Genomic DNA, 68,463 nt, shown 5'->3' with positions numbered 1-68,463 from the left:
GCATCACACTCAGAGATCCGCCTGCCTCTGCCTCCCGGGTCCTGGGATTAAGGCGTGCGCCATCTTGCTTGGCCAGGCTTGCTTTTCCTCTCAGGTGCTGATGATTCAACTCAGGACCTCCTGCTTGCACAACACACACCCTGAACAATCGCCAGCTCTTTTTTTTTTTTTTTTTTTTTTTTTACTTTTTTTACTTTTTTGAGACAGTCGGCTAGGTAACTCAGACTGCCCAGGAATGCACGTTTGTCTGTCTGCCTGCCTCAGATCAATGCGATGACAAGCACAAACCGCCATACCTGGGTGTTTTGCTGAGACAGGCTCTCATGGATCCTGATTCTCTTGCCCTGATTCCCCAAGTGCTGGAATAACAGAGCCTCCATGACGGGGTTTCTGGTACCCTGGGGAATCTAACAGGGACTTCTACACTCAACTCAAACACTCTACCAACCGAGCTCCATCCCCAGTCCTCCTTGGTCCTTTATTAATTTTAATTTTTTGCGTTTTAAAAATTAAATTAATTAACTAATTAATTAACGGACTTAATTTGCTTCACGTCCTGCTCACTGCCCCTCCCCCCATCCTTTATCTTTAAGTTACTAGTATGGGCTGTGCATCTTTGTGTAGGTAAGTGCACATAAATGCAGGTGCCCTTGGAGGTCAGAGACATTGATTGGCTCTTCCTGGCCACCAAGCTAGCCCAATAGCTGGATCTTCACTAGAGAATAGGCCATCAAGGCACAATGTCTACAGTGGAGAACACCAAGGCTCAGAGAGTGTACTGGTTGGTTCTGTGTGTCAACTGGACACAGGCTGGAGTTATCACAGAGAAAGGAGCCTCCCTTTAGGAAAGGCCTCCATGAGATCCAGCTGCAAGGCATTTTCTCAATTAGTAATCAAGGGGGGAAGGGCCCCTTGTGGGGGTGCCATCCCTGGGCTGGCAGTCTTGGGTTCTATAAGAAAGCAAGCTGAGCAAGCCAGGGGAAGCAAGCCAGTAAAGAACATCCCTCCATGGCTTCTGCATCAGCTCCTGCTTCCTGCCCTGCTTGAGTTCCAGTCCTGACTTCCTTTGGTGATGAACAGTAATGTGCAAGTTTAAGCTGAATAAACCCTGGGCTGGTGAGATGGCTCAGCAGTTAAGAGCACTGACTGCTCTTCTGGAGGTCCTGAGTTCAAGTCCCAGCAACCACATGGTGGCTCACAAAGGGAACGGGGTTGACTGGAGGGAGCAGAGGTCCTAAAAGTCAATTCCCAACAACCACATGAAGGCTCACAACCATCTGTACAGCTACAGTATACATAAAATAAATAAATAAATCTTAAAAAAAAAAAAAAACAACTGAATAAATCCTTTCCTTTCCAATTTGCTTCTTGGTCCTGATGTTTGTGCAGGAACAGAAACCCTGACTAAGATAGAGAGGTTAAGCAAGCTGCCTAGGAGCAAGTGAATGGTAGAGCCTATCATCAAACCCATGCTTCTCTCTCATTGTCTTCTTAGACTTTAACCTCACCGAGTTCTCATTAGCATTCAAACAAACAAACCAAACCACCTGTGAGGCTGGAGATATGGCTCAGTGGCTAAGAGCTAGAACTGGTTTCCCAAAGGACCAGAGCGTGGTTCCTAGCAGTCACACCAGGTGACTCACAACCACCTGTAACTTGCACATAGCTGTTCCTCACCAAAGGAAGTCAGGACTGGAACTCAAGCAGGGCAGGAAGCAGGAGCTGATGCAGAGGCCATGGAGGGATGTTTCTTACTGGCTTGCTTCCCCTGGCTTGCTCAGCTTGCTTTCTTATAGAACCCAGGACTACCAGCCTAGGGGTGGCACCTCCACAAGGGGCCCTTCCCCCTTGATCACTAATTGAGAAAATGCCTTGCAGCTGGATCTCATGGAGGCCTTTCCTAAAGGGAGGTTCCTTTCTCTGTGATAACTCCAGCCTGTGTCCAGTTGACACACAGAGCCAGCCAGTACACTCTCTGAGCCTTGGTGTTCTCCACTGTAGACATTGTGCCTTGATGGTCTATTCTCTAGTGAAGATCCAGCTATTGGGCTAGCCTGGTGGCCAGGAAGGGCTTCTGAGCTTTTTATTTCTTGAGCTGAGAAAAGGTGACAGGTAACCTGTCTCTACCTCTCAGGCTTGTTTAATTTTGCTGTTATTGTTGTTGTTTGTTTGTTTGTTTTGGTTTTTCAAGACAGGGTTTCTCTGTATAGCCCTGGCTGTCCTGGAACTCACTTTGTAGACCAGGCTGGTCTCGAACTCAGAAATCCGCCTGCCCCTGTCTCCCGAGTGCTGGGATTAATGGTGTGCGCCACCACCACCTGGCTACCTCTCAGGCTTGTTAAATGACTCCCCGTCTCCTCAGAGGCTGGAAAGGTCAGTCATTCTATAAATACTGCATTCAGGTTAAACTTCAGCCAAACTTATGGCTTGGCCACAAACAGCAGGAAATTATAGGATCTAATTCCCAATGTACCGACACACTTGAATTCAAAGCCAAACTGAAATTTTCCATAGCAGAGTTGATCCATAGAGGTCTTGACCGGCATCACCAAATGTTAACTGAGTAGTTATTATGTGATAGGATCCTGGAGAGACACAGCCAAGGGAAACTCAGGAGATGGAGGTATATTTCATAATTCACCCCTGCCTTCGAACTCGATCTGTAGACCAGGCTAGCCCAGAACTCAGAGATTTTCCATAGCAGAGTTGATCCATAGAGGTCTTGACCGGCATCACCAAATGTTAACTGAGTAGTTATTATGTGATAGGATCCTGGAGAGACACAGCCAAGGGAAACTCAGGAGATGGAGGTATATTTCATAATTCACTCCTGCCCTCGAACTCGATCTGTAGATCAGGCTAGCCCAGAACTCAGAGATTTGCCATAGCAGAGTTAGTTACCGTTTTATTGCTGTGAAGAGACATCAGGACCAAGGCAACTCATATAAAAGAAAATCCTTAATGGACGGCAGGAGGTGGTTCAGCAGTTAAGAACATGTATGCTCTCGCAGAGGACTTGAGTTCAGGTCTTAGTGTTCATGTTAGGGGACTCTCTAATCCCCTGTAACTCCAGCTTCTGGGGACCTAAGGCCTCAGATCTCTGTGGGCATACTGGCATTGCATGGGCATATACTCAAACAGCACATAGACACACAATTAAATAAAGATGGGCTGGAGAGATGGCTCCATGGTTAAGAGCACTGACTGCTCTTCCAAAGTACCAGGTGGTAGCTCAGAACTGTAACTCCAGTCTCTGGGGATCTGTCACTCTCTCTCGGTCTCCCTAGGTACGAGGCTTGCATGTGGTTCACAGATACGCATGCAGGCAAACATTGATAGACATAAGCATAAAGAATTTTTTTAAAAAAGAAATAAATTTTAAAAAATATTTTATTTTATTTTTTAAAAATATGAATAATCCTGGCCATTTTGTGGAAAGTGGATTGAAGGGAGGAAAGAGAGGAAAGCTATTCACTCTGGTGCACATACACATAACTAAAAGGAAAATAAATATCAAAAAAGGAATATACCAAGAAGAGACCTTTGTATGAATAGTATCAGTGGCTAGCATTTATCTATGACTTGTTCTGTGATCTTCATTAACCCGCTCAGTGACCATGAGTCGGTACATTCCAAGTCCCATGGGTTAGGCACTTTGTCCCGGCTCTCTGTGCAGTGCAAGGACCCTCCTTGAGGCAGAGGGCAGAAGTCTCTGCCCTCACAGACGTTTGGGAGTTTATCTCGTGTCCTGCTCACTCGTGGTACAGTCGTGCAGAGAAGTGCCTGCTCTTCCATCTTCAAGCCTCGTGATGTGGGGTTAGCTGTTCCCTGAGCCTGTTTCCATACTTGCAAAATGAGGACTAGGAAAAGTGTGCCCCCCGCCCCCTGAAAGGGTCCCATGAGGAAACATCACTGACTGATGTTTTTGGCTTGGCGTGTGCCCGAGAGGCAGGAAGCTGGGAGAGCCGCACAGTGTGCTGACACCTGGAGCTGACAGAGCTCCTATCGTGTGCTGGATGGCCCCTGGAGCTGACAGAGCTCCTATCATGTGCTGGATGGCCCTGTGAGCACTTCACCCAATTAGTCCGTGCTTGAGCCTGTTTAATGAGTTCCATTGAGATCTGCTCCTCAGGGAAGCACAGAGAGGGTCGGTTGGCCATCCTGAGCTGGTGACAGTCGGGACTGGATGGGTCCAGGCAATCGCCTTCTGGGAGCTGACTGGAACATCCCCCACACTCCCCACTTTGTGCTTTAGAAACCTGACCCCTTGTGACAAGGTATTTATTTATTTACTTAGAGACATATATCTCATGTAACGGTAGGCACTCTTAACCCCTAAACCTTCTCTCCAGTGCCCCACGCCTCCCTTTCCACTTTGCACTTTCATGTGGGTTCTGGGACTCAAACTCGAATTGCCCAGCCTTTACAGCTGAGCCCCTTCCTGGCCCCTCCCCTTGCTTGTTAGATACAGGGTCTCACTGTATATATAGCCTGGGCTGGCCTAGAGCCTGCTGCTGCTTTCCTGCCTCAGCTGTTAAAGTCCTGGGATTCAGGCTCGAGGAGACCAAAGCCTCCTGATGGTTGGGTCATGCTCACTGTGCCCAGGTACATGACACTGTAGTATGGCTGTTTCCTGTAGGCTTGGTGTGACCATGGCCGTCATGGAGCAGAGCAGCTGTGCTGACCCACAGAAACCTTGGCCTGCTGTCATAGCAACGAAACAAACAAACCCATATATCAGCTAGCTAAGCCTAAGGTATCAGGGCTGTTAACATTCCCTCTTGGGGATGGGGAGGGTCATCAGACCCTCCCCTGAGATTCCAATCACCACTCCCTCTTGCCCTAGATGACAGACATGTAGTCATCTTCGAAATGCTGAAGTTCATGGAGGCCAGCCCATGGGGTGGGACTTCTCCATGATGGCAGCTGCTTGTGAGTCACCCATCCTCCAGTGAGTATCCCAGGACACTGAGGAATCCACCAAGGTGGACTTGACAGACTCTTTCTTTGTTCTGTCTCCTCCCTCTCTATTTGAGCTGTGACTAGGCATTTAAGTCTGCCCAGGAAAGTCACCCAACTACAGGACTCAGGCATTCTGGGTACACTCTCACCAGGAATATTCAGGCATAGAGTCATCACCCAAACTCAGTAAACTGCTTCCCAGGAGGTGATCTATGTACATGTATTGGTTTCTTTTCTGTCAATGTATCAAACAACAAGGCCAAAAACAAATTAGGGGAGGAAAGGATTTATTTAGCTCAAGCCTTTGGGTCCCAGTTCTTCACCGAGGGGAGTCAGGGTGGGACCTCAGGCAGGAGCTTGAAGCAAACAGAAACCATGGAGGACCTGGGAAGTGATGGCGCACACCTTTAATCCCAGCACTTGGGAGGCAGAGGCAGGCAGATTTCTGAGTTCGAGGCCAGCCTGGTCTACAGAGTGAGTTCCAGGACAGCCAGGGCTATACGGAGAAACCCTGTCTCAAAAAAAAAAAAAAAAAAAAAAAACAGAAAAAAAAAAAAAGAATAAAAAGAAACCATGCAGGAAAGATGCTTACTGGTTTACTCACTGTGACACTCACTCACACAATCATGCTTAGCTAGCTTCATATACAGCCCAGGATCACCTGCAGAGGGATGATGCCCGCCATAGTAGCTTGGTTCTCCTGCGTCAGTGAATAATCAAAGGAAACCCTTATAGACAAGGCATAGACATGGAGGATGATCTGACCTGGGCGATTGAGTTGAGACTGTATTCTCAGATGATTATAGGCTGTGATGATTATAGGCTGTGTCAGGTTAAAGCCACTTTGGACTATATACAAGGAACAGACACACACACACACACACACACACACACACACACACACACACTCACAGAGAAGGAAGCAGAGGCTGGAGGAGGAGTGCTGGCAGTACCCAGCTTGCATAGGTGATAGCCAATGAATGTCTAAGGAGTTACTATCTTGAGCAAAGATCTGAAGGACGTGAGTGAGTGGGAATTCTGGGAGACAGAGGGTTCAGTGGGAGATGAGAGCACGCGCAAAGGCCCTGAGGCAGCGGTGTGCTTGCGATGTCCAAGGACTAGAAAGGAAGCTGCTGCAGCTGGGGTGGGGCACACAAGGGGGAGCAGGTGGGAATGAGGTCAGAGGGGTGTGTAAGGAGAACACACCTCCACCCATCTTCAAGCTTTCTCTGTGTTACAAAAACAACCAGGAGCACAGGGCAGGAACGTCTTGCCTTTCAAAGTTGGAAGCAAGGTGCTGTAGGACCTCCCGGAATAAACACTTTCTCTCCTCTTCGTCTTCCTCTTCCTCCTCCTCCCAGATCTGTCTGTGCTCCCATGCTCATGAGCATCAGAGTAGAAACTGAGACCCCTAGGCATGACTGTGACCAGGTTCCTGAGCACAGGTTCCAGGTCTGAGCCAGTGCCTGAGGGTGTCCGGATGAGCAAGGGCAGGACTTGGACCACCTCAGGACTTGGAAAATGTCACAGGCTTCCTCCCATTTAAGCAAAGAGACAGAAAGACCCTTTCATTGCTATTGTTTCCCTGTGTGGGCCATCTCTGTGCTGGTGGCTGGGAGCCAGCATGGGCCCAGCACAGATACATGTGAGGGAGTAATTTGGGGACCCAAAATGACTTGGATAAATCCTAACTGGGACCCAGTAGTCTTGGGGCCAATGTGGAGTCTTTTGAGGCTCTGCTGGGCCATTTTAAGTGTGTGTCTGTTTGAATTTACCATTTGGGATCACGGTGGAAAGGCTATACTGTGAGGGGACTTTAATCTGTTCACAGTTCTGTGAAAAATTAACAGGGGACCCAGTTCAGAGTCCAGCTGTCCCTTCTATTTGTTTCTGGTTTAAGCTTTGCTCCACAGGACAGCCTGCTGGCTTTTCTTACTTTACCACAAACTAGCTAGCCACTGAGTGGAACATGGCGCTGGCTTTGCCTGTAGGGGTGGACAGGACGCCAGAGGCTCCACGAGGTCCCAGCCCTCCCTAATTACACAAGGCGGTAACCAACACCACCCTCTCTAGTCTAGATACGGAACGGAAGTCTTAGGTTTCTGGTTACTTTGAGGCAGGGTTTAATGTAGCCCAGGCTAGCTTCAAACTCATTTTATAGCCAAGGATGACCCTAAACTCCTAATCTTCCTGCCTGCCCTTTTGGAGTGCAGGGATGACAGGCATGGGGCACCACACTCAGTTAGGCAGTGCTGAGAACTGAGTCCAGGGCTTTGAGCCTGCTAGGCATACAGTCTTCCAGCTGACCTACTAAAACTTTACTGTGCTGGGCAGTTGTAGCACAATGCTTTTAAATCCCAGCATTTGTGAGGCAGAGGCAGGTGGATTTCTGAGTTCCAGTCCAGCCTGGTCTACCGATTGAGTTCCAGGATAGCCAGGGGTATATAGAGAAACCCTGGCTCAAAAAAAAAAAAAAAAAAAAAATACGGTGATTGTTGGTTGCAGTGGTGGACACCTTTGACCCTAGTACTTGGGAGGTGGAGAAAAAAAACAGGCAGACCAAAACCCAAACCCTGGTGTGTGTGTGTGTGTGTGTGTGTGTGTGTGTGATGGCATTCTGTAGAAGTCAGAGGTAAGCTTTCTGGAGTTGGTTTTCTCCTTCTACCTTTAGATGGCCCCAACATCACATCCAGGTTGGAAGTCTTGCAAGGCAAACGCTTTTACCTGCTGAATCATCTTGACTGCCATTATTATTATTATTATTATTATTATTATTATTATTATTTTGAGGTAGTCTTGCAATATACCCAGACTGTCCTCAAACTCTCAGCCCTCCTGCCTGAGCCATCACCTGAGAGCCACGTATATGTCACCAAATCAGGCCGAGGTTTAGGGTGTTTAAGGCCACTGCCAAACTGTGAACTTAAAACAGCCTTACTCCGGAGCATTGATGGATCTAATTGCTGGGGCACAGCATCCTTCTCACAGAATCTAGCAACTTGGAGATGGGGTTGAGTGAGGATAAAGTAGTTGCAGGTTGCACTGCATTTTTACACATCATTCCAATTTGTTGAAGCACTCTGATCCACACTAGGCACAGAGGATGTGAGATAACCATGACACCCCGCTTCCATCCCCCAATTTAGCCTTTCTAATCAACTCACTCATCACCCTAGCCTGGGAGGTACCACAGAATGAGCAGATTAAGGAAAACCAGAAGGCAAATTTCCCAAAGGTGACATTCACTGACGGCAATTCCGCAGTAGACCGCGTGTCTCAGGCCCCTGTCCTCAGGGTGTAAAGTACTCGCCCCTGCGCGCTGAGTGGCACTCAGGTGACTCATTAAACTTCTCCAGGTGAACGGAAGACAGGAATCGGTCCAGGTGGGGCAAAACAGCACGGATAACGTTTTCAGAGTCAGGCGCTGCCTCAAGCACTGGGGTTGTGCTGGAGCGGGACGCTGTCCCACCGTTTTGGCCTAATTCAGAGCCCGGGACACAGGACGACTTTACAAGAACTTTTGAGTATCTTGATTTCAAATAGAGAAGGATCACGAAAGGAGATCCGCGGTCAGAAGGATTAAAAAGTTCTTAAGGACATGAAAACTTTCGCAAAAGTTTTCCAGGAAAAGGCGGCCGCGCCTAACAGAAGTAGCCGAGGAGGCCGCCGCCCCGGGAACCGGAGGGGACGATGAGTCCCTGCGGCTGCAGCGGGGGAGAGGGCGCGAGGCGGGCCGCCGCATGAGGTCACTTGGCACCCAACCAGCAGCAGCTGCGCCGCGGAGAGAGGCGGTGTCAGGCTCCGGCTCCAGGGACCTTCCCCGCCCACCCCCTGAGGGGCGTGGCTTCGGGGGGACCTCCCGGCCAATCCGCGCTGCCCAGCCTAGGCCGCGCCCCCAGCGCCCTCCAGGCTCCCTAGTGGTCGGTCCGTGGAAGCTAGAGCGCTCCGCTGTCTTCCTCGCCTGAGGCCACGCCCCCAGCTGTGGCCCGCCCATTTCCCCCCCACCCCTGCAGGATCCTGGCCACTGCTCCGCCCACGCCCCGCCCATAGGGCTCCGCCCAGCGGTTTGAAGCGGCCGGGACCGCAACCCCCTCAGAGTCGCGCGCGAGGCGTGAGGCGGTGCTGAGGATCTGAGGCCACGGGCAGCCAGACGCCGGGACTGTCCAGCGAACGAGCAAGCCAGCGAGTGAGCGAGCGGCGGGAACCCGCAGCCACAGCAGCCCCGGAGCCACAGCCGCAGCCGCCGTCCGCGGAGCCCAGCCCAACCGGCCATGGCGCTGTCGATGCCCCTGAACGGGCTGAAGGAGGAGGACAAAGAGCCCCTCATCGAGCTCTTCGTCAAGGTGAGCGCTCACCGTCCCGAGCGACGCGGGCTGACGTCCCCGCACCCCGAAGCGCCCCCACGCGGCATCCCCGCAGCCCGAGGCGGCGCCGTACCTCCCGCGCTCATTCCCATTGTCTGGGCTCCGCGCCTTCCCGCCTCGCAGCGGGACCTTGGCGGACCCTGCGGGCGCGGCGACAGGGAGGCGACTCCGCAGGGCGGGACGCGCCTCAGCTGCGCCGCGTGGGTACTGTCACCCTCCTCGCCGTGTCCGACCCCACCCCGCCGCGAGCCCCAGCCTCGGGCCGCGGGGCTGATAGCTCACCCAACTTACTGGAACGCTAGCGCCTGGCCCGGGTGAAACTGAAACTTTAACTTTGATACAATGTTAAATAAAGTAAAGGGGAGGAGGGACCCGGGAGCCGTAAACCCAGCAGTTGGGAAAAGTGGTCTAGGGAAGATCCCGAGTTCAGAGCCAGCCTTGGCTGCTTAGTAAACCCAGGGCAAGCCTGGGATAGGAGGGACCCTCATCCCAGCCCTCCTCCCGCATGGGGGAGGGGAGAATTTTTTTAATGCGGGCGTGGTGACTCGGCTATGACCCAGCAGTAGAGGCTTGAGGAGTCCCTCGAGTTCGAGGCCAGCCTGGGTTACAAATGTGAGCCTCCGGACACACACCCAAAACCCAGGCAACTAACTGCAAAGAAGAAGAAAAAAAAAAAAAAAGGAAAAGAAAAGAAAAAGCGAAAAGAAGGGTGGATGCCCCAAGGCTTCCGGAAAATACAGAGATTCCCGACTTGGGTTTTCCTGTCCGGTGTTTTACCACCATCTGGTTTTCTTGTTTCTCTAGCGCGCCTGTTTTCACATGATGCAACCTTTTGGCCGCTTTCGTTTGCTGTTGCCACCTCGGCAGGCAAGCCCGTTTGGTTTGAAAGAAAACCTGAATTCTCCGCTCTCTCGGGCTTAAAAAGGTTCATTCCTCTCGCCCTCCTCAGTTTGTAAACCCTGGAGCTGCCTTCTTCGCCTAGAAACGCTTCTCTGACTGCTCTCCGCGCCTCTCCCTTTTGGGGCGTAGCGAAGGAGGGAAAAGTTAACGCAACAAACATCTGGGTCCCCTGCTTTACTGAGCCTCCTTGGAAACCCTGACGTTCGTTCTGTTAGCCACTAAATATCCAGGCTTAGGTCGAAACTGGCAACACTAGAAGTCCAACAGGCATCCAGTACTAAAGTCTGCCCTTTCTTAGTTTTAATTTGAAAGAGCGGAAATTATCGAAGGATGTGTTCCAGAGATGGAAGGCAGAAATCTGCAGGGTGGTAACAATGTTTGCCTTAGTGTTTTCTGTTAGTTGCTGGTTTTAGAACTTTTTTTTTTTTTTGGTCTAGAGCATCGGCTCTCAACTGGGGGTCAAGACCCCTTTGAAAGATCAAACGGCCTTTTTACAGGGGTCACCTAAGACTATTGGAAAATGCAGACAATTTCATTACAATTCATAGCAGTAGCAAAGTTACAGTTATGAAGTAGCACCAAAAATAATTTTACTGTTGGGGGTCAGCACAACATGAAGAACTGCATTAAACTGTCGCAGCATTAGGAAAGAAAAGGCTTAGGGCTCTCAAAATATCACAATGTCTGCGACTGGAGGTGGCAGACAATACTTTTGAGGAACCTGAAGAAATGGGGAGAGGGTCGTGGAAAACAGCACAAAGAAGGGAAGACGCTAGGCTAGAGATAGCGACGGGACATAATGGTTTCCCTCTTCTTGTGAGAACAGGGTCTTACTCTGTATCCTGTGCTGTCTTGGAACTCATAATGCAGTCCAGGCGGCCTCAGGCTGGGATTATAGGTGTGAAACATCACGTCCGGCAGGAAGGAGCTTTGATAAACTAAACAAAGCCAAAGAAAGCCCCCAAACCGACTCTGAAAGTGTAGATGCTAGTCTGAAGAACAGTGCTTAATGGTAAAACCTTAGAGGTGCTAAACAACTTGGAATTCTAAACTGAGTCTTTTGGAAGGCAGAGGCAGGCAGACCTCTGAGCTGGAGGCCAGCTTTGTCTACATAGTGAGTTCCAAGCTAGCCAGGGCTGCATAGAAAACCCAGTCTCAAAATCAACCGCAAACACAACAATCACACAGATACTAACACTTTATAGCTTCTGCTCAGCGTGCTTTGGGAGGCCCTGGCCAATAAATGATGGCAAGAGAAATGTTTAAAAACTAGGGAAGGGATTGGAGATGTAGCGCAGTGGTAGCATGCCTAGCATGGGCAAGGCCCCATGTGTGACCTTTCAGCAACACAGACACACTGTCTCTCTTGGAAGGGATGTGACAGATGCCTTCTGCCCTGCTCAGTGTTGACTTAATACTTCCATAAGGAGATGGGTGGGGTGCCTTTTCCCAAAGCTGAGTCACTGGCATACCCCTTCCCAGTGGTCCATATTTGTAGTTGGAACCACTGAATTTACAGGCCTTGGAGGTCAGAGGTCAGCCATAGAGTTCTGTGCCCATTGGCTGGGCTGTCCTGGGCCATTTGTTTTCTCTTGAGCTTTTTTTTTGTCTGTGAAATGCTCTTTACCCTTCTGTGCTTCAGTGTAGGCCAATTGTACGCTGATACAGACCCAGTTGGTTGTTTGAAAGGAGAAAGGAAAGGAGAAGGTGGCAAAGGCTGGCGGTTTCGTTTTAAACCCTGACGTGGGAAATGCACCTGGGGAAGACACTCTATAAATAGAGTTAGTTTTGAAAGCCATGAGGGGCGGAAACTGGTTGTCCAGGGTGGTAGCCTAAACAGTGTTAGTGTTTCACCAAGTATCCTGAGTTGGTAGCTGAGAACTTTGTTGGCGTTTTTTTACTTTGGGACATAGGATCTTAGTCTGGACTGAAATAGCTCTGGAGCTCACACCAGTCTCAAACTCATGGCCTCAGCCACCCTAGTGCTGGCTTTATAGATGTGAATCACCACTATGTGGCTGAAAACTTTCTGTGGTTTAAAAAAAAAAAATGCACTCATTGTGTGTCTGTGTATGGGATAGCATACCTTTGGAGGCCATGGAGGAACGTACGAGAGCTAATTCTCTCTCTCCTACCTCACGGGTTCTGGAGCTTGAACTCAAGAGCCAGCCTTGCAAGGCGTGCAATGACTGAGCTGCCTGTCAGCCTGGTGTGTGTGGTGTTAAGCTACCTAGTCTTGGGCAGGAGATTGCTTCTTTTCCCTTCCAGGGTACTAAAACCAATATATGTTTAGAAGCTATTTTTCATCTTCAGCTATGTATGTCCACATCTGGGTGTGGGTATATATATACATATACACGTTTGCAGGTGATCTTGTGTTCAGAAGAGGATGTCAGATCCCCTGGAACTAGAGTCTGGTGGTGTTTGCAGCCCAACACAGATGCTGGGAATTGAACTCTGATCCTCTACAGGTCCTGCTGCATGGCTGCTACCAGCAGTGAGCGAGCACTCGACCCCTGGCCATCTCTCCAGCATTGTTGCTGTTGCTGTTAGCATATGTCTTGTCTGTCCTTTGAATTGGAAACAACACCTCCCTCCTTTTTGTCTTTGTTTTTTTTTTGTTTTTTTTTTTTTTTCTTGTTTTTGTTTTTGGACTGGTTTTCCCTTTGTATCTAAGCTATCCTTGCACTCCCTACATAGCCCAGGCTGTCCTCTAACTTAGAGCAGTTCTGCCTCAGCCTCTTGAGTGCTGACATTACAGGCATGCAACACCCTGTTCTCCTTGAACAACACACCACACCAGAAGAGAGCGAGCATCAGATCCCATTACAGATGGTCGTGAGCCACTATGTGGTTGCTGGGAATTGAACTCAAGACTTCTGGAAGAGCAGTCAGTGCTCTTAACCGCTGAGCCATCTTTCCAGACCTATTTAACCTCTTTTCCTTCATAGTTTAGTATTTCTGATCTTTTTGTGTATCTGCCACATTTTCTACCAATGTATCTTCTTGGCTGTATCTGTAGTTAGGGTCCAAGATTTCTGCTTTTGTAAAGGTGAATAAAAATTAACTCAGGAAGCACAAATGAAAGGAGCAGAGAGGTGATTACTGACCTGTGTGCCTGAGGTCACCCTCTTTTGGTTTATATAGTCATTTGAGACAGGGCCTTACTCTGTAGCCCAGGCTAACCTTAAATTTGTGGCAGTTGTCTCTCCTCAGCCCCCGGAGTGCAGGGATTACACACAGATAGAGAGTAATCAGGAGTTGGAGTTTTGTTTTGCTTTTATGGCCCAGTTTGTGTTGACACCACTGTTTCTCCACTTTGGCTGCATCTGTATGAAGTGGTGTATTTCTTATCTAAGTAGGAGGTAATCTCTCTGCTGGACTTAGTTTTATGGGTCATAATTTAAACTTTATGTACTATCGTTTGAATTAGGTTATCACTATCTGCAGTAGTCCCAAGCTTCTGGAATTGGGAGGGGTTTTTATAGGACGTTAACCTGCAGGGTGAATTCAATGCCAGCCTGGACCATATGGTGATAACCTGTCTCGGAGAGGGCTGGGTTGTAACTGGGTAGTAGAGGTCTTGCTTAGCTTGTTAGGTCCTAGGATTGATCTCCAGTACCACAAAACAAATGGCAAGGTGCTATGTGCTTATGGAGTCAAATATGGTTCATGGTAAGTTAGCTAGACATAAAGATTGAAGTAGGCTTGAACTTGACCCTGAAAACGTAGGGAACTAGGTAGGTTAGAGGTAGCTAAGAAGGAGTTAAGACATCACGTGTGAAGTCCCTCAGGAGCAGCTGGGTCTCTGAAAGGAGGAGCCAGATAGTGTGCATTTATTTTCACAGGCTTTGCTCTCTGGGGACACCCCCCCCCCCCCTGCCGGCCTGCTGTCTGCCCACCTCTTCCTTAGCCCATTTGGGAAGGTGTGAGCGGATCCTGCTGCCAGTCCGAACTGGGAGTTTTTTATGTTTAGTTTCAAGGGCAGACTTCAGTGCTTTCAATCCATTTTCTATAGAAAAGTGGTGCGGAGACCGAACCATTGAACTGAAGAATCAATGTAAAAAGACAACGCTCCTTTGTCTAACTGCTTTGCTCATTTGGGGTGTCCAGAGGGGAACTTAGAATTTGGAAATAGTGTCAACTGTGAGGTCAATGGAAACTGCCTTGCTCCTTTTACCCTGGGCTGTTTCTGGAGACCTACAGCGGGCTGCTTCTGTCCAGTACCAAGGCGGTGATTTGGTGAACTATAAAATTCTGACCGGAGCTCAGACTAAGGATGAGATGGGAGCCTGAGCACAGGGGACGCCTAATGCACTAGTGACAGGAAAGGGACATCAGGTTGTTTTGGAAGGATGCCTGAGGGGTGCCTAGAAGCCAGGAGGGGGGTGGTGAGCAAGACTTCCCCTTCCCCCTGCTTCCCCGGCAGAGGAGGCTCCACTTCTCCTTTTCCGGTGTTTCCGGAGTAGGGAATGAGTCTCTGGGAAATGAGTTAGGCAGTATGGGAAGTGTGATTAAGGCAGGATGAGTTAAGATTTGTATCAAGCAGAACAGAAAACGAGGGTAGGTTTGGTAGGTCAGAGGCCGGGATAGAGCGTGGAAATGAGTTTCCGATGAATATGATGATTACAAACCATCGGAGTATGATTTAGCTGAAATCTAAATTTAGTTCAGAGCATGTGTTTGTGAATTTCTTAGGAGCTTTTAGTTCTGTTGCTTTTTTTGTGAGACTTGGCTCACAAGACCTCAGTGGTCAGTACCAAGTATTAGTGTGAAGAATATCAATTAGCTTTTTTTTTCTTTTTTTTTTTAGTTTTGGTGGTACTAGGAATGGAACTATAGGCAAGCATGCTATCACTAAGTAATGCCACAGCCGTTTAAACATTTAAATTAATTTGAGACAAGGTCTCATGATGTAGCCTTAGCTGACCTGGAACTCTCAATATAGACTAGATTGGCCTTGAACTCAGAGATCCACCTCCCTCTGAGTGCTGAGATAAAAGCAAGTGTTCTGACTCCTGGTCCCTTTTAAAATATATTCGTTTATTTTATGTGTGTGGGTGTTTTGCCTGTAGTGCACTGCATGTGTGGGTGCCTGTGACAAGGAGGCCAGAAGAGGCTGTCAGGTCCCCTGAAACTGGCATTATATAGTTGTGAGCTGCCATGTGGGTGCTGGGACTTGAACCCTGGTCCTCTAGAAGAGCAGCCAGTGTTCTTAACCACTGGGCCATCACTGCAGCCCCAGGTCTGGCACTTCAGATCTTTCTGTTTCAGCCTCAAGAGTAACTAGGACACCAGGCACATCAGTTAGCATTGTTTAGTTTTTCCTCTTTTGTTTTTGGTTTTTCGAGACAGGGTTTCTCTGTGTAGCCCTGGCTGTCCTGGAACTCACTTTGTAGACCAGGCTGGCCTCGAACTCAGAAATCCGCCTGCCTTTGCCTCCCGAGTGCTGGGATATTAAAGGCGTGCGCCACCACGCCCGGCTTTCCTCCTCTTATTTAAAATACAAAATCATGAAGTCATGAAAGTCACCACCTAATATAGGTAAATAAGACAGTGATTAGAATAAGAACATTTAAATTTGAGTATTGTTCGAACAAGAAACAATATTGGAACTAGGGCCAGGTATGAACCCCAGAGCGCACCACATGCTTCTACCCCAGGTGGAGTTTTGTTTCTTTCTTCTTTGAGTATACAATACCGCTCTAAGCAAGAAGCCCAACAGTCTTCCTTTTTTTTTTTGTAGTGATGGTGGTGATATAGGCATGCGTGAGTACGTGTACATGTATGTGTACGTGTGCGTGTGCGTGTACGTGTGCGTGTGTGTGTGTGTTTAAGAAGAACATTTAATTCTCATTGCAATAGAGTTGCAAAACTGTCACTCACTGGGTATAACACAAACACTGAATCTTACCAGCACGCAGCTTGGCTCTTTACTTGTATGTGTGGGAGAAGAATAAATCAAAGCAAACCTGAATAAACAGCAGAGGTGACAGCTGCAGGAAGGCAGAGCCAAGGTTGGGACCTGGGAGGACCCACCAGTGCTCTCCGCAGTTTTCTTGTCGAACAACCAAAGCAGTTGCTTTATTTTGATTTTTGAAGGTGGAGACCAGGTTACAGTAGATGACACAGGTGCGTAGCTGTTAAAAATGGGAGTGAGTTAGGTGTTTGTGCGGTATAGGAACACTGGGGGAGCGGTTGCCTGAGATCTATATACACTAAGAGAAAAAAAAGAAAAGGTAGTTACACGTAAGCAATTAAATGTTGAGCTTGAGCGGAACAGATATGCAAGACTGTAGTGAGAGTTTGGCGAACACGGAAGCATATGACAGGTGCACTGTCTTGTAATGCTTGACCAGAAAACAGAATGTTGCAGTGACTGCAGCAGCCTAAAGTCTAGTGGCAGTCTCCAGCCATCAGTAACAAGGGTGATCCTTGTACTTTATAGTCAGCGGGGCCTTTAATTGCAAATAAAACCTAGTCCTTTTCAAAGACTTTTTATGAATGAGTCCTCGAGAGTTTTTGTGTAATGTTTTATTCTTCCTGAAAGAGTGAAACATGAAGCCTGGTCTGACATGTGATGTGAGTTGAGTTGTGTAAGGAAAACTTACTTAGGTTTATAAAAGAAAATTTGATGTTGTCCGTAGCTATCTTTTCATAAACAGTTCCTCTGTTTGGTTCTTGCTAGATGAAAGCAAATTTTTTTGTTTGTTTGTTTTTAAGATTTATTTATTTATTTTATGTACATGAGTACACTGTAGCTGTCTTCAGACACACCAGAAGAGGGCATCAGATCCCATTACAGATGGTTGTGAGCCACCATGTGGTTGTTGGAAATTGAACTCAGGACCTCTGGAAGAGCAGTTGGTGCTCTTAACTGCTGAGCCATCTCTCCAGCCCTTGCTTTTTGTTTGTTTGTTTGGTTGGATGGTTTGGTTTTTTGAGACAGGGTTCTCTGTATAGCCTTGGCTGTCCTAGAACTCACTCTGTAGATCAGGCTGGCCTCGAACCCACAGAGATCCAGTTGCCTCTGCCTACCCTGGGATTAAAGGAACACAGGACCATCCCTGCCCTCAGAAAGTCCACCCGCAGCTCCAGTCCCCTGCTTTACCAGCTGAGCCATCGAAGGTCACCGATAACATCCAGAGTTATTCAAATAGGTGTTGATGAATTGGTTTTCAGGTAGGAGTTCCCTTGGTGCTCTTTAGGAGAAATCTCTTCTAAAAATTGAAGCTGCTTTTCAGAGTAAACTTTTCCCTACTGTATGTGTGGACAAGGGAGGTGGTGAGATGCAGTCTGCCTAGGATCTGTTGGGTATGTACAGGGATAACGACGGAAGCAAATAGCAGTGACAGAGGCTTAAGCACAGGCCTTTTCTTTTTTTACTTAAGTAGAGTTGGACGATGGATAGATGAGCCATGGTGGATGCAGTAGTCAGCTGCTTAGCACCATCTTTGGACTGTAATACACAGTGTTCTATGTTCCGTTAGTCCAGTGGGAGCTGGGAGTGGTAGTTCGTGCCTGTGATTCTGCACTCCTGAAGCTGCAGCAGGAGGGCTCTTACAAGGTCTAGGTTAACCTGGATTATACAGTATGAGACTGACAAACACACACACACACACACACACACACAAACACACACACACACACACGAGCTGGCTATGGTGGTATAAACATATATATAATCCCAGCACTCAGCAGGCTGAAGCACAAAGCTCTCTAGTTCAAGACCAAAGATTCCATACTCCAAACCAAACAGAATATACTTTACTCCTAAACAGTTAGGGTTGGTGGAAGGCAGATCAGAAGTTCAAGGTCCTAGCTGCCTTAGGTATATGATCTAGGCCAGCCTAGGCTATTTGGGACCTTGTCATAAAAAACACAGAAACCCCCTCACAAACAAAGCAAAACACATTGAAAAGAACTTAGAAATGGTTTTCTATGTGACAGCCTATGTGAGATAATTGATTTAAAGGTGAGTGGAGTGTTTAGGGTTGGAAGGTATTCCTGAGACTCTAAGTGGCTTGTTAGTTGTGTAAAGAAACTCATGTATTAGTTTTGTATTATAGTCTGTACATTAAGTTTATCTAAAGTAGAACTGATACTTACTGGTTGTTGAATTAATTATAAACAATTAGCACACAACTAGCATTTGGGAGGCAGAGGCAGGTTGGATTTGTGAGTTTAAGGCCAGCCTGGTCTACAGAGTGAGTTCCAAGACAGCCAGGGCTGCTACAATTCATATTCTCTCTTTCTCTCCCTCTCCCTCTCCTTCTCCCTTTCCCTCTCCCTCTTCCCTCTCCCTCTCCCTCTCCCCTCTCCCTCTCCCTCTCTCTCTCTCTCTCTCTCTCTCTCTCTCTCTCTCTCTCTCTCTCTCTGTTTGTGTGTACGTGAGTGTGTGTGAGACAGAGACAGAGTCTGACTTGCTGTATAGCCCTGGCTGACCTTGTATCTAGGCAGTCTTACTGCCTCAGCCTTGTTAGTTAAGTGCTAGTATTACATGCATAAGACCCAATGGTTGACTTTTATGTTTTTCTTGTATTTTTATACTTTTATATATGTATGCATGTATGTGCTGTGCCACTTGGCTACATGGAAGTCAGGGATCATCTTGTAAGGAGTTGGTTCTCCTTCACACTGTAGATCCTGGGGTTGAACTCCCAGGATGGAGCAAGTGACTGCTGAACATCTCACTGCCCCTAATTTCTGTCTTTTCTTTTTCTTCTTTTTGAGAAGGGATTTCAACTAGCCCAGGCTGGCCTCAAAGTTCCTAAATAGTCCAGGCTTGCCCTGAGTTCCTGATCTTGGGACTCCAACCTGGGTCATCTGGAGGAGCAGGAAGTGCTCTTGACCTGCTGATGTCCCTCCAGACCATCTCCAGGGCTCTTGATGAGGCATTCCTGCACTTGCAGAGGCCCAGGCTTGGTTTCCAGCCCTCACACGGTGGCTCACATCCATCAGTCTACTCCAGTTCCAGAGGATCCGATGCTACCTTCTGGCTTTCAGGCATTTTCTTGTCTCTTCACAGTGAAGAACTCACATCTTTTAAGTGCCACACAAATATCAAACAGGTGTGTGTCTTCAAGCCCCAAGTTTCTCCACCTTGTCCAGACTTCCTCCTGACAAGATCCTGTACCTCTGTCATATTAAACTCAGGATTTAGTTTCAGCACTGCTCCTTGTCCATCTCCATAACCACTCCTCGTAGCCACTGGCTAATTAGGAGGCCACTGCAGCTTCTAAGGCCCCACTTTCTCTTATCTCTTCTCTACTTGGAGCTGCCGCCATCCTTCTCTAGTGCAGTGGCCTCCAGTGCTCCTTCTTTCCTTCCTTACCCTACCGATTTTCTGTGGGGGATCAGGCTACTCATCTTAAATAGAATTCTAACCCAGACACTTGACCTTTCTTTTGAGAAATGCCATTTTCACTAAGGATAAAATTCTTACAGAGACCTCTGTGGAGGCTGGGGATGGCTCGGGTGATGGTAGAGTGCTTGCCCAGCATGCAGGAAGCTCTGAGTTCCCTGGCATTGCTAAGAAGAGAGAAAGGCGGTTTGGTGGCACACACCTGTTAGTCTAGATGGACCTTCGAGGATCAGAAGGTTGAGGTTCTCAGCTACATAGCAAAGTTGGAGCCAGCCTGGGTTACAAGAGACGCAGAGAGAGGGAGCCAGCCTGGGCTACAAGAGATGCAGAGAGAGGGGGGAGAGAGGAAAGTGGAAGGAAAAGAAACAAGGAAGGGAAGAGGAAGCAAGCACACATCTGGTCATTGCTTGTATCCCTTTCCCCGATGTCTTTCTGTCTCTGTTCAGCACTTAATCACAGCTAAGTCTGCATGCTGTAACGATGAAGGATGTATACAGCTCCTACACCAGTGCCCGAATCCTTATGACACAAAGAAAGGAAACCCAACAGAACCCCTGAACAGCTGCTCATCTGCAAGCTGAAGCCAGGGGTACAGGAAAGGCTCCAGAAGTCGAATGGATTGCAAGGGATTGGAATGGCAACAAAGATGTGTGAAAACACAGAAGTATAGGAGATGTTTGAAACCCGTCTCCCTAGAGTAAGGCACGCTTGCAGCCACAGCGGGAGAGAAGCATTGCTGTAAGCAGTGTGCTTTGAGGATCCACGGTAGATATGTCTCTCCTCTTTTTACTTGCCAAGTGCAGAACTAACTCCTAAGCCACAGCCTGACATTCAAGCCTACAGCCGTCATAGCTGAGACCCAGTGAATGGACACATGTGTCTCCTGCTTCCTGGGCCTTTACCTTAGAAGGCATATGTGTGAGTGTGTGTGTTTGTTTTTAAAGATTTATTTATTTATTTATTTATTATGTATTATATGTAAGTACACAGTAGGTATCTTTAGACACTCCAGAAGAGGGAGTCAGATCTTGTGAGCCACCATGTGGGTGTGGGATTTGAACTCAGGACCTTCGGAAGAACAGTTGGTGCTCTTAACCACTGAGCCGCTGAGTCACCTCTCCAGCCAGCCCGGGGCTTGTGTTTCTTATTCCATGTGGGCTATGCTGCCTGCCTGAAGCCACCTTTCCTATCACATTCCCATTTGTTAAAGTCTCCGTGATTCCCTAAGTCTGTTTACATGTCTTTATTCTTCAGGGTCACCTTTTTGTTACCTATCAGTGGAGAACAGTTTTTTTACTCCACAGGTCCTTGTCATAGTACAGGAAGTTCAGTGTAGGTAGGGCCCCCTGTGGTTCATCTTTGTGTCCACTACAGTATTCCGTGGATCGCCTGCTCCCTGCCAGGCGTTCAGTAAATCTTACTGAAAGAGTAAAGGCACTTAGGTGCAGTTGGTAGGCCCTAACTCTACTGCTGCTGATTTCACTCTAAGTACCCTGTAAATACGCAGTCCTTTGGAAAAATAGCGTCTGTTTGACAGTTGTATTGGATGAATAGTTGACAGACAGTAAAGCACAGGCTGGCTGATGTCGCTGGTGTGTCATTAAAACACTGTTGGTTTAGTGGTGAGATTTTGCCTGATCAGCTGCCAGCTGTATTTCTCTGAAGCCTTGCACTTACTCTTGTGTGACAGTCCTTAGCTGAAAGAGATCTCAGCCTACACAGATAGTCACTTGACTCTAGCTTTTAGGATGGCATGGTGCTTACAGTCTGCTGAGTTTTAGTTATCTTCAAAGGCCAAAGCAATAAATGAAGAATTTTCATTTGGACCCTGGAAAGATGGCTTGTGCTGCTCTTGCAGAGGACCTTGTTTGGTTCCTGTAACTGCCTGCCATTCTTTTTTTTTTTTTAAATTAATATTTTTTATTACATATTTTCCTCAATTACATTTCCAATGCTATCCCAAAAGTCCCCCATACCCTCCCCCCCACTTCCCTACCCACTCATTTCCATTTTTTTGGCCCTGGTGTTCCCCTGTACTGGGGCATATACAGTTTGCGTGTCCAATGGGCCTCTCTTTCCAGTGATGGCCGACTAGGCCATCTTTTGATACATATGCAGCTAGAGTCAAGAGCTCCGGGGTACTGGTTAGTTCAAAATGTTGTTCCACCTATATGGTTGCAGATCCCTTTAGCTCCTTGGGTACTTTCTCTAGCTCCTCCATTGGGGGCCCTGTGATCCATCCAATAGCTGACTGTGAGCATCCACTTCTGTGTTTGCTAGGCCCCGGCCTAGTCTCACAAGAGACAGCTACATCTGGGTCCTTTCGATAAAATCTTGCTAGTGTATGCAATGGTGTCAGCGTTTGGAAGCTGATTATGGGGTGGATCCCTGGATATGGCAGTCTCTAGATGGTCCATCCTTTCGTCTCAGCTCCAAACTTTGTCTCTGTAACTCCATTCTTAATTCCAGAGAATCTGGTGTCCTCCTGGCCTCAGGGCACTGGGCATGCATGTAATACACACACACATACACAGGCAAAACAAACACATGAAATAAAAATAGATTGCTTGAATGTGGCAGGTGGATCTCTGTGAGCGTCAGGCACGCCAGAACTAAGTATTGAGACTGGGGCCTGCCTCCCACCAAATCCCTGGAGTAAAACCAGCCAATCGAAGTAAAATAAGACACAAACAAACAAACAAACAAACACAAAACCTTTTATTTTAAGGAATTTTCAACTTTCTCGTTTCAGGTGCCTTATAGGGTGTGTGTGTCCCACCCTCTTCTCTAACTAGGGAGTAAACTTTGAGACAGGGTCTGTAGCCAAAGCTAACCTTGAGCTCATGTAGTCCAGGATGTCTCAGATGCTTGGCAAACTGTCCCTGCCTCTGGTTGCCGGGATGACAGACAGGTGCCACCTCTGCTGGCTGGCTCTAGGTGACGCTTTGTGTGTATGGTTTTTTAAATTTTGTGCATATGATGTAGGGTCCTCTTCTGCATGCTGGTTAGGCCTTGGAAGATAAACTTCTCATGGTAAACTACAGGAGGAATCTTTCTCTAATGCTAGAACCGAGAGTAGTAAATGAGGACCGAGCTTTCAGGATTTAACTTGATATTTTTCTCCCTATGCTGCTTATATCTTCTATCATTTTATAGAATTTGTACCATTTTTTAATTCCTTATTTTTCTGGCAGCTGTCGCTTTAAATATAGTGTTCTAAGAAGGTTGTGGTGCTGTGCCTCTGTCATTGCCAGATCCTGTCACTTTGTCTCATTTAAAATGATGTCTTAAACAAACTTAGGGCTCAGTGATAGAGCACATTATATTTTGTGTCCTTTTTTTTTTTCAAGAATACAGAGAGGTACAAATTTGTGCCACTTTAAGCAATTTTCATTAAACTAGCCTTTCCTTAGTGCCGGTTGGATGCCAGCAGCTGCTCCAGGCCGAGAGGAAACAAAGCCAGATGCACTCTGGAGCTCCGGGCTGGAGGAGTGCTAGTGTAGGAAGGAACGTTCTGCAGAGTCCCTGAAAGCTTTCCTGGGGAGCCATTGTAATCCCTGGGCCTGGAGGCTTTCTCCACTTGCAGAAGCTTGCCATGAGTGTGTTTAGAGTAGATGTCTGGTCTCTGAGACTTATTTTTGTGTTGCGTTTCCCAAATGCAGGGCAGAAGGAATGCGGAGAAGAGTGTTCATACTTATTCGAGCTGGTACAGATGTTTGTGCAGAGCTGTGTGTAACTGCAGTGTGGATTAACTCATTGGATTGTTAGTCAATGAAATGCTGCTGAAGAACTGGGCTCCCCCACCCCACCCCCCTTTCCACACACTTTATTCCAGAGGCAGCTATCGGGAAAAGAAAGAAACAATAAAAAAAACAACCCACGTGACTGGGAAAATGCAAGCGCTTGTTAAATTCACAAGAGTGCTCATATGAGAAGCCGGATAAATAGGTTGAAGGGTGAAGCACATCTGTAGAGTGTTTGCCTAGCACACCCGTGAGGCTCCGGGTTCGAGCTCCAGTACTATAAACCAAACACACAAATCCCTAGAGAACAAGTGAAAAGAGCAAGCTGGGAACACGAGTGCCATGGCTCATAGCTGTTTTGCTTTAGTGTATCTCAGAGAGGTTCTTACTAACCAGCACCCCCAGAGCTCCCCAGGACTAAACCACCAACCAAAGAAAACACATGGTGGGACTCAGGGCTCCAGCTGCATATGTAGCAGAGGATGGCCTAGTCGGTCATCAGTGGGAGGAGAGGCCCTTGCTCCTGTGAAGGTTCTATGTCCCAGTATAGGGGGAATGCCAGGGCCAGGAAGTGGGTGTGGGTGGGTTGGGGAAGGGGGAAGGGGGAAGGGGGAGGGGGTTTTCGGAGGGGAAACCAGGAAAGGGGATAACATTTGAAATGTAAATAAAGAAAATATCTAATTAAAAAAATGATATACTCAAATGAAAGCCTTACCCTCCCTCCCTCCTTCCCTCCCTCCCTCCCTCCCTCCCTCTCTCTCTCTTTCTTTTTTTTTTCTTTTCTTTTCTTTTTTTTTTTTTGAGACAGACTTTCCCAGTGTAGTCATGCCTTTGAACCTGAAGTCTTCCTGCCTCAGCCTCTAAGTGCTAAGATTTATTTGAGATCTGAGATCCCTAAGTTAGAGCCAGAGGGTGATGGCTGCTTACGGTATCACCTGTGCTTTCTAGGTTGGCACCAGAGTATTCCTCCATTTCGAAGGTGCAGGTAGTTGGAATTAAGTATACAGTTGAGTTTAGTGTTTTGCCATCTGTCAGAGTGTACTAGATAAGAGTGGACACTGGAGAGCTGGGGAGATGTCTCAGTGGGCTAGGTGCTTGCCATGCATGTGTGAGGACCTGAGTTTGGGTCCCTACGACCCGTGTCGAGCCAGGCACAGTGGTGTGCGCCTATAATCTCAGTGCTGCTGGCACACAGACTCCCTAGAAGCCTGCAGGCCAGCTAGTCTGACATGGATGGTAAATAAGAGACCTTGTCTAAATACAGTGGCCACTGTGGACTGACACTCGAGGGTGTCCTCTGACCCCTACATGCATGCTGTGGCTCATGTACCCACCCTACCCACATTTTAGTTTTAAAAATTGGATGCCGGAGCTATGCAGCTGTGTTTAAATCCTGGCTCCCCGCTTCACTTGGTGTCCCCATTTAGGTAATAGCACCTGACTCTTGGGCCTGGTAATGTTAAAAGTATCACTAAAGAGAGCACTTAGAGTGAACACAGTGCACCCTGCTCACTTCTGCCTTTGGGAAGCAGAGTTAGACTATTGGTCTGTGTTAGTTTTGTGTGGTTTCAACCTCAAGGATATTACTAAGATCTGCTTGCAAATAGGCTTTGGAAATAGGTAGAGAACTTTCCATTCTACCTCAGAAGTGAGGGGCTAGTATGGAAAAGTGCCAGGAGGAGACCAGGACTCCTTTCTGAGCTGAGGGCATGCTCTGTCTTGGTTTATCTGCTCAGCCCTCGGGACTACAGCCAACGCCTTAGGAAGAGTGTCTTTCTCTTCTTCCTCTTTTAAAGTGAAATTTCAAAAGTGGTCAGGAGTCCGCCTGCTGCGGTGTTAAGTAGAGTGGTTCTGTAGAGGTATTTTGAATGGTTTTTGTTTTCCTGTGCTGCCAAATTTTATTCTTTTTGATTTTTATGGTATGCCATTAAGTTGATTTATATATTAACTGGTATTGAATAATGCTTTCTTATGGGGAAATGTAGATATGTTTAAATATTTTAAAGTCTCCATCCCAAGAGACTTTGAATTCATTTAATTTTTTTTTTTTTTTAAAGATTTATTTATTTATTATATGTAAGTACACTGTAGCTGTCTTCAGACACTCCAGAAGAGGGCGTCAGATCTTGTTACAGATGGTTGTGAGCCACCATGTGGTTGCTGGGATTTGAACTCTGGACCTTCGGAAGAGCAGTCGGGTGCTCTTACCCACTGAGCCATCTCACCAGCCCTCATTTAATTTTTAACAGAAGAAATAGAAGTAGTGTAAATTGACATGATTTTTTTTTCTTTCTGAGAGAGTTGAAACTGGCTATCACTGAGATTGAAATCCTCCTGCCTCTGCTTTCTGAGTGCTGGGTTACATGCTTGTACTACACGCCTTGTTTGCAAACTATATGCTTAGTTTTTTGTTTTTTTTTTTAATTTCATTTTTTTTTTTAATCTCTAGCTGGTCTGGAATTCATTCTGTAGACTTTATTGGCCTAGAACTCAGACATCTTGCTTCTGCCTCCCGAGTACTGGGATTAAGGGCGTGTGTTATCATGACTGACTAGTCATTTTAAGGGGCTAGTCTCCTTGTGCATTTCTTTCTAGATTCTAAGTGTCTAGCATCCTCCTTGTGTCACAGTGGGACGGTAATAAAGCTTTAAAACTTGAGTATGTCTGTGATTAGCGGGTGACTCAAGGATCATAAAGTGACTTTATCTTTCATCTTATTATAATGTTATAAACTTTTTGAAAGTGCTTAATTTACTCCCACGCAGGACACAGTAAACTGATAAAAGCCAAGATATTAAAGCTAGGATAATAGCCAGTTGTGGGTGCTGATTATGGGCCAGGCACAGTACACAGCCTTTTATACGTGTTAGCTAAGTTAATCCTCACATAAACTCTGAATTAGGCATGTCAGTTCTGTGTCATAAGTGAGGGTCAGAGAGAGCCAGTAAGTAGCAGGGCTGGGATCTGCACCAAGGTCTTTGAGAATTAATGTCGGTTTCTTTCCTTTCCTTCTCCCTACCTCTTTCTTTCTATCTAGGGGTCAATTCTTGAACCTCATCCATGGCAAACGGTGCTCGATTATGGACTGACACCCATGCACAGTAGATTGCTTGAGAAAATAGAAGGGAGTTCCGGGGTTTCCATTGCTTTGCCTCTTTGTGTTTTGGAGGCTTGGCTAATTAGTCTCTTGTAAAATACTTTAAAGAGCCTCTTTAGCAGCTTAAAGCAGGAGGCCTACTTGTAACATCACGTATTTTGATATCAGAATTGTTTTCAAGTTTAGCAATGTCAAAGTGGGCAGAGTTTTTAATAAGCCACATCCTAATTTGTCAATGTTTTTTTCCAGCCTTCTCTCTTTCCTTTCTTTACTTTTTTAAAACTCCCCCTTCAGAGGAGCCCACCCTTTGCATTGTTGATAGAAGAAAAGCAAGGAAGTTTCTTTTTGTGGAGAGAGGAAATGGCTTCGGTCAGGACTTCATCCATATTAGGTATAAACTAAATATAGCTGTGTGATCCAGGGCTGAAGTCACACTTACACAGCTTCCTAAGCAGGGCTAATGAGATCAGCCAGTACTTTTCAGTCTCCCTCCTCCCTGGCTTCTTGGTTCACTGGAAAGGCTACTCCGTTGATTAGCCCTGTGGTCTGTGTATACCTCTGCCCCTTAAAATATATCAGAACGTTTACAGGGACTCTTAAAGTAAACTTTAAAAAAACAAGTGAAACATTTTGACTTTGTCATTGTGTCACTACACCTCCTTCAAGCTGGCTTTGTAAGTTTTAAGCCTTTGTCACAGGCATCTTGACTCTGGGCTGGACTCTTGTGAGCGGCATGCTCTATGATCCCAGTGTGGCTAAGTGGCAATAAGATTTGATCTGATTGGCTGCCTATAGAGGAGGCAGAGGAATAGGAAGATGGGAGAAGCCTCCTGTTTTGGCCAGAGCACATATTGTTCTCAGATAAGAGCTCTTGAAGCTCCCCAAGGCAGTTTTTGCTCCCAGGAACTGTGTTCAGCACTTGTGGTCCTTCTTAGAGCCCTTTGCAAGCGTGCCAAGCCACCCAACCACATGAGAATGTGCGTGCCTCTAAGGGAAGCCTTGTTTCTGCTTCTGGACTATCGTTCTCAAAAAACTCTTTTTAGACAAGCTTTTTATTCTAGCCCAGGCTGGCTGGAATTCACTGTAGAGTCCAGGCTGGCCTCAAACTTATGGCAGTCCTTCAACCTCAGTCTGCCAAACGCTAGGATTTATGAGAAACCACTCTGGCCATCTAAGGCTTAACTTTCAAAGGGGAAATTTTATTTATTTATTTAGAGAGTTTTATTCTACACTTCTGGCTGACCTGGAGCTCACTGTGTGGACCACCAGGCTGACTTAAACTTTGCAGAGATTTCCTACCTTGGCTACCCAGGTGCTAGAGTCACAAGCATGTGTCACAACGCCTGGCTGCTCATGGCATCTTATGAGAAATAGCTTGGAGCAGAACTAACACTTAACGGATTTCAAGGATCTTAGGGAGTCAGTTTATGAAGCTGAAATTCTCCAAGGATCAGTTGGGATAGCTTGTGCGCCCTTCTCTGACCTCCTTGCTCCCTTAGCAGAACAAGCCCGCTTTGCTCTCTGTTCCAGCACGCACCCTTTGTGTCATTCACCCGAGTCATATCCCTTGCTGCCTTGTTCCTGTGAATTCCGGGAGTTCAGGACCAGGGTGTGGTGGTTAATCTTCACTGGACCTCAAGTCAAGGGGCCAAGAAGTTGTGTGATAGTCTGTCTTCATTGTCAATGTGGTTGGATTGTAATCACCCAGGAGACACACTTGGGGGTGCCCACGGCATTTCTAGAGAGGTGTAACTGAAGACTGAAAATCTGCCCCTGGTATAGGAGGTGCTTTCCCCAAAGGGGAAAAGGATTGCTGTGTTGCTGGCACTCATTTGCGGGCTTCCCAGTGGTGGACGCAGAGTGGCCAGGGGCTCTCCTGCCTCAGTGCTTCTCTTCTGTGGCAGACTGTAGCCCTTCTGACTGGGAGCCAAATGCACTCTTCCTTAAGCCGCTTTGTCAGTATTGCATCATGCTAACGAGGAAGTAGTGAGCCTGTTTCATCTTTTGTAGCTCCCATCTACCATGGTAGGGTAAGCGGAGATATGTGAGAACTAATTCATTAACTCAGGAAATATTTGTTAGGATTCTGGGGCAAGCTTTTATGTATAACACAGGTATAAAAATCATTCAAAGAATATTATGTCTGTTGCTGGTGTAGTGTTCCATGTTACATCATAGCAAACACCACAGATAAAAGTCTGTTGGTCTCTAAGCTTACAGCATGCAATTTGGGTTTGACCAGGAGTTTATTCTGTAGTCACTGGTCTGAACTTCATAACAGGTTAGTGAGGAGTGTTAAAGTCATATAACTGGCAGGTCAGGCTAACTCTTGCGTGTATGGTGACAGGTCTCTGCTGTCGGCTGTCAAGTGGGTGCTGTCTAGTCTGGGTTATTTTATATGCAAGGGCGTGGGCTTTGAGTGTAGACCCAGACAGAAAGCCTGGGCTGGTGTGTGTGTGTGTGTGTTTGTGTGTGTATGTGTGTGTTCCCAGTAATTAGAAGGAGGAGACAGGAGGCTCGGAAGTTATCCTTGTCTATACAGTGAAGTCGCTGCCAGCCATATAGGAGACCCTTTCTCAAAAAATGGAGTGGTGGCTGGGAGAAAGTTGACATCTGAGATTTCAGAGTCTGACTAGACAGTTAACTTCTCAAAGCTAGATGTAGTTGATTGGAAGACAAGTGTAGACGAGTTGGTCAGAGTGCTGCGTGGTCATGGGTCAGTCTGGGAAAATGGAAAACACCAGGACCGACTTTATCTGTTCAAGTGAGCTGCCTGAAGGAGCAAGGCTTTGCTGGCTGTGTGTGAAACAAGACGTGGAGGTATTGTTTGGGTTTATCTTTATCATATTTTGGGGACTTGTCTTTAAAATGGTAACTAAAAATTTTAGTAAGAATCATCCTATCTTATTCAGATTTAAAATTTTTTTAGGTGTGCTAGGGAGGCAAATAGGAATAATTAATATTAAGTTTTAATAGCTGGAGTAAAATAATTTGGCTTATAATTTTAAGGAAACACAATTTGTAATATAAAGAAAAAAATCTAAATAAAATGCCTAGACTCAAGTTTATCAAGTGACAGTATTTTACATCGGAATATCCTGACTGACCAAGCCAGCTCAGTCGGGCAACAGGTTCTCCAGGGCAGGAGCAAGGATTAAAAAGAAAAAAGACAATTAGACAACACTGAGGCATGACCCCAGCCAGTTCTAAGGCTGAAGCGGGTTTATTTTTTTCCAGTCTGCTTTTATACCACTTTAGTTTATGCAAAATAATAAGATCAGTTCTGCAAGGCAATAAACAAAATCCCCTAAACTCCTAGTCAGGATGACCAAGACAAAAGAACTGCTATGCACTCTTCTGCTGCTAGCTCTGAGCTTTGCCTTAACTCAAATGTAAATGTTTGTAATCTGAGCCTCTTTCCTGAGTCCCAGCTCACAGTCAGATTCCCACTTCTTTGTCCTGGGCCTTTGTCAAATTCCCATCCCCAAAAGCTCCCCACACATAAAGTATTTAAAAGTGTTTTAATTAACATGTTTATTAAGATTATATTTTATTAACGTTTATTAATATCATATCTTGTTGACATTTATTAACATACATGTATATGTTTTATGATGGCATCTATATGTATGTGTATATTTTGAGGGGCTGGAGAGGTGGTTCAGTGTTTTAAAGCACCCGTTGCTCATACCAAGGACCTGGGCTCAGTTGTCCCAGCACTCACGTGATGGCTCATAACCATCTGTAACTTCAGTTCCAGGGGATCGGACACCCTCTCCTGATCTCTGTGCAGTCAAAACACTGATACATATTAGATTTAAGAATTAAATATGTTTTGATCATGTTCACTCAACCCATTGCTCATTTCTGTTTCCCTCCCACTCTCTTCCCAACTGTCCCTCCGTCTAATCCATGTCTGTCTTGTAAGCCGGGGGTTGGTGTGGGGTGTGTGGCGGTGTGTGGGGGTATGGGGGGTTTCATCAGGGGGTTGCTCACCAGAGCAGGATGAGAGCTTAGATACAAGAGCTCCTTACCAGCGGCAATACTATTCTTTTTCCTCTTTTTGAGACAGGGTTTCTTTGTGTGTAGCCTTGGTTGTCCTGGAACTAGCTCTGTAGACCAGGCTGGTTTCGAACTCTCAGTCATCTGTCTGTGGCGCTGGGTTTAAAGGTGTGGGCCACCATTGCCCAGCCAGCGGCTATATTATTCTGTGAGGTGAGGATTTAAGAAGCACAGTTTGGCCTCACGTTTGCTGTGTGCCTAGGGATAACCTTGCCCTTCTGATTTATGGGGTGCTGAGGATCAAACTCGGGGCCTTGGTGCTGGGCAAACTGCTTTCCCACTTAAGCTGCTTCTCCAGCCTCATCGCTATCATTATTAGTCCATGGTTTAACTTAGTGGATAAAGGTCCCAAAATTGTCTATTAAACAGTGTTGTGGTATAATGTCTTATAACTAATCTGCATATGCATGTAATTCTGTTTCAGAGTTTACCTTCAGCTAATCTTCTTTGCACTGTTTGTTTGGTTTTGTGTTTTGAGTCAGGGCCTTATGTAGCTGCCTGACACGGCTGTAAACTCGGGTCCTTTGGAAGTGCAGCAAGAGCTCATAACCGCTGACATTAATTTAGTATTTTGAGGCAGGGTCTCACTGTGTATCTTAGGTAGGCCTCAGACTTGCTGGGCTCATGCCCAGCCTCTTGAGTGCTGGGAGGTAGATGGAGGGATGTGCTGTCCCCTGCTGTTCCTAACAGGGTTTCCTTGTTCTTTGTTTGCTGGGCACATGGTCTCACCTGTAGCCCAGGCTGGCTTGGAACTGACTGCAGTTCTGCTGCTTCAGCCTCTGAGCACAGAGAACACAGTTGTGTCCTTTTTACCGTCTCCGAGACGGGGTCTCTTGTAGTGTTGCTGACCTAGAGCTCAACCTACAGCTGAGCATGACGGTGAATTCCTGACGGCTCCTGTCTCACCTCCCCAGTGCCGGGCTTACAGCTGTGTGCCACCATGCCCACCTTACAGCGTCTTTATTGGAGAATTTGGAAGAAAGAGAGAGGTTCCTGGGGGGAAAGGTGGCTATAATTTCTTGTGGAGAAATACCAGACTTTGCTTCTGTCTTGGGCTTTGGATAGTGACTGTAAGTAAGCAGAGCCGTAGTTTTCCCTGTCCTGCTCTGCTGAGATGGAGTGTCTGTGGGTTCAGATGAGACAGTTCAGGTTTGATGTAGTACAGACTGAACCCCCTCTTCTATTCAGCATGTCCCTCCAGGAGGGAACCGGAGTACTGGGTATTCTCAGCTGGGCTAATTCCCTTCAGTAGCTTTTGATTAGCTATTTTGCATTCAGTATTTTAAGATTCAAGTTTTATTATATTTTAGCATTTGTGCAGCATTTATAAACATTTGATGTGTTTTCTTACTGTGAAAAAGAAAAACAAAACAAAAACAAAAAACCCTTCCCGTTCCCACCTACCAAGTGCTGCTGAGGCTGGGGTTGGTTTTAGGTGTAGACTCTTCAGGGAAATAGACATCTGGGGCTGGTCACTACCTGCCCTGCAGCAGACTGGAGCGCTCTCTCTCTCTCTCTCTCTCTCTCTCTCTCTCTCTCTCTCCCACCTTGAGGCTTTTCTCCACCCAGGTGCTCTCCTCAAAGGTTCCAAAGTCCCTCCAGCTCTTTGTTACTTCCCTTCACCCCAGTCATAATCATGACAGACATAGGGTTGTGCTTTTCCAGTTACGTCTGACCACACTGTTTCTCTTCATTGCCTCTGACAGCCCTGCCCATCCTGGCTCCATCATACCTGTGGCTAGATTTTCAGTGGTAGATTCTTACTGCCTTAAATGGAAACTGGGCTTTGGCCTCAGTGTCCCTGTCCGCTCCCATCATTCATTCCATTCTTCTGTGGTGACCTATCGTCCTGTGTTCTGATCTCAGGCTGTTCCCTCTTACTCGGATGAGCCTCTCCATATAGATCATAGAATACATATGCTCTCTGCGTCTCAGTGTGTTCTAACTGATCACATTCCACGTTTAGAGATTTTCATCTATTCACTGGTTACATACCTATAACATAAAGTGCATGTTTTCCCCCATTTTACAGAGAAGAAAACTGAGAACCGGAGAGATTAAGTCTCTAGTTTCACACAGGTGGTGAAGTAGAAAGATCAGTATGCTTCAAAACAGACATTCCTTGTGAGAGACACTGTGTGCAGTCTCAGCGCTCTGGAGGCAGAGGCAGAGGCAGAGGCAGGCAGATCTCTGTGAGTTTGAGGACAGCCTGGTCTATAGAGGAGTTCCAGGATAGCCAGGTCTACACAGAGAAACCCTGTCTTGAAAAACCAAAAAGAGGGGCTGGAGAGATGGCTCAGTGGTTAAGAGCACTGTCTGCTCTTCCAGAGGTCCTGAGTTCAATTCCCAGCAACCACATGGTGGCTCACAACCATCTGTAATGGGATCTGGTGCCACCTTCTGGTCTGCAGGCACGCATGCAGGCAGAACACTGTATATATAATAAATAAATCTTTAAAAAAAAAAAAAAAAAAGGAAAGAAAAACCAAAAAAAGAAAGCTCTTGATAAACATTTGTCAAACAAACCAATGAATTGTTTCTTCTTTGAGCATAAAAATCTGCCCTTTAATGTGGTTTCAGATGTCTTGTGGCTTAGTCTTGTGCTCACTGAGCCTACTTAGCAACTTCATTTTCCTTGATCTAGGAGATGTCTGTGGGCATTGCCTCTGAAGCAGGTCCCTGTCTTTTCTCTGAGCATTTGGCTGCCCTTAAGCACTTAGTGGTTTTATATTGATATTATCTGTTTCTTCTACAAACTGAAAGATTCGGGAGATCGGGCCCGTTCGTTCCCCCTTTGTTAGCTCTGCGCCTGCTGCAGCGGTTGGAGGCTGCTGGGGTAGTGGAGCTGCCTTTCAGTCAGTCACACGGTGTTCTGTCAGGTGTTCTGGCCTCAGACCTTGGGGGGCAAATGCTACCAGCTCACTCACAGCTTAGAGCAGTCTAGATGGCAGCCGTGGGAAAGAGCTAACTGTAGGTGGACAGCACCCTGGCTGCACTGCTCTATTCAAAGAGTGTTCCTTTTCTTGTTCCTTGTCACTCATCCTTCTGTTCTTAGTGGTAATGCTGAACTAAACCCACTGAGCTAACCCCCACCCCTCTAGCCAGTCTAAACTAGAGGTAAATGACTATATGTATATGTGTGTGTGTGTGTAATGGTTTAGCTACTTGTGATCATGAATATGTGATCATGAATAACAGAAACTCTGTGTTCAGTGTGGCTTCAACAGGTAAGGAAACACATTGATAAAATGTCTCCGTGTGTGGGGCACATCAGGTACCAGCTGTTTCCTTCTGAGTCTCTTTGCTCTGACTACTGGTATTGATTTCAACCTCAGGATGCTATCGGATCTGCTATAATATCACGTCCAATAAATGAAAAATGAGAGAGAGAGAGAGAGAGAGAGAATATGAGAAAATTAATATATCTTATATCTGAATCTAAGTTACCCAGGCTGGCTTTGATGTCTCAGTGTAGCTGTGACCTTGAGTTTCTGACCCTTCTGATCTCACCGTCCAAGTCTGGAGTTAACATGTGTGTGACGCTGTGTCCAGTGTTTGCTGTGCTGAGGACTAGGCACGAAGTCTCCAACTGAAGCACACCCCAGCTCCTTAATTGAAATGTTTAATTAAAATATGTCGGGAAGAAGTAGTAAGTTTTTCTGTGTTAATGGCCTCCAGCGCACTCTTTGCAACCCATAGGCGTCGCTTGTTAAATAATCAATAGAAAGCTAACGAGCAGTACAGTGTTTGAAGCGATGAAATCCCACGGGAAGAATCCGATCTTAGTTGTGGACTGCACAGCCCAGGATGGAAGGGCTGCGGTGTTGTGTTGCTGGGGCTCCTTAGGATCTCAGCAGGGAAGTCGGCTAAGGGAGGAGGCCCAGCTTTACAAACACTTGTGTGTGTGGCTGGAGCCTTTTCTTTAAAAATAGAACAGTTAGCCACATTTGGTAGCTGAATCAGAATTTAGTCATTTACCAAGGAAATAGATGCCTGAGACTTTGTCTCAGTGAAGACGAGGCGTAACTGTGGGTAGCCGTGCTGACGAGGACAGTCGCCCATTTTAGTTACCACGCTAAGCTCGATTGCAGGTGACCGTGGTAGTGACTGGGGATAAGGGTATCCAGACAGGGGAGCACAGTAGGCGCTGTACTTCAGTTTGCCTTTTAAATTAAAGAGTAATCTGGAAAAGCGCTTTATGCAGCCTGAATTTCCTCAATTCCCAGTGATTTAGACTAAAGCCAGACATTGTCAGGTGTACCGTTTTCATAAGAACTGCCAGCAAGAGGAAGAGCCATGGTGACCTCATTACACCAAAACACAAAGCACCGGGGCTGAGGTGGCTTGTGGCATCCTTTCCCTATCCCCTTGGAAAAAGGCATGTACCACCAGGCCCAACTGTTCAGGAAGTTCAATGTCTGGTTGCCTTTATGAGACTATAAGCTGGCTTGGATTAGTTAATTTTGAGCATGCTCTAGTTTGATATAGGATATCTGTCTCTCCCTCCCTCCCTCCCTCCCTCCCTCCCTCCCTCCCTAAAGGAGTTCACTATGTAGCCTTGTCTAGCCTGGACTAAGTAGACCCTGTGGGGACTGAGAGCTCCTCCTGCCTTTGCTTCCCTGGGAGCTGGGATGAAAGGCGTGCATCATCTGAGCCAACAAGAAGCATTTTACTAGGGAGTTAGGGGAACACGCTGTTATTTACCAACTGGCTGTCAGTTACTGGCCTTGAAAGAACAGGGTCCAAAGGAGAGTTTAACTTTGGAGCAGGTGCCCTGAATCAGACCTGGAGCAGGGATCTGGTAATTTGCATTTAAATCTATTTCATTAAAGACCTTGTTCCCAGGTATTTGAGACTGCTGCTTTCACATACATCTCAAATAGATCCCCTGTCTCCAGAGCTTTTCAACAGCCATTCTGGATTCCTACTTCATTCTCATGTATTTTGGGTAGAGAGGTTTTGGTTTGCTGTGAAAGGTTCATGTCCATCTTGCTAACTATTGTAAATTTATCTAGTATGTAGTCACACACAAATTATACATACTGAAAAGTAACAAAGGGCGTACAATGAGCAGCAGCCTCTCCTCCCCTTACTTTGGAGCCTCCTGCTACTGTGTGCGTTAACTGTTGAGTTCTCATACAGTCCTTTGTACAAGAGGGTGACAGCCCACCAAGGGCAGGGTCACTTGACTGTGGGAATGGTGGGTTTTCCTGAGACCGTCTAGGTGAGGGCTCCTAGCTGGCTGGCATCGTCCGCTGAGTGAGCGGATCCAAGTATGAACTGGATCAATTCCGAGAGCTTGCTTTGCAAGAGCAGAGTTCATCTTCAGGGGTAAACGCTCTGCGTGCCGGCCTGGAGTGGCATCTAGCCCCGGTTGGTTGTACTATGACTTCAGAAGGGGCCAGCCCTTCTCTCAGCGGCATAGGTAAGCTTCAGGAACAAGGAATGAGAGGCACCTGAAGTCTGCAGCCTTTTGTTGTCTTTTGAGACAGGGTCTCTCTTATGCAGCTGGCTGACTTAGAACAAGTCTGCAGTCTTGTCCTTGGCTCTTTTATTTACAAAGACAGAACTTGGGAACAGGGAACAACGTGATTCCTCCACGCCATATCATGATCTTATTTATCAAATTATAGTACTGTGATACGGTACAGGCTGGCCACAGCTCGAGATTTTTGGTATCCTAAGTAAAGATTATTTTGGCGTCCTTCCAATTGCTGTACTCAGTTTTATGTACCCACGGAATAGTTTATTACTTTATTGTATGTCTGTGGTCGTGGTGTGTATGTGTGTGTGCATGCATGTGTGTTTGTAGGTCAGAAGACAACTTTTTGAAGTAGACTTTTCTCCGTTTACCTTTGTACGGGCCTTGGGGAGTGAACTCAGATCACCAGTCTTGGACTACAAATGCCTTAAAACAGTTCCTCGGGCTCCTACATGCACATTGTGGACATGTAGACAAGCTAGCATAGATACACAAGACATAAATACAAATAAATGTATGGGGGCAGGGGGCGAGGATCAAAACCAAAAACAAAGCGCAAGGCTACACTGCCAGTCAGAAGGCTTTAATGTGGAAGATTCTTGGAGTCTTTCCTCCCTGTTCTGTGAAAGACAAGGAACTCTGGAGACTCCAGTGACTGAGTGTCTGAGCTGAAGGGCTTGTTGGGCTTGTCTGTCTGTCTTGTCTTTTCCTTCTTTCCTTCCGACATGGTTTTTCTGTATAGCCCTGGAACTCAATATGTAGAGAATCTGGCTTCGAATTCAGAGATTAAAGGTGTCCACCACCAACCACTTTGTGTGTGTGTGGTCCTTTTATTTTTAATCTTTTGCAGTGCTAGTCTTGAAATAATGATGTTAAAAAGATAGAGAGGTTATAAGAATATGTTCTATGGGGGTGTGGTGAGGTATGGGAGACCAGCCATATGGCGGCATAGTATAGAATAGAGTATAGAATAGCGTTTATTCAGGGCATGGGGAGGGGAGTTAAGGGGGTAGGAGACACAGAAAAAGGCAGAGAGAGCAGAGAGAAGGAGTAGAGAAGTAGAGGCCGGCTATGAGCACGTGGAGAGGGGTAGGGGGAGAATGGGGAGAGAAGGGGAGCAAGAGAGCAAGAGGCAAGAGAGAGAGAGAGGTGAGAGAGGAGGGGGCAAAGAATAGTGAGTCAGGGGGATTGGTCAGTTTGAAGACAAGATGGCTGATTAATTCACAACAGTTGTGTGACCTGTCCAGATCAGGCCTTGAGGTTGTTGAGCCAGTCCACCAGCAGGGGGCCTGCTTGTGGGAGACAAGGCTTTTGTTTGTGTCAGAGGAGGCTGAGGAAGAAGCCAGCCATCTTGGAGACTCACTACCTTTATTACCTAGTCACGGCCCCTCCCCGTGTGTCTCCCACCAGGGAGTCTGTCTAGCTCCTAGTCTCTCACTAGGTTTGAACCTAGGATGACATGCGTGCTAGGCAAGTGCCTTACCACTCAACTAAGGCCTCAGCACAGGGCATGCTTTATGAAGTCTTTTTAAACTCAAACATTCAGTAAACTCCTAGCATGTGCTGGGCACTGTGGGTGCCCTGACCCAGCCGGTCCTGGACGTGTATGGGGTCACTTTGTGACTGACTTGGGTTTGGTTTTGGTTTTTCGAGACAGGGTTTCTCTGTATAGCCCTGACTGTCCTGGAACTCACTCTATAGACCAGGCTGGCCTCGAACTCAGAGATCCACCTGCCTCTGCCTCCTGAGTGCTGGGATTAAAGATGCATACCACCACTGCCGGGCTGTGACTTGTAAATAAATCAAAATCAAAGCAAATCATTTGAGTGCTCCTCTTCCTTACGGCCTGCCCTCCCGCCCTCCCTTCTTTCTTCCTTCCCTCTCTCCCCCTCCCTCCTTCCCTATCTCATTAGTTGTGGTTGTTTTTTTTTTTTTTTAGTTGTGGTTTTTACATGGAGTTTTGTTCTATAGAAGTGGTTCTCAACTTGCGACCCTTTTGGGGTAATGCATCAGACATACCATATATCAGATATTTACATCTTGATTCACAACAGTAGCAAAATTACAGTTAATGCAAGAGCAACACAATAATTTTATGGTTGGGTTCGCCACAACATGAAGAACCGTATTAAAAGGTCCCAGCATTAGGAAGGTTTGAGAAACCACTGCTCTGAAGGTTCAAGAAGTGCTGGCCTCAAATTTACTGTGTCGTCTGCTAGTATGACACTCAGTCCTCTTGCCCCTGCCTCCTGCATTCTGGGACCACAGGTGTGGACTTCCACACCCACAAGGCATTAATTTAGATCAAGAAAATCTACACTAAAGGTAAATGGAATATTAAAACATGTAAGCCATTCTTTTGGTAATACATTGCTCTGTGTGTGCTCTAGCAAATCCGTGGAGGTGAAGAATTCAGTGGTAAGTAGGTAGGTGATTGTTGTCTTCAGGTCCCAGCTTCTTACTGTCTTCCCTGGTCATTATCATCACTATCACCCGTCACCCTTAGTCCTGGGAAACAGAGATAAAGTTATTAAAGCCCTCATTTAATTATTTTTAAATCGGACTAGTCTAAAGACTGATTAATCTAGGTTTTCTAAGTGAGCAGTTCCTTAACCTTGACTTAGTAAAACATTAAAATATTCATGGTGTCTGCCACTGACCCTATTCTGCAACGTGGGAGCTAATCCAGCGGTTTCTCATTAAATGCCAGCATCGAGCAATTGCAGAATTACAACAGGCTCGGAGGAGGAGGAGGGGCTAGTGAGTGAGAGCCACTTCAGGTGGCTTGGTAGACAGAAAATACCCTTCAGAATGAAACTGAGTGCTAAGACCTGCCCTACCTCTGAATATGGCTATTATTTTCCCTTGGCCAATCCTGAACTGGTGATCTTCCTGCCACAGTCTACTGAGTGTTAGGAAAACAGGCATATCCTATCAAAAACCCGCTGATACATTCCGTTTTGGGGGGTTTTGTTGTTTGTTGTTGTTTTGAGACAGGATCTTAGTATACATAGTCTTGGGACTTATTGTGTAGACCAGGCTGACCTTGAACTCACAGAGATCCTCTTGCCTCTGTCTCCTGAGTGCTGGGATTAAAGGTGTGCACCACTACGACTGGCTTTCTTTCTGTTTTCAGTTTGAAGCCTGCGTTTTCTCCTTTGTTCAGATCGGATGGTTTTACTCTTTTAGTTTATGGGTTTTTCCCTCTCTGCTTTCCAGTTGACTTTTGAGGCTGTATTGGTCAGCTTCCTGTTACTATAATAAAATACCCAAGGTAGCTAACTTCTGAAAAGTTTCGGTTTGGTTTATGGTGTTGAGGCGCAGAGCTTTGGTATAGGATCTGGATGGCAGTGGCTCATGGCAGAACAAATGGCTGTGAAGCAAAAGAGAAGAGGAAGTTATTGAGGTCCCATAATCTTGTCAGTGGCATACCCACAGTGACATAAAGTTCCTACAATCCCCCCTTATGCCCCCCCCCCCATCTTGTAAATGTCCGTCGTGCCTTCCATTTGGGCCATGGGGACCAAGCCTGTAAGGTTGGTGAGATACAAAAATGACAGCAGAGTCCATCTGCTGAGCCTCTCTTTTGGTCACTATAACTTTGGGTTTTAGAGTAGCTGGCAGTTCTTTGTGGCGTCTGTTTATGCTGCTTTGCTGAGGCTTGCTTGGTTTTCATTTGTTGCAAGGTACTGATACCTGTGTGTCAAAGCGTTTTTATCTCAGCTCCTAGATGTTTTGTCAGGTAATTTTCTTATCTTTCATCTCGCTTTGGTTACCTTTTAAAGATTCGGGTTGATAGAGTTCTTGGAATTGCATGGCATTTCATTCTAACAGCCTGGGTCTGTTTGACTCTTCTGTTTAATCCTGGCAGGGAGTATGGGAGAGGGTGGGAGCAGGGACAGAAGTCCAGCCCTGGAGGCAGAGAAGGCGGAAGGAAGTCCAGGAGCCCACGGGGCCTCACTGACTGCCATAGTGGGGAGAGTTAGTGCTGTGACCCGACAGACAGAGGCAAACACCACCTGACCTTCCACCCAGCTTGCCAGTCATAGCCCTTTCCTCTGGATCTCCGTCTAGAATCAAGTTAGGCTTCCTGCCCCCCCACCCCCCTCTGGGTTCTCTTGAAATTGGAGTCTTGGGGTTATGAGACCAAACTCTTTTTGCATGTTTTCTTTCCTTGGATTATTTTATTTTACTATTTATTAATTATTATTACTATTAGTGTGTGTGTGTGTGTGTGTGTGTGTGTGTGTGTGTGTGTGGTGAGCACTTGTCACAGCACACAGTGGGCAGGTTTGTGGAGTAGGTTTCCTCCACCATTGTGTGGGTTTGGGGGATCAAGCCTCGGTCTTCAGCCCGTGACCAGCTCTTTACCTGCTGAGCTTCTTGCTGGTGCATTCTTTGGTTTTTAAAACAAAAGCGTACAGTTTTTAAATTTTAAACTTTCGTAGGTGTTCGAGTGTTTGCCTGCATGTGTGTTTGTGTTTGGTGCTCATGGAGGCTATAGGGGGCCTCCTTCAGATCCCCAGAAACTGGAGGTACAGACAGTTGTGCATTCTGGGAACTGAGCCAGGGTCCTCTGAAGAGCAGCTAATGCTCTTAACCACAGAGCGTCTCCAGCCCCTTCCTTGCATTGTATAGAGCTGAAGAAGTGGACTTGCTTCAGAAAGTCAGTTTTTACACAGCTTTCAGAATTAGGACTTAGTGATTCCTTCTGGCCATAAATTCTGAATATGTTATGTTATTATTAAAAAATAGTTTTTATTAATTAATTAAAGTTCATTTATGACTGTCCTGTGTTCTGATTACAGTGGTGTCTGGGTCCCTCTTTCTTTGGGTGTCCTTTGCTATTGTTTTAAAGCTCTCTTGACTGCCATTATTTTATTTATTTCAGAAAGCTTTGGTGTCAGGGGTGGAGCCCAGGGCCTTGTGAGCCCTGGAACACTGAGCTATCCCCTCAGCTACTACCTAGTGTTAGTTAGGGATTCAGCGACTTTCACTGTTGTGGTGTTTTACTGATGCACTTCTGAGCGTTCCAGGGTTATTTTCGGAAAATAGTGCCCCCTCCCCCCCAGCCCCAGATGTGTCTCACCAATTATTATAGTTTGTTTTAAGAAGTGACAGGCTTTGTCTGTGGAGGGAGAGAAAAGAAACAAAGTATGTTTTTGTAGACTCAATTTATTTAAAACATATTACTGTTTTAGATGCTTTTTCCACCCAAATGTTGCACAGGGAGTGGTAATGCAAATCGCCTTCTGCTCATAGACACTCATATGGCTGTGTTTGCCGTGTGTGTGTGTGTGTGTGTGTGTGTGTGTGTGTGTAAGTAAACAAGCAGGGGACTTCCATATTTCCTGTTTCCCTTTTTGCTGTGGTAAGACCAAACCCCCAAAGATGCAGATGAACCAGGCTGAGAAAGCAGCGCTCTTGGCTGCCATTGTGAATGGCCACCTCTGTGGAGGACTGGCTGAAGTGATCAGAATGAAGATGAGCTGGAGTGTCTTTCTCCTAAGACAGGGTGGGATGGCTCAGGCTGGCCTCCAACCTGCTCTGTAGTAAAAGACGACTTTGAACTCCTGATCCTCCTGCCTCTGCCTCTCAAGTGCCGGGATTGCAGGTGTGTGACACCACACCTGTCTCCCCATCTCCCTTTGAATCTTGGGGCATGTTTGATAAAATTAAAGATTTGTCTGGCTTGAACTTCAGAAGGCTGCTCGTCCATCATTGTGCTCAGGGCAGTAAACTGCTTCATTTAAACAGGATTTCAAAAATGCTTATACAAGTGTCTGGTTATTTTCTTGCTCCATGAAATAACATGGGTGTAGGGTTTTGTTTTTGGTTTTTTTTTTTTTTTTTTTTCAGACAAGATTTCTCTTTGTAGCCCCCGCTGTCCTGGAACTCACTGTAGACCAGGCTGGCCTCGAACTCAGAAATCCGCCTGCCTCTGCCTCCCAAGAGCTGGGATTAAAGGCATGTGCCACCACCACCAGACTCTACCACCTTTGATTATGGTGATCGGCAATTATTTAACTCTTTGAAGACAGACATTATACATTTCCTTGTTTCATGTTGCCTTATAAAAAATGCTGTTTCCAGGCAGTGGTGGTGCATACCTTTAATCTCAACACTTGGACAAACAAGGCAGTCTGACGGAACCTACACCAAGGACTTAATTGGAGGCCAGCTTGGTCAACAGAGCAAGTTCCAGGACAGCCAGGGCTACTCAGTGTATGTGTCCTTGGGTATGATGCGCTTCTCAACATAGCAGCCTTTAGTTAATTTTCTATTGCTGTGATAAAAACCATGACCACGGCAACTCCTAGAAGGACCGGTAAATAAGCCCTTTAAGGGCTCTAGAGGAATAGGAGTTATCACTACCACAGTGGGGAAATGTGACAGTGGGCACCAGGCTTGGCTGCTGGAGCAGCCATTGAGAGAGAGCTCACATCTCAAACTATAAATAAACCATGGCTTATAGCCTACCCCCAGTGACATACTTCCTCCACCAAGGCCACCCCTCCTAATCATTTCCAAACAGCGCCACAAGCTGTTTTCAAGTGTTCAAATGACAGAAACAACAGGGGGGCATCTTCATCAGACCATCACACATCTCTTAGCCAAGTGTGGCTTTTCAAGATAAGTAAAATGAAATTTTCACCACACTGGTACATCCCCGTTTTAAGTAGTCATTAGCCAGCTGTTGCTGCTGGCTGCCACATTGGAAAGTTGCAGTAGAGAGGCACAGGAAAGCCCATTATCACTACACCCTGCATGTGCCCCCTCCTTGTCGCTCCTAATATTCTGGTTGGAATTCATCGGCAGCTCTGCTGCTTGCGTGTCATCGTTTTGACCTTGTCTTTAATGTTTGCTCTGCCTCCAGGCCGGAAGTGATGGTGAAAGCATTGGAAACTGCCCCTTTTCACAGAGGCTCTTCATGATCCTTTGGCTCAAAGGAGTCGTGTTCAGTGTCACAACCGTTGACCTGAAAAGGTAAGGCTTGCCTGTGCTGTGAAGTCGGCTCTCGAGTGTGCAGTTTACCATCAGCATGGATCCTTTCCTGCCCTCTGCTTTGATTGCACATGAAGGACACAGAAGTTACTCAGGTTTTCTGTTTAAGATTTAACTTGTATAAACATTCGGGTCGATTTACAGTGTCACCCCGAGTCCTAGTTTTTCTCTTGGTGTGTTTGCTACCCGTGGCTGCATGTGGGTGAATCTCCCTTGGAACCTGGTTACCTTAAACCTCTGAGGAGCCCTGAAGGCCAAGGTTTAGTGTACAAGCAGTGAAACCCTTGAGTTTCTCAGCGTAAACACAAGCCACCAAGAGCTCTGCCTTCTGGCTGACAAAGTCTGCTAATTGTGAATGGTAGCATCTGGATCTCTGTGGGGGCTTTGAGGGGGTGGCACAGCTTAGGATTAGAGCCCCCTCCCAGCTAGCACACACATGGGGTCCAATTGCAGTTTGAGGTAGGGAAGGCAAGAATAGGAGTTTTAGAGAGCTGAATAATGTGGTCTGTTTCATTTAGCCTAGTTTTTAGGTAATAGTATATTTTCTGTGATATTACAGCACTTCTGGTATAAAATAAGAGCAGTCTTGCTAGTTGAAGATGTGTGTCTAGGTTTCTCTCTAGAGGCCAGATTAAGGGAGGCCAAGAAGAGTTCTGATAAGTAGGATGCCCCTCATTCCCTCAGGAACTTGTCCCCCGGTCCTCCCCCCCACCCCCATATTTTTGAAGAACACTTCTGTTCCCATCGTCCCCAAAGACAGAGAGCAGGAGCTCTCTAGCCAGTCAGCCTGGCTAAACCGTGGAGCTCCGGGTTCAGAACGAGAGCCTGTCCCGGGCTGGAGAGTTGGACTTCCAGAGGACCAGGTTTAATTCCTAGCATCTTCATGGCAGCTCACAACCATTTGTAACTCTAGTTCCAGGTGATCAGACACCCTCTTCTGGCCTCTGGGGGCACCAAACATGCAACATGCAAATGGTACACAAATAGACATGTAGGCAACATACACACACTAAAATTAAAATTTTTTAAGTTTACACCAGTGAGAACTCAAGGGTCTGGCTGTGGAACTATCATGTTTATAAATGTACTGTAATATAAAAATGTCCCTTTTTGGTGGTATATATTGAACCCACAGTCTCATGTGTGCTAGGTTAACACGGAGCCATCTCCATAGCTCCATTATGCTCCTGACATCACCCAATTGAGGCATTTGAAGTTGTTGATAGTGTCTAGGGAAAGCTGTTGTCGGCTGCTGGGTGACAGTGGTAGAACTGATGGCTCTTTATCCTGAGAGTTGTCATAGAGCCATTCCGCTTAGATTAACATCGAATGGTCTCCCGGTGCTTTATCATTTATTTTTTTTACCTTTGTTTTTTTCTTCCCCTCAAGGCAGGGTTTCTCTGTGTAGTCCCGGCTATCCTGGAATTCTCTTTGTAGTTTAAGCTGGACTCAAACAGAGATCCACCTGTTTCTGCCCCCACCCCCACCTCCAATTGCTGGGATTAAAGGCGTTCACTATCATCACCTGACTTCTTTTTTCACTTCTTTGGAGAAGTATCAGTTTCAAAGTGTACTTGTTAGCTGGCTTGATGGTGCGTCTTTGGGAGGCAGAGGCAGGAGCATTGTTTTGCACTCAAGGCTGGCCCGTGCTATAAAGTACAACTCTGTTTCAAAGTGGGGGTATATTTGTTGAAAATAACCATGTAGTCTTTCAGGACCCCTTTGGAGATAGTGTTGTATGAATGCAGAAGATGAGCCTCTAACATCAGTAAGAGTTCAGATGACTACAGGCTCCTGGGAAGACATTAGTCTGTTCATGTTGGACAGAGCTATTTTAAGATTGAAATAAGTCATACAGTAATCCTATTACTTTTATTTTCCTACATATATTCAAAAGGGAAGTTTCTGAGTCTAACTCCTAAAAATAGACCATACACCAGACACACACACCCTTACTCTGTCTAAACTACGTGGCGTTTTCCTATTCGGTTTTGGTGTGGAACAAATGAGCTGACTGCCATGCTTTGCAAAGCTTTCTTTGCCCAGTTGACCACAGTGCCTGATTGTATAACAGACCAGGAATATGAGTCTGGGGTGGGGTGGGGGAATGGACTGAGTGCAGCAGGGCCACTTCGCATTCCCCTACTTGTCATGCACAGACTCTGGCTGCATTACTGCTGCAAGCTATCGACACTTGGGTTGGTAGATTTGAGAGTATTGTACTCCATGTATAAAAAGTGATAGTTGGGGAATAGGTATTTGGGGTCTTACAGCCAGAAAATAGCAAGGATGTACATTTTTAGGGCTGTGTATCAAATCAATAGCAGAGAATACCTAAAGTTACGACCTGGGGTTGTTTTGGTTTCTCTAGAAACCTTAGGTCTCCAGCACATCTAAAATACAGTACAACTGTGTCCTAGAGACAAGGTTTGCAGTGTGCCCAGGCTGCAGTCCTCCTGTCCTGTTCTCCTCCCAGGTATAGCTAGCTGTTACAGGTGCTGGATACCACACTCAGCTTAAATTTTAGGAGGATAAAACCAAGGTGCTCAGGGCCCCCTCCCCCTCCAGCCAGGTCACCAGTAGTGACGGAGATCACTGCTTTGGGGCGTGGTCTGTGGTCTTTGTCCTTTCAAACCTTTCCCACAAGCTTACAGAGTTTTGAACATTTTTAAAAGAAAGTAACCCAAGAGATTGAGCGTTGGCTCAGAAAACAACATATAACAAAGCTGTCACTAAAGAGTGAGGTACGCCATGGTATGAAGTGCCTCCCATAATATACACTTAGTTTTAAAGCTTTGGGACTCTTTAGAAATCTGTGGGTGAGAAAATACCCGCTGAGCTTATTTTTCTGCATATCTTGGAAATTGCCCACTTTCCGCAGTGAAAGTTCTGATCCCAGAGCATGGCAGCGCAGAGTGACAGCCCCCCAGAGCTTCTGAGAAGCCTTCTCTGCCCCCTGAAACAGTGATTGTTAGCTTTCATCCTCAGAGCAGGCGGGGTTGGCTCTGGCGCTGTGGCGTGCCTTCTGAGTCTCGGTTGGTGTTAATGACTGTGCTGGCCTATGTGCCCTCTGTGTGCCTTCCAACACTCCCATTGCTGGCATCCAGTGCGGCCTTAATGCTGTAGTGGGAGTTGTTTCCAAGCCTGTTTCTCTTTCATGATGAAGTCGTATTCAAGGCACTTTAGATAGAATGGCATCCAGGCTGCAGAAGGAATCTTGATTTCACAATTGCATTCTGAACGAAAGCTGGAGATAAACACATATTAAAACTGGAGGATACTGTCACATGTCATTGTGTGGGGGAAGAAGCAGGGTGGCTTGGGAGAAAGGAGTAAGGGCTGGCTCTGCTCAGAGAGCCCCACCTAAGTTCCCCTCCAAGACCTGGGCGAGCAGCCTCATCTTCCTGAGGTCAGTTATTCATTCAAGATGACAGAGGAGGCTAGCCTTCAGTACCAGCTGGGTGGGTGTACTTTTGTTCCAGTGTTAGGGTACTTTTGCCTGTTTTCTGGCCATCTTTAACCCTTTAATGAATAGAGTTTATTGGTTTACAGAGCTGTGTGGTGGCAGACTTATGGCAGAAACCAGGGTCTTGATTTCAAGACTTGAACTCTGCTCATTCTGCCTAGGAGTTCCTAAGCCAGAGGCCAGCATCTCTGTTGTCCTCTTACATCTTAGTCAGACCTTCCAGCACTGCCGCTTGGTATTAATGGTGAGAAGGGGAAAGCAGGAAGTATAAGAAGTTGAATTTAGCAGGGCGGGCTTGTGATCTCAGAGTTTGGGAGGCAGACGCAGGGCTGCATAGTGAGACCTTGTCTCAAAAGACAAAAACTAAAGTAAGCAAAGTATAAGACTAATGACCTGGGACTGGAGAGATGGCTCAATGTAAGAGCACAGGCTGCTCTTCCAAAGGACCCGGAGAGGCTCAGTGTAGAAAGGAGTTGCTGGGCAAGCATGAGGACCGCAGTCCAGATGCCCAGGACTCAATACCTTCCCAGCACTACATGGCAGCTGACAACTGTCTGTAACTCTAGTTCCAGATCTGATACCCTCTCAGACACACATGTAGACAAGACACCAATGCTCATAAAATGAAAATAAATTAGTTAAAATAAAAGATTAGGGAACTGTAAAGATGGCTCAGGGGTTAAGAGGACTGACTGCCCTTCCAGAGATCCTGAGTTCAGTTTCCAACAACCACATGGTGGCTCACAGCATCTGTAATGTGATCTGGACCCCTCTTCTGGTATGCTGGCATACATGCAGGGAGAACATTGTATACATAATAAATAGACAAATCTTAAAAAAATAGTGATCTGTGGAGAGACAATCAGAAGGCCTTACTAAGATGCTAGCCTCTATATAGTCAATGACCTTTGGTTTGGAGAAGTACATAGAAATGGTAACTGCAAGAAGCTAATTGTTGCCGGGCAGTGGTGGCGCACGCCTTTAATCCCAGCACTCGGGAGGCAGGGGCAGGCAGATTTCTGAGTTCAAGGCCACCCTGGTCTACAGAGTGAGTTCCAGAACAGTCAGAGCTATACAGAGAAACCCTGTCTTGAGAAAATAAACAAAACAAAACAAAACAAAAGAAGAAGAAAAAAATAAAAAGAAAAGAAGCTAATTGTCTGTCTGTCGGTAAGTCATATGTATGCGTGTACAGCCAGAGGGGAAAGTTTGGTGTCCTGCTCTATCACTCTTCCTCCTCTTCTTCCTCCTCCTCCTCCTCTGCCTCCTCCTCCTTCTCCTCTTCTTCCATCATCTTTCTTTTTTTAAAAAAGATTTATGTATTTTACTTATATGCATACACTGTAGCTGTCTTCAGACACACACCAAAAGAGTGCATCAGACCGGACCCTATTACAAATGGTTGTGAGCCACCATGTGGTTGCTGGGAATTGAACTTAAGTCCTCTGGAAGAGCAGTCAGTGCTCTTAACCACTGAGCCACCTCTCCAGCCCCTTCTGTCATTCTCCTTAACCCCTTGAGAACAGGCTCTCTTATTTTATGTGTGTGGGTGTTTTACCTGCGTGTACGTCTGTGCACCACTTGCATGTCTGGTGCTCACAGAGGCTAGAAGAGGGGGGCATTGGGTCCCCTAGATCTGGAGTTACAGATGGCTTGTGGGCTGCTATGTGGGTGCTGGGAATTGAACCTGGGCCCTTAGGAAGGGCAGTTCTCTTAACCTCTGAACCATTCCACCGCCTCTGAGAGCAGGGTTTTACCGTTTTGGCCAGGCTCTCTGAGATCTGCCTGTCTTTCCCCTCGGTGCTGGGGTTACCATCACATGTGGCCGCCCACCCCACGGTTTTACCTAAGTCCGGAGGCTCTGGACTTTCGTCCTCATGATTGCCTAGCAGCTACGCTGAGCTGTCTCACCAGCTCCGGCATTAGGTTTCTTTAATCATAAAGAGCAGTTATGTCTCCCGTATATACCAGTGAACCAGATATTTCCTATATGCTTTCCCTTGAGAAAATAAATGGGGGTCATTTTTTTTGAAAGCCTAGGAAATGTACAATTCTATTCTTTGTTAACCATGAAGAATCTTACTTGCACTGTCATAATGATTTCCTTCTCCAAATGTAGGCATATTATTTGTAATTTAGTGTTGTGAATCAGACTCACGGTCTAGTTACTATAGTAACAAAATTGTTATGGAAGATCATTGTGATAGTTTAAACTTCAGTGTAGTTTTTAAACGAAGCAACAGAGCCGTGCATGGAACTGATAGTGCCAACCAAGCCTTTTAAAAGGAGTTATAAACTGGAGCGAAACCTAATTTTCAAATAGACCCATAAGATGTTTTCAGTTTTATGTCTCAAGCCAGACATGATGGTGCAGGCCTGCAATCCCAAAATTATAAGAAGCAAGAATCTTGAGTGCCAGGCCAGCCTGGGGTATACATGAGACCCTGTCTCAAAACATCAGCCACCCATCTGTTAACACCCCCTCCCCCATCATATATGTTGCTCTTGTCCTACTTTCTGAAGTCTTCGGTAAGTTGAGAGATGAGTGGCTTATTCCGGGTAGGTCTTCAGTAACAGATGCATGAATGGCACATGCAGAGAGTAAATGTAACGGAGCAGGGCGGCCTTCTAGAGAAATTGCTGGTTTCCTGTGCTAGTCAGTCATTCATGAAAGGCAGCTCCATCTTCCTTCATGACTGACTTAAGCTGCCCAGGCTCTTCGGCCAGCTCTGCAGTTCATCTCAAGACAGTTTTACAACAGACTCTGAACTTCATCTCAAGACAGTTTAACAACAGACTCTGAACTAGAGAATGTGTGCCTGCTCCTCCGCCTGCCTATCTGTTTTCTTCCTCTGCCCCTCTTGCCAGAATTTAGCTACTGCATGTTTTTGTTAGGTTTTCTCTCCAAGAGAATGTCAGAGAGTAAATCCTGAGGCTGAAGAGTGAGTTAGAAAAATGATTAGTGAATATATTTTTTCTTAAAATGTATCTATTTAGCCAGGCAGTGGTAGCGCACGCCTTTAATCCCAGCACTCAGGAGGCAGAGGCAGGTGGATTTTTGAGTTCAAGGCCAGCCTGGTTTACAGAGTGAGTTCCAGGACAACCAGGGCTACATAGAGAAACCCTGTCTCAAAAAACCAAAAACTTAAAAAAAAAAAAAAAAAAGTGTTTTTTTTTGAGGCATTTTATTTTTAAATTGTGTATATATGTGGAATCCAGAAGAGACCATCGCATCCCCTGAACTGCCTGCTGTGGGCCTGGGAACCGAACTCAGATCCCCTACAAGAGTAGTATGTACCCTTCACCAGAAACATCTCTCCAGCCCCACAATGAATATTTTTCTAAACCTCTTATCAATACAAATTCTGCGTATACATTGTGTTATTAAAAATGTGTTCTGAAGTCTTGAGTGACATTTTATTTTTTAAAATACTGCTTTCCAGAGGTAGACAGATTTTGTGAATTTGAGGCCAGCTCAGTCTACAGAACTAGTTCTAGGACAGCCAGGGCTACATAGAGAAACCCTGTTTTGAAATAATAACAAAACAAAAAAACAAAACTATTGCTTCACAAATCGATCTTGACGTAGACAAAAATGAGCTGATTGTTCCATGTAGCAAACATCAGTGAAATCCTGTCACCACTTTAACTGGGCAGGAGGAGGAGCCTGTGGATGCTCACCGGTGACGCCCTTCGTCAAGCCAGAAAGCTGCAATATAGTAAATAGTGAGGGGCAACTAGCTGAAGGAAAGCATCCTGAGACAACCAGAGCTCCTGCTGCTCACCTCTGGAGGTTGCTGCTTGTTTATATGTCAACTATTCTCTTTGTGTGTGTGTGTGTGTGTGTGTGTGTGTGTGTGTGTGTGTGTGTGTGTGTGTTTATACATGTATGTAAAAATATAGTAGCTTTGACAATTGGTACCTTTGAAACAACTCCAGAGACATACTCAGTCCTCTCCATTTCAGTCAGACAGGTGACCCACAAGAGCCAGCTCCCACATGGGATAATCATACTGTCCTCATTGTGTGCCAGGCACCTGGAGCTCAGCCACCAGCCTCACACCTTCCAGTTGGTGCGAGTGGGATGAGTTACATTTTAATTGAGAGAAGCCACTTGGGCTGCTTACAGCATTAGCTCCAATTGGGTTTCTGTTTTCCTCGTTTTCCGGCTTGTTCTTTTTCTTGTGTTTGTCTCTCTCTTTTTTACTGTTGTTGTTGTTTTGCTTTTCATCTAGAAACACAATGGAAAAGAACAGAAGAATGTAAAGTACACCAGGGCCACAGTCGCAGGCAAGGCCTCGGCTCTAGAGTGACTGTCTGCACAGCTCGGGCAATGTTTCAAGGCAGGAGCCCGGGGCCTGGCTTTTGTCACTTAGGGAAAGTTGAAAGAGCTTAAGTGAACTGTGGAATACAGTTGAGGGCCTTTTAGGAACCAAACTGATGTCCTAGAACGTTCAGCCATTGCCTAGTGACTCAGTTCTGTTACCCCAAGCTGCAGTCACTTTCTGGAAAGCATCTGTAAAAGGCACTTTTGTGGGTCACATGGAACAGATGGCACTGTGTGGCTGCTTGTGGAATAGCCACCCCCCTGCCTGGCACTCCTGTTTGGTTCCTGCTGTTTACCCATTCAGAGGTGATAATGTTGTCCCCAGATCTCTCAATGGGAATGAAGGGCCTTCATCGAAACAGCGGATCCTTGAAATCTGTGCAGCTTTCAGGCAGAAAGAAGATAGACTAGTTACTAGTCATTAATATTAATGGAAATTATTAATCATAAGTTTGCCTGGCTTCATGTTTCATTGTTGAATAAATCCTAAATTAGGCAGATTTTATCATTACACTTCATTTGATCTTGTAAAGCCAGTTCTGAACCCTTAACTCTATTACAGTTAAAACTGATTCGAGCTACCACCTCCTCCTCCTCTTCCTCCTCTTCCTCCTCCTCTTCCTCTTTCCCCTCCTCCTCTTCTTCCTATTCTTTTTCTTTTTTTTCTTTTTTTGAGTCAGGGTTTCTCTGTGTAGCTCTGGCTGTCCTGGAACTCACTTTGTAGACCAGGCTGGCCTCGAACTTAGAAATCCACCTGCCTCTGCCTCCCGAGTGCTGGGATTAAAGGCGTGTGCCACCACTGCCCAGCTGCAAGATACCTTCTTATATAATGCTTTGTTAACATGATACTGCAAGCCCTAATGACTTTATTTGCATCCCCTTGCTTAGCATGTTTTGAATTTTGTGTGTGTGGTGGTAAAATCTAGTCCCAAAGAAGCTGTTGTTCTCTTGGCTGGAGCAGGCAACTATGGAGCTCTGCAGCTGGAAGCTGGAAGTCCTCTATTCGGGCTCCCCCTCTTCCTTCCTCTGAGAAATACAGTCTTCTGGAAACGTGTTTTTCTGGGGAGCCTAAAAGCTGCAGGGCTTAATTGTGGAAGTAGCTACCGACTTTGGTCCCTTCCATGGGCTGTTCTTAAAGCACTGAGCCTTCCCTTTTATCCAACTCTTAACTTGTTAAAAAATATATTTATAAAAAGATAGGCTTTATGTTTTTACCTTCCATTTAGGCATATAATTTCCTGTGAGTTATAAATGTGTTGATAAAATTATGCTTTATGATTTTTGGAGTGATGAAATTGTTTTCTAGGTTGTCAGTTTGCATGCAGTCAGATTACCTTCTTATTCATTGGCATTACTCAGTGTGCACTTGTGCAAGTGTGCGTGCGTGCATGTGTTTGTGAGTATGTGGTTGTGTGTGCGGTTCCTGAGTTAAGCCTTTGTGGATTCAGGGAGCTGTTTTGACACAGCTTCAGCCATGGCCCCTCCCTCTGTGCAGTTTGCATTTTGATGAGATGCTAGTTTATTATTTTCGCTTCTTTTTGTTCGATTAATCTTTTTAACTTGAAACTGGAGATTTGAAAATGTGTAAACCTTGACCTGTTAAGAGTTTCTGAAGCCTGTATAAGGAGTTGAGAAGGAAGTAGATTATAACTGGAAACAGTGTGAGTCTGAGGCCTTTAGTGGGTGACTTACAGACCAAAGGCCACCCAGCTCGTAGTGATGGCAGATCAGCAGGCTTCTGGGTGAAGAACCAAGAGGACACTCCACCCCTTCCCAATTGAGGTGAAGAAGTAGAATTCTAATTTACTTTGAAAAGCAGCTGTAAAAGTCTTACATTGTCACTATTCAACAAAGGTGTGTCTGGGCCCTCCATTCTGTGCTGAGAACTTCTCCTCTGCAGACTAAAGAATACTCAGAGAAAGACAGAGATGTCTAAGCAGTCCTCTCCTGCAGCTGAGATTTCTGTAGCTGTCGCTGTCATAATTTTCCTGGATGTGGAAGAGCTAGACACTAGTGACCGAGTAGAGGGAGGGAGGGAGGACTCTGAGTGGGAATGTTTGAACTGATTAGTAATTAAGTCTTATTTTTGTTTGTTTGTTTTGAAACTGGGTCTCTCCATATAGACTAGGCTGGTCTTGAACTCAGTCTGTCTGTGCCTCCCAATGCTGGGATTAAAGACGTCAGCACACAGCTAATTTTTATATCTTTGATTAGAAGGTAGCCAAAGAAAGAGGTACTTTTTTCTTTTTCTTTTGTTTTAAGATTTATTTATTATTATATGTAAGTACACTGTAGCTGTCTTCAGACACACACCAGAAGAAGGCATCAGATCTCATTACAGATGGTTGTGAGCCACCATGTGGTTGCTGGGATTTGAACTCAGGACCTTTGGAAGAGCAGTCAGTGCTCTTAACCACTGAGCCATCTCTCCGGCCTGGTACTTTTTCCCTAACCTAAATTAAAAGAGGGAGCCAGAGAGTGGTTATGAATGGATGGATGGATGGATGGATGGATGAATGGATGGATGAGACCTGGGAAATGAACATACCAGGGCTAACCATATTGGTCTAGGGTCTATTCTCTTGGAAATCCTTCTTAACGTCAAAGTAATGCTCTCCTTTGTGACATACTTAAAGATATTTTAAATTCAAATTCTTTGAATTTGTGGTCAGGAAGGAAGGAAGAGGGCAGGCTGGCCAGCTAATTTAAAATAAGAAATAGCTGTGTAGGCTGTGACGGGGGAGGGGGAGGGGGAGGGATGGTTAGGAAGCTCTTTGAAGGTATACTGTTAGGTGCTTTTTAAAAAAGGTTCCGTGTTTGCCTTTTTAATTATGAAAAATTTCAAACATTTCAGAATGGAATTAGCCAGCTACTGTAGGTAGCCTGTACCTGTAACCCCAGTACAAGGGAGGCTGAGGCAAGAGCGTTAGAAAGCTCTATGCCAGCTTGGCTGTGGGTTCACGTGAATATAAACACAGTAAATTTGGGGCCAGCTTGGGCTGTACGAGACCTTGTCTTTTTTTTTTTTTTTTAATGGTAGAGAAAACACTTTTCCATACCTCCTGCTCAGTCATATAATTTATCATTTTCGGGTTGTTGCTGCTTTTCTGAAATATTTTAAAGTAGCTAAGGATTTTGCTTCAGCCTCCTGAGTGTTGGCGCTATGGGTGTCAGTTCCCATGTGTGCCTTGAGGGCATTTTATTTATTTATTTTATCCATTTTGTATTTTTTAAAAGATTTTTATTTATTTTATTTCTATGAGTACACTGTAGCTGTCTTCAGACACATCAGGAGAGAGCATCAGATCCCATTACAGATGGTTGTGAGCCACCATGTGGTTGATGGGAATTGAACTCAGGACCTCTGGAAGGGCAGCCAGTGCTCTTTACCACTGAGCCGTCTCTCCAGCCCCTTTTATTTCTTTAGTATTTGTATATTTAGCATTCTCTGTGTGCTTACTTGCTCTGTTAGTCCCTTACCTCTTAAATGCTTTTGAGATAGTCCTGCTTTGTCCTTTGTGTTACCCAGACAGGCCAGGAATGGAACCTGTGACCCTCCTGCCTTAGCTTCTAGAGTGCTGGGATCACAGGTGTGCCACTACTCCTGGGTTACCCCTTGCCAATTACTTTTTCTTCTTAGATTTTATTTTCATTTTATATGAATGGGTGTTTTGTCTGCATGGATGTCTGTGCCGAAGCCCTTGGCACAATCAATCGGATCCCCTGGACTAGAGTGACAGCTGGTTCTTAGCCACCGTGTGGGTCCTAGAATTCAAACCCAAGTCTTCTAGAAGAGCAGCCAGTGCTCTTAACCACTGAGACTTTCCCCAACCTCTCCTCCCTCTTGCATAATTCTTTGGGCCTATATCTACTTAATGTGTGTTTTGAGACAGGATCTCTATACCCTTTGAGCTAACTATGTAGACCAGGCTAGCTTCAAACCAAGATCTGCTGAGAATAAAGAGATAGGTTACCATTCCTGGCTTTTTTACTTAATCTTTGGATGACTCGATTTGGACAAATCCTTACCAAAGCACAGGCATCCGTGACTATTTTCTCCATTCTGTATTCCTCCTTCATTCATACCATCTCTTATGTACTGGAAGACTAGACAGTCTTTCAGGCGTGTTTTTCCTCCTTGGTCTGCCTGCAGTGGAGATAGGAAAGGGACAGCATTTCTTGTCGTGGGGAACTGCAGGAGTTTGTCCTTCTCCTTTGTTATATACCCATCCCCAAACAAAGCAAAGCAAAAGGAAATTGAAAAGAATGCTGGCCTGGAGAGGGTTGGCTCATCTCTGTGCAGCCCATCCGAGGTAGGAAGTGTTGGGGTTGAAGCTGAAGGCTGAGCCCGAAGTCTTTTACCTCCCCCCTTAAGCAGCCAGGCTGAATTTGGAATTCAAATGAAGGACTTTGTTTTTAATCTTTAAAAATATATTTACCCCTTTAATTTTAAGCATGTACATGCAGGCTTGTATGCTTATGTGCCTGTGTGTGTGCTAGTGCGTGCTCAAGCGCACATGTGCTTGAGAGCTAGCACAGATGGAGGCCAGAGTGGGAGTCAGATCCTCTGTCTCACAGGTGGCTGTGAGTTGCCCAGTGGGTGTTGGGAGCTAAACTTGGGTCCTCTGAAAGCCATACACATTCTTAACCGCTGGCTCTTCTTTCTAAGCTCAAGGACAAAGGATTCATCTTTTGGTTGATAAATTATTCTTAGTTGTCTTAAGACACGTTATGTGCTTGCTATGTGTGTGACTGCTTCTCATTGCAGTGCTGTGCAGCCCCTATACGCCGTGGGCAGAACTGGGCCTTGCCCATCCTTACAGACTTGCCCCACTGAGAACTTGCTGCTGTCCTTTTAGAGCGCATGATGATCTCATCGTGACCACTGTTTTGCCTAACAGGAAACCTGCAGATCTACAGAACTTGGCTCCTGGGACCCACCCGCCATTTATAACCTTCAACAGCGAAGTCAAGACGGATGTGAATAAGATTGAGGAATTTCTCGAAGAAGTCTTGTGCCCACCCAAGTGAGTATCTGACCATTTGGACATACTGCCCCGCTTTGAAGCTTTGACCTTCTTGTCTCCGGACACTTTTTTCCTGAGGGACTTTAAATTCTCAGGGCCTCGATTGGAATAACCAGGACACGCTTGTAAGAGTAATGCTTAGTCAGTGGCAGAATGGGCTTTCTGCTTAGCCATACTAAGAAAGACTGGGGGCTGGTGTGATGGCTCAGTGGGTAAGAGTACCCGACTGCTCTTCCAAAGGTCTAGTGTTCAAGTCCCAGCAACCACATGGTGACTCACAACCATCCGTAACGAGATCTGACGCCCTCTTCTGGTGTGTCTGAAGACAGCTACAGTGTACTTACATATAATAAATAAATAAATCTTTAATTAAAAGAAAAAAAAAAAAAAGAAAGGCTGGGATCCGGCTAATCTGGCTATGGTGAGCAAGACAGGTTTCCAGTTGGGAAGTCTGGGTGGGCCAAGGTGCTACCAGCACTGCGATTTGCTCTCGGTTAGTTCTGAAGGGAGCTTTCTGAAGCAGTTATCTGGGATTCCTTAAGTCATTCCAAACATTTAAGTCCCACATGCACTGTACTGGTAATTAAAACTGCAGATAGAAGGTTTGTATTCAGCTTTCATTTTAAAGGTTATTAATTTTCTCTTAGGTTTTTCTATCTGAATTAAAATGTATTTCTTTTACTAAAGAAGTATTTATTTGTGTGTTTTATGTATTTGAGTGTTTTGTCTACATGTGTGCCTGCACACCAGATGGCATCAGATCCCATTACAGATGGTTGTGAGCCACCATGTGGTTGTTGGGAATTGAACTCAGCACCCCTGGAAGAGCAGCTCTTGACTTGTGAGCTATCTCTTAACTTCAAAAAAGTGGTTGTTTTCAGTGTGAAGGGAATTCCAGAGATGCTGGCCTTGGGATTAGCTGTCTGCTCAGGTGGTGTGGTGTGTGTGTGTGTGCGTGCGTGTGTGCGTGGGTGCGTGGGTGCGTGTGGCGCGCAGGCACGAGCACACTACAGTTGGGAAAAGCATTCAGGTAAACTTACCATAGTGTTCATTGAGACGCCCGGTGTAATTGGTGTTGATGGGAGGAGTTTGCAGGGTTAAGACCTGAGAAATTGGAGACTAGGTGAACCTATTAAAAAGAAAGCCTGCCTGAGTTTTTAGAAGATAGTGATAGCCCTTTTCTGAATTCACAATAGCAAGCAGAAATGTAAATAAACCACTCTAATTCCAGCACTCAGAAGGCTAGGGTAGAAGGGTTGAGGTTGAAATTAGCCTGGAATATATATATATATATCAGTGTGTATGTGCGTGTGTGCGCGTGCGTGTGTGTATGTTTGTGTGTCCTTGTTTCACAACACAGAGTAGTTTTTTACTGCACAGAATACAGTTTAAGACCTTCAAATTTTGTTTCACCTTCATTTTAATTAAGGGAAATAGACCAGGTAACATCTTCCCAAATAAGTTGAAATGAGTTAGTTTAGTGTGAAATTTTACTTCACAGTCCATTTTCCAGAGCCTTCCAGCTGATTAATATTCTGCGACAGGGCTCAGGGTCTGAATGTCTCTAGCTCAGACTCTGAGGTGAAGCAAGCCCTTCCGCAGGCAGGAGGAGCAGCCAAGCCTTTTCCCAAGACTGTCCCCAAAACTGTCCACTCTCTGGAAGAAACACACTGAGTGTGTGTGATTGAAGTCCAAAGATGTGACGTGCGTGAGGGCGCACACCTCTTTCAGAATGGCGTGTCCTGCCTTCCTTAAGTTGAAAACTTGGTCACAGCACAGAGGAAGACTCAGTATGATGTCTGAGGTCCTATTTAATCTGTCTATTGCATAGCATTCTGTCCCAAATATACCCTAGCCTCTTTAGCCCAGAGGGAGTGGGAAAGCCTGGCGCTGGTTGGCAGTGAGTGGTCCACCTCCTCCTGTTTTTGTCCTCAGCCGGCTGTGGATGATCAAGATGCTTGACCAGCCCAGGCTCCTCTGCTGTCTGGTTCCCTCACACTGCTGCACAGGGTCAGGCCAGTGCCTGCATACTAAGCAGCCAGCTGTGAGAGTCCTCGGGTGCTGAGGCTAGCGCTTTATGCCGCTGCAGCTCTTTTAAAGTGTCTTCTGATCGCCTCCTTGCACCAGTGGTCGCCATGTTGGACGTGAAGATGCAATACATTCCATCCCTTGACAAGCCGCCATTTCCTTAGCACTCTGATCATTAAATGGAGGTGGGAGTGAATGCCCTTGGATTGCCAAGAATATTAATAGGCAAACCAAAACACCATGCAGAGCTTTGTTTCCTAAGGGGGAAAACATTTAAAAAGTGCCATAGAAAACAGATGGTGGCGTTTCTCAGATCAGTCACTGTCTGAAGAGGTCTGTAGTCAGCGCAGTGGTTTGCTGGTGATAGAACTTCAGCTGATGTCACCTGGAAGGATCTATAATGCAGTTTTACGTTTTCTGTTTAGGTACCTAAAGCTTTCACCAAAGCACCCAGAGTCGAACACTGCTGGAATGGACATCTTTGCCAAATTCTCTGCTTACATCAAGAACTCAAGACCAGAGGCTAATGAAGGTAAAAACAAAAACAAAACCCAACAACAATTAATTGGATTGTCCCTACAGAAAGCAAAAGGAAACAAAAACCCAGGCAACCGTCTGAACTGTTAACGAAGACAGCGAGCATCAGGGAATGTGGGAAGTTCAGGTTTCCCTCTAAGTGTCTGAGCTGTAGTCGGGAAAGCCATGAGACCCTGGAGTAAGCGGTTAAGCTATGTTCTTCTGCCTTCTGCTTCAGGGCCGGGCATCTGGTGGGCAGGTGTGTGATGGGAGGCCTTGAGTTCTCGGACACTGAGCAGTCCCCAGAAGGGAACCGCGGAGAGCTGGGTACCATCAGAGCCGTGGGTGGAGCGGCTGTGGTGGGTGCTGAAATGGATGGATTTAGCATTGAATTGATCACCAAATCTCTTGTTTATTATGGGGCGCTGGCAGCCTAAAATTAATTAGCTCCCGTCTTTTGTTGTGCCTGTGTGCTAATTACTCTTAGTGAGGAGTTTTTGGAGTGGCCTTCAGAGAATGATTAAACTCTGCAGCCTTCAGATTTCTTTACATCATAAAACTAGAGTTTTTGTTTCAGGTCACTGTTACAGCGAGGATAGTTTAGTAGTGCAGATACTGTTTGTTTGTTTGTTTGTTTGTTTGTTTGTTTTAAAGAAAAGATACTATGAGGCCAGTCCAGACTACACAAACTTTGTATATTCAAGTATATACTCCAAACCCCAAAAGTTAGAGCAGTGGCAAAAGGAGCCAAAGATCAGCGCCCTAAAAATATCTGGAGTCTGCTATGGCTGGAGGCAGGGTGGTAGCTTGGGCTCCAAAGGCTCTGGCAGCCCATGGGCCTAGCCCGAAGGAAGGGTGGGCATCAGTGCTGTTAATAGCAGAATAGACCTAAGAATGAATCGCGCACCGACTTCCTTGTTATTTCAGTCTCCAGCTATGGCTCCTTCCTAATACCTGGTTTAAGGTTATAGTGTTTCATAATTCACTGTGGGATTTCCATGTCTTTGCTCTTGGTTTCTGGAATGTTTTTCTTCAGTGATGGAGAAAGGGACTGTTTTAGTGCCCAGGCCTGGTGTATGTCTATTTTTATAATGTGTTCTGTGGCTGCCTTGGTTTAGAAGCAATTTTCTTGAGTAATTGGCCGTTTTCCTGACTAATGTTCTGTCTAAGCAAATGTTAGGTTGGAGCCCCTGCTTCCCAGAGTGTTTGGGCCGCCTGCTTGCCCGGGCCACCTTGTTCACAAAGCCGGCTTTTATACCCAGGCCTGCTAGCTGAGCAGCCTTTGTGCTCTCCTGCTCATAATGTTTTTATTTCTGCGTGCAGTGTTTGAGGGAGTGTCTGGAGAGTTGGTCGGATTTCATTTACTACATGGAGGGGAGAAGAGGAGAGTAAAATGAATTTTCCTTTGCCTTGGGGGTGAAGGCTGGGGGAGGAAAAGTGACTCACTTAAGTATAACTTTGTATTCTATTTTTTATCTGTCAAGTTGTTACTGCTTTAAGTGGCCACTTACGCCCACTGTCTTTACAGTGCTGCACAGTAAGGAGGGGGCTCAGCAAGCACGTGACGTGTTCAGCAAGGCTTTGTGTTCAGTACCTGCTGGTAAATAAAGAGTTCTAGTTGCCAAGGTACTTTTCTCACAAGGGCCTGTCACTGCTCCAAGACTTTCGAAAACACCTTTAAATCAAATTCAAGCTGAATGCTTGTCCGTGTGTGTGTGTGTGTGTGTGTGTGTGTGTGTGTGTGTGTGTGTGTTAGTTACAGTTCTCTTCCTGTCTGCTGAGCAGTTGCATGCTTTCAGTAAACCTAGGCAGTGAGGTGAGGCTGCGCCTCCCAACACTTGTAACCACAGTGCACACAAGTCTGCTGTACCAGCCTAGTAAGTGCTTATAAAATCCAATGTAGCTGAATATTTTAAAGACCCTCTGGGCTTAGGTGTCTAGATACAAATTAGCCACCTGAACATGGGTCAGGGCCAGTGCTTAGATTGAAGTACACCGTAAACCAATAGGCTTTAGTGAATAAACTAAAGGGAACTGTGAGAAAGAGACAGAGACAGAGACAGAGACAGAGGAGGAGGGAGAGGGAGAGGGGATAGGTGACAGAAGACGGATAGATCAATCAATCGATAGATCAATAAATGGATCGGTCTATCTTTTGGTAACAGGTACAAGTTGGCCGGGAGTAGGTTTATGTAACCTAAGCACTAAGAGAGAAGTGAACCAGGCGTGTGGTGCGCATCTTTAATCCCACCGCTACTGGGGCAAAGGGCGGCTAAGGTGATGCTGTGAGACCATATCTCAAAATTAAACTATCCACCCAGAGTTTCTCACGTACTAGCTGAGAGCTCTAACACTGAGCTATACCCTCGCTCAATTGTGTATGTATTTTAACAACAGGAATGTTGATAACACATTTAACACTTCTGCCTTGAATCTGCCCGTTCAAACATGTAAGTAACAGAGCAAGTTATGTTTATTGGAAAAGCTAAGGTTGACAGGGATAATTTTTAAAAGATAGGATCTTTTCGTTCTTTGAGACTGTCACACATGCACACAATGTACTTTGGTCCTGTTCACTCCTCTCCTCCCACCAACTCTACCAGATCCACCCCATCTCCCCACACTTCCAGCTTCAGGTTTTGTTTTTAGCAATCCACTGTTTACAATTTTCTGTTCACATCTTCCTGGGTGTGGGGCTGTGCACTGGAGCATGGGTGACCTACCAGTAGCCACACCTGCAGAGAAAACTGACTCAGCCAGGGATGGGGGTTCACAAGTCTCCCCATTCCCATGCAGAAATGCTTTGTGCAGGTGACCCCAGCTACCGTGAGTTTGTGAGTATAGGGTCCCGTTGTGTTCAGAAAATATTTCTCTGATCCTTCCTGACTTACAACAGGGGAATAGTTGAATGAATATAATTTCAGTATGTAATTCAATAACAGATCCAAGGTGACTGGGAGTCATTTTATATAAAACAGTGAGTGGTGTAGTGCACTTGCACGTTCATATTATTGTGCATTATAAATGCTTCCTGCCACTGATCCCAGCACTCTGGGGGCCGAGCAGGAAATGGCCGGGCATTCCAGACTAGGCTGGCTACAGAGTGATCTCCTGGGCACCCCCACATCCCTTCAAGTCATTCCATGTCCAAACAAGTCTGCCTCTGGCTTTATAAATTCTTATTTATATATTCTTCTTATTTAATAGGAATTCTATTTGCCATTTCCCAGTTGTTGGACCTTGTAGATGGCCTCTTTGACTATGCTATCGGGTATTGCCCTTGAGCTAGGTTACAGGTAGGTGTGGGAAGGTTTGCACCTTTCCTCGTCCTTTTGAGACGGTGTCTTACTGTTGGCTGCAGCTCTCCTGGATGCAGATTATAGCCCGTACCACCATCTCTAGCTACTTTATGCATTTTGCCAAAATTTCAAAGTCTGTACCAGTTTGTATTTCCACGAACTGCAGGTGTTCATTTCCATATTTTCTTAGGCCAAAAGTATTATTTTTAATTTTAATATAATTAATTTTCAGCTGTGTATACTATACTGCTTTTTTGTTTGTGTTTTGAATAGCTTCTTAGAGATAGAGATGGAGTGCTAAGCAGCCCTCCTAGCTTCTAGACAGATGACTTTCTGCTGCTCTGCTGCTGCCCCCCAGTGGTTGGTCTCGGTGTGCTGAACTTCACAACTTCGTTCCTTTCATTTTGGAACCTCCTAGTTAGTACCTGTGTCTTTTTTTCATTGGTCATACCTTATGATGATAAATTATTATTAATAATGATTAGCATAGGGGCTGGAGAGATGGCTCAGCGGTTAAGAGCACTGGTTGTTCTTTCAGAGGACATAGATTTAATCCCTAGCACTCACATCACAGCTCACAACTCTCTGTAACTCCACTCTCAGGATGTCCAGTACACACATGGTATACAGACACATATGTAGGCAGAACAACCCATACACATGGGATAAAAATAAAAGTTTAAAACCATTTAAAAATAATGGTTAACACAAACTATAACTGATTTTCCTCTCAGTTTTCACTGGTTTTTATTCAGTCTTAGGGTTCTCTTAAGATCCCAGTACTTGGAAGGCAAAGGCAGATGGATCTCTGAGTTCGAGGCCTGCCTGGTCTACAGAGGGAGTGGAGAGAGCTCCTATTGTCCGTGTTTTTTCTATGCTGTCCCTGCTCCCTCCTAAGGCTTCCTGGCCTTGTCTTTCCAGCTGCACACAACTGGCTTAGTCCAAGTTTGAGTCATGACAGTCGTAGCATTTCAGTCCACTTGGCTCTTATGGAGGCTGCTGCCAGTCCATCCTGTAACTGACTTTGTAGTCTGAACTCGTGCCTTGGGTAAGGCAGGGCTGTTCTTGGGCGCTCGTGTTAGCAGGCAGGCTGAGAGCCCTGGCTCCCAGGCTCTCTGTTTAGGTTGTGTGCACGGGTCTTGGTGCCCTTGACACATTTCTTCGTGAGCAGGATTATGCTTTCTGTCTTGGAAGACTTTCTCCTAGCTCTGAATTAGTAGACTTGCCTTTCCCCATATATCGTTGCAGTTTACCTGTTAGTGGGATTGGGCCACGGCTTGCTGGTGAGGGCCACAAACCATGCAGACGGTTTTGTTGGTTGGCAGGATAGACCTCTCTCCTTCAGTTCTGTCCTCGCTGGAAGGAGCATGCAGGCAAGCTCCCGTTCTCCCGGGGAGTAGGAGTGAAATCGGCGCCGTTACTGGGGCACGGCCTGCCCAGACTGGGCTTCCTCTCTCACGGCGCTCTCTCTCTCTCTCTCATGTGTTTCAGCGCTGGAGAGGGGGCTCTTGAAAACGCTGCAGAAACTGGATGAGTACCTCAACTCTCCCCTCCCCGACGAAATCGACGAGAACAGCATGGAGGACATCAAATTTTCCACACGTCGGTTTCTGGACGGCGATGAGATGACATTAGCAGACTGTAACCTGCTGCCCAAGCTCCACATTGTCAAGGTAGGCCCACCGGGAGCACGGTGCCGCCGGGAGCGGTGCTCCCTCACCAGAGCCGTTCTCTACCCCAGCCAGAGTCAGCTCAGTAAGTGGATCCTAGAGCTAACTAAGTAGAAAATCATGTTTATAAGTCAGCTGTATTGGGTACCTTAATCGTAGCGCTCAGGAGTCGGGTAGAGGCAGGAAGACCAAGATTTCCCTCTCAAGGAATCTCAAGCCAGACTGAGCTACATGAAACCCTGACCCAGGGAGAAAAAAATATGAGACCTGAGCAAGAAATTTTTTTCTTCTCCTGTGGCTGAATTAATAGGGATATAATAGATAAATATAATAATAATATATTATATTATATATTACATTTTATATTATATCATATTATATACTATATTATATATAATATAATAATAATAATTATAATAGTAGACAATAGATAATTGTGAACTGGGCTGACACTGTCTAATTCTGTGTGGTGACCTTTCAAGGCCACAATGTTAATTCTGTGACAAACCAAGCTTAATGCAATACTAATGGGCATTTGTTGCATGTAAAGATCTGAGACAAGAAAAGATGGTTTTAGAAGCTGGTGTGTTGGGGTGGAGAGATGGCTCAGTGGTTAAGAGCACTGACTGCTCTTCCAGAGGTCTTGAGTTCAATTCCCAGCAACCACATGGTGGCTCACAACCATCTGTATTGGGATCTGATGCCCTCTTCTGGTGTGTCTGAAGACAGATACAGTGTACTCATACATAAAATAAATCTTTTTAAAAAAGAAGAAGCTGGCATGCATTTGGGAGGTGGAGGCAGATGAAGTTCTATTGAAAAGCAGCCCAAACTAAAAAAGGAAGAAAACAAACTTAAAATAGTCTGTTTTTAGACAAATACTTACCCAGTGATTAGACTCAGCCATCTCCCTGTGCCCAAAGCTGGCTTCCAGAGCCGCTGTTGTTTCCCAGTACCTGGAGTAGTGTGCCGTCCTAGTCTACACTCAATGTAGCTCGCTCTCTGTGTGAGTGTGTTCACCTTGGTAACCTGGGAGCCCAGAAATGGGTGCCTTTACGCCCTCGGGGTTACAGGCAGTTGTGAGCTGCCCAACATGGGTGCTGGGAACCAAACGCCAGTCCTGGAAGAGCTGGCCCATAGAATATGTTAATAAAGGTTTCCAGAATTAATAGTCTCTCCAGTCAGACATGCCTCATGTGGGGACCTGGAAGATAGGTGTAACTCTGGATCTATATTGCATTTCAGGTGGTGGCCAAAAAATACCGCAACTTTGATATTCCTAAAGGAATGACAGGCATCTGGAGGTACCTGACAAACGCCTACAGCAGGGACGAGTTCACCAACACCTGTCCCAGCGACAAGGAGGTGGAAATCGCGTACAGCGATGTCGCCAAGAGACTTACCAAGTAGACAGCACTTTCGAGAGAGATGCCTTCCGATCCCCCGAGAATCCGCTTTCCTAACAGACTGCTCCGCCTCCTAAAGTAGAAGTGTATTTTGCATGAACACACAGTTACTCAAGACTAGGAGTAAGGCTAGACAGAGTAGGCCTCTCCAGTACACACTCCTGAGCAGTATTATTCTAAACTCCTCTACCCAGCCCACCTACCCTACCCTGCCCTGCCCATCTGCTGCCCTCCAGTTTGGAGGCACTTCGCCACAAGCGTGTCACCCAAGAGGCAGTTTGCTGTCACTCTGGAGCCCCGACCATCACGTCCCTTCACTGTGTAGATGGCAGAACTTGAGGTGCTATGTTCCACCATTAGAAAAGTCGCCTGCGACATCAGTGGACCCCATGTTGCTGTGTGCATGGTATAGGAACATTTATGTACTGGGGGAGTTGTAATATTGTGTAAGGAGTCTGGAAGGATTACTACTGTGTCAGACGTGCTGTTTCAGAGTAGTCTGTTCTGGAGTGTCTGAGTGAGAAGGCCACTTCTGTAGAGACACTGGTTTCTAGGTAGACATTTAATTTTGACTAAAATGTGTCATTTGTATAAATTGTAACATCCGATAGATACTACATAGAAAATGAAGGACTGAGGGGTTAGGAAGGCATTTTCAAAATGACAAGAGAAGGTTGGGTGGGGTCTCTGTCTATCTTGCCTGCTGTGAGGGTATCACCCAGGCCCACTTATCCATCTACAGCGAGTAGTATGGCGGCCTTCCTTGTAACAGGCTTTTTCTTTTCTCTCTTCGTGGTGCTTGGGATGGAACCCAGGGCTTTGTTTAGGCCTGACAAGGCTCTGCCCCTGAGCTGTGCCAAGCCCACCTCCCTCTGTGTACAAAGCTCCTTTCTTGGGTGACCAACATCTTCCTGTCTTTGAGCAACCAAGGCCAGCATGCGAGCCACCCAGAAGTTAATTAAACCAGGTTCATCGGGAGTTTGCTGAAATGTTAAGCATACTCTGTTCTAGAGAGGGAGTGAAGAAGGGGCCATCTTAAACTCCCGTGAGGCCCAGGCCTCGTGCTCCTGCCCCACCTCCATGTGCATCAGACTGGGTGAGAGGTCCTTCACTTGTCTTGGGATAAATTGTAGTTGTCTTAGTGAGTGTGTATTTCCACAGTTTTGCCTCATGTCAGTCCCCACGCGGAAGGATAGCCTTCTGTGTTCTTCTTGCCTTTGTTTTGAGACAGGATGTTACTCTGAAACCCTGGTTGGCCTGGAACCTGATAGGTGACCAAGCCAGCCTCAAACTCGTGGCAGCCCTCTTGCATTTGCCTCCTGAATTGGAGCTAGGATTCAGCCTGCACCACCACGGCTGGCTTGTTTTCTCATCTCTAAAAACAAAGTCTAAGCTAAAAGTTGTTTGCAGTCTAACAAAGGGGAATGAGCTTTGTAAAACCAGAGGCCCCTCCCGCCCAGACAAAATGGCCTTTCTCAGTAGTACTCCAGAGCCTGCTGTGACTTTGTGTACTGTGCTACATTTTTTTTTAGTGATCTTTTTAAAAACATGTTCAAGAAATGCTCTTTCTTAAAGTCGTCTCACTCCACAGTTCGCTGCTTTAAAGTGGCCATGCTTTCCCCTACGCTGTGCTGACACTTAAAATAAATGCCAGCTTTATGGAACCATTCTGACTCATGGCAGCTCCCTTTGAAAACTTACCAATACTTCACCTAGCACGGGGGTCAGGGAGAGCTTGACAGTGGTCCCCGTGGCTCAGGGAGATGCCGTGGCCACAGCTTTCACCCCATTGCTAATCAGGGTGTGAGCACCCTTTATATGCAAACTGGGTGGTGGTCTGTCTGGTTCCAGTGGGAGGTACCATCTCTTCTCCTTTGAGAAATGCCCCTGCAGTGTCTCCGTGGGTGGGGTGGGGTTGAGCTTTGACGATTCCAGAGAAGAGGTCTCTGTTCTTCTGTGAGGGGCCAAGCGAGGGCTCCTGGGTCAGAGCTGTACTCACAGCAGAGGGTGTGCAGACAGGCCTTAGTGGGTGTGAGGTGCCCACGATTGGGTGTTTATTCTCTTTGGCTTCCTAAATTGCCTCTTGGTTGCTCTTGCCGTCTCTGGATATCCAAGGAAAGTCTGTCTAGGTTTTGGCAAGGGTAGAATTGTTTTCCTTTATAGAGAGACACAGTTTTGTCAAGGAAGTGAAAACGGATTCGAGATTGGCAGATGGACAGAAGCTTTAAAAAGGAAGAGCCCACAGCAAGCACTCTGACCCTGAGCCGAGATCATGGCTTACAGTCTTGAAATGTGAACTGTGATGTCTCCATGCGGCTGATGCAGGCCATGGGCCGACATCTACAGAGTGGCTCCTCCCTCGCTCTTGCTTAGCCTCCGATCTGTATAAGCCCTCCACCTTGGAGCCGGGATTTTGAGTGGAGTCTGCCTATTTTCCAGTGGATACTAAGAAACTATTAAACAGTGGGAAGCCTGGCTGTTTTAAGTACCGTCGCTTCCTTTTTGATATAGATACAGACTTTGAATACAATGCAGTTTCCTCAGTAACATTAGCTTTCGTAGCAGTTTATACCATAAGATGTTCTGACTGGTTTGTACACTAGGTGGGTCAGCTAGTAGAATTTAGGCATTTATACTTTTCCTGAGTTATACTCCCAGAACCTCCTCAGAGTTGCATGTAGATAGCATTTATTTCTGCATATTTAAAAAAAAAAAAACCCATTTAGGAAATATCTACAAAGAAGAAATGAAAAATAGTAATTATTTTTTCATGAAGATTTTGGTCCACACCTCATTGAGTTGTAATGGATTCTCCAGTTTCTTGAGTTGGCAATAATCAACATTTGGTTTGGAGAGCGAGCATGAGAGAGCGTTTGTTAGTGAAACTCACAGACTTCTAAAAGTTCATTGCTACAGTTATCAAAGTGGGGGAAACTAAAATTACCTTATCAAGGAAAAAATATTAAGTCACAAGCCATATACATTTAGCTCCCAAGCCATAATGCCGAACAGCTTTGGAGTATCGTACAGAAAGCTCATTACAAAATGCTTGCGTTTTCTTTTCTCTGGAACATCAACACCAGTGTATTGCTGGCAGCTATTGTATTAAAAAAATAAATATATTTTCACTATCAAAGGATTCTTTTTTTTTTTTTTCTCCTTCATGGACATAACTTGGTATAAAGCTGTTCTGAGACCACTTTTCTGATTCGGTTCAGTACATTTACGAGGAAGGAAGATGGAATGTTTACTAAGTCATAGTTGGTACAGGGAATAATTTAGTGGAAGCCAATACTTATAGCAAAATAGAACAGATTTTAAAGTAGTCATCTTTATGTGTGTGCACACACGTGTGCTCATGCATGTGGGTGTCTGCAGAGAGCAGAAGCAGACATTAGCTTCCTGGAGCTGGACTGGCAGGCTGCCTGGTGTGGTCCTGGACAGGAGCGCTATACAGTTTTAACTGCCCAGCTTGCTCGCTACCAGTAACATCCAGAAAATGCAAGACGAGACCATTCTGTGGGAACCTTGGACAATAAGGAGTTGTCCTCTCACAGCTGACATGGTCTGCTTGTCACAGCTGCTGTTACAGTCATCCCAGCAGCATGGGGAGGCTGGAAGGCGTAGGAATGGGCAGAAGTGAGAAATGGGTGGTGTTTGCAGACATATATGTGCAATCCAAAATAATGTGCAAATTCTTAACAATTCAGCTGAATTTCTACATATACAGCATTAGATACCAAAA

The 68,463-nt window shown here is 46.0% G+C and overlaps 1 protein-coding gene across 1 annotated transcript, besides 1 other annotated feature; it reads left to right on the top strand.

Moving 5' to 3' along the window:
* The first annotated feature begins 9,062 nt into the window (after window positions 1-9,062).
* Clic4 (chloride intracellular channel 4 (mitochondrial)) lies at window positions 9,063-67,854 on the top strand. The gene is made up of 6 exons (NM_013885.2): window positions 9,063-9,305; window positions 42,852-42,961; window positions 55,674-55,799; window positions 58,253-58,359; window positions 63,134-63,315; window positions 64,558-67,854. Exons 1-6 carry the CDS (start codon window positions 9,234-9,236, stop codon window positions 64,720-64,722), a joined length of 762 nt encoding a protein of 253 aa, NP_038913.1. The 5' UTR covers window positions 9,063-9,233; the 3' UTR covers window positions 64,723-67,854.
* Window positions 25,673-28,356: an enhancer, noted in NCBI's record as "VISTA enhancer mm1648". NCBI's record gives its function as "enhancer in: heart[4/5] | blood vessels[3/5]" and the evidence as "EXISTENCE:transgenic organism evidence [ECO:0001131][PMID:17130149]".
* Window positions 67,855-68,463: the final 609 nt, after the last annotated feature.

The sequence above is a fragment of the Mus musculus genome, chromosome 4, assembly GCF_000001635.26.
Source record: "Mus musculus strain C57BL/6J chromosome 4, GRCm38.p6 C57BL/6J".
Classification (NCBI taxonomy): Eukaryota; Metazoa; Chordata; class Mammalia; order Rodentia; family Muridae; genus Mus; species Mus musculus.
The sequence above is the reverse complement of the archived record's forward strand: the minus strand, read 5'-3'. Positions and strand labels throughout refer to the sequence as shown.

Excerpts from the sequence above, each read along its gene's own strand:
- Clic4 (NM_013885.2), top strand. The coding sequence starts at position 9,234 with ATGGCGCTGTCGATGCCCCTGAACGGGCTGAAGGAGGAGGACAAAGAG. Across the intron at positions 42,962-55,673 it reads ACAACCGTTGACCTGAAAAG|GAAACCTGCAGATCTACAGA; the intron begins GTAAGGCTTGCC and ends TTTGCCTAACAG. Across the intron at positions 55,800-58,252 it reads GAAGTCTTGTGCCCACCCAA|GTACCTAAAGCTTTCACCAA; the intron begins GTGAGTATCTGA and ends TTTTCTGTTTAG.